This window comes from Sander lucioperca, chromosome 15, assembly GCF_008315115.2.
Source record: "Sander lucioperca isolate FBNREF2018 chromosome 15, SLUC_FBN_1.2, whole genome shotgun sequence".
In the NCBI taxonomy this organism is placed as follows: domain Eukaryota; kingdom Metazoa; phylum Chordata; class Actinopteri; order Perciformes; family Percidae; genus Sander; species Sander lucioperca.
This window is the reverse complement of record NC_050187.1, coordinates 32,823,058-32,894,484: the sequence shown is the minus strand read 5'-3', so window position 1 is coordinate 32,894,484 and position 71,427 is coordinate 32,823,058. Positions and strand designations below refer to the sequence as shown.

The following is a 71,427-nucleotide window of genomic DNA, read 5'->3' as shown; positions in this document are numbered from 1 at the left end:
GTCAATCAAATATGCTGTTATTAGGTTGCTAGTGTAGTTAATGTCTATCATTATTATACTTGGTGACCGGTTGTGACTATGTGAGACAGTTAAAAGATAAAGAGTTTAAAGATGGGCAGATCAAGTAAGAAACTATCGTCACAGTGAAACCCCTATCACTGTTAAAGCCGTAACACACCCCAAAACACACACCTCTAAAAGCCTGAATGTCTTTGACATGTAAGATGTATTATTTGGTTCCCCCCAGTGTTAGAATAAAAAAGGCCCTGTAACCCCCGGTTACCAGAACACTGTGAAATAGTTGACTAAACTGTAAGTTAATATAGTGGGATAATTTGACATATAATATGAATAAATAAATAAATAACAAAAAAAATAAAAAATAAAAGTATTTATTTTATTTGATAACTGTACTGATCTAATTCACTGGGCTAAACCACTCCCAGTTTGTCATGTGAAGCACTTTGTGACTCTGTCTGTAAAAGGTGCTATATCAAATAAATGTATTATTATTATTATTATTATTATTATTATTATTAAAATATTGTTTGCGGCCTACTACTGTGAGTTGACTCAGCAATTTTTTTGCAAGAACACTGTAGTGAGGAAGCTTCTGGGTGAAAGTAATGTGTTTTAGGTAAGTTACCTTTTATGAGAAGTAATGGTCAAATGTTTTATTATTTACACTGTAATTAAAGAAACATTAATGACAGTGCTGTAGTAACTTTAATTCAATATATATATATATATATATATATATATATATATATATATATATATAGATAGCTCATGTTGCTGTTGGGCGATGCTTGGTCGGTTTATAAGCAGGAAAGAAATGGCGGCCTCGTCACAAACTTGCTCAAATTACAGCTAAACAGTACACTAAAATGTGTTTCTAAAAACATTTAGGAAAGCAATATGCAATACAATAACATAATCCTGATTCATATTTGATCAGCACCGCCCAGTTTGTGCTATGAGCCATGGTTGTGCTGGACGTCATCGTCTTAAACCCGCCCCATATTAGATAAAAGGTTGTGATTGGCCGGCACGTCTCAGGCCGCTGGGAATCTGAATGGGAGGGGGACCAGACGTATCTGCCAGAGCAAATTAAACATGGGCTCGCAGATTGGGGCAGCAGCAGCTCAGTCAGACTGGTATCTGGAGAGGTGCTAGCTTACCTCCCATGCTATGTCAATGGTCCCTTGAGCAAGTCACTGAACCCCCAACTGCTCTGGGCGCCTGTCCATTGCCAGCCCCCTCGCTCTGACATCTCTTCATTTAATGCATGAGTATGGGTCCTATTCCCCTGTGTGTCTGTATAGTAACACAACTTAAATTTCCCCTCGGGATTGGTAAAGTATGTCCTCTTCTGCTTGAGATTCATCCGGCTCCCAGGCCCTTCGCTTATTCTGATGAAATACGCAAGAGTCCAAAAGCTTTCTTGGAATGGTGTAGTTGCTCTTTGGCTCACTTTGGACAAGGCTGCGTTACAGACGGTAGATTGAACAGGAACGTTTCCAGTTACGAAAATGATGTCAAGGAGTATCCTTCTTTAAATTGGACTAATATTGAAGATTGGAAGATTTTAAGGTACAGTATTATTGGAAGTATTTCAAAATTACATATATTTCTTTATGATTATGTAGTTGATGTAGTATACCTACACGTTGGAAATGACTATGTATTTTTGTTCCTTCTATAACTGTTGCATATTGTATTCAGGGTATTTCTAAGCAAAGAAGCTTTGCATTTCCAGTACAAATGTTGGCATGATGAAACCAAACACATATTTGATGATGTTATCAACCAGGCTATATCTTTAAACAGGAAATGTGCGTAGTATTTTAAAAGCACAACTTGATATCTGCTCAGAAAAAACTGCAGATTGACAGGCAGTACTGGTCGACTCTTGTGGAAACAGGAAGTGGTACAACATTTTCATTGCACCATTTCCACATACTCAGGACGCAGGAAATAAAGTCTAACTCGTCTGCACATATTTTTGATCTGATTTGTTTTGTGGGTATCATATATATGAGTCCTGTATTTATGTGAACCTCCTCCTCACAGCTTTAGTGATGTCACTGAACAATGTTAGGTAGATATTAAACATGTTTCATGCCTTGTTTTATAACCTGATCTCTTAAACAGGTTTCACTCTGAAGAATGGAAGAGTTCTGCATTAACGACCCATCACTGGACATGTGCTATGATAACAGCAACACCTTCGATGACTATGACTATATACAAGCAAGAGTCATTATATATGTGGTGACATGCATAATCATCTCTTTTGGACTTCCTTTGACCCTCGTGGCCATCTATGCTCTTTGTTCTCTGGTACGTACATTATGACTGAGATCTATTTGTGTAAAGTGTCTATCTGTAAAGGATCTTGATCTGAGTTGTCAGAGGGCTGGGATTTTGTATTTTAATGTCCTATACATTTAGAGAAATAATCTAGTCCATAGTTAAAATGTACATGAAGCTGATTGGACCCTGCAGACATATTTGGGAGGAGATGTTCAGAACATGTTTACAACTGCTTTCTTTACTTTAACCAATGTTTTCCTGCAGGTGGGAAAGGATAATGTTGCTCCGATCTACGTCATCAACCTTCTCATTTCTGACCTCATTCAGCTCTGCTGCATGATCGGTTTTGTGGTTCAATCTGAGGACCAGAAAATAAATCAAATAGGCGGTCGCATTTATGGCTCTAGTCTGATGGCCAGTGTTGGCTTCATGGTGTGCATCGCCCTGGAAAGGTATCTGTCTATCCAGAATGTGTGTGTCTACTTCTGTGTCTGACCATTGTATTACTATATCATTCTGAAGCTGTGTCTTACATCTTGTATTACAGGTATTTGGTCATCGCCTGCCCACTGTGGTACCGCTTCAGACGAACCATCAAGATCTCCGTGGGGGTCTGTGTCCTGGTCTGGATCCTTTCTCTCGTCTATCTCGTCACTCTGGTTTTCTGTGGTTTTTCAGAGGTCACAGGCACCATCTTAGCCACATTTTTCCTCCTTCCCCTCCCACTGCTCATATTCTTTCTGGTTGGGACCCTCAAAGCCCTGTCTGCTTCCATCTCAGTTCCAGCTGACGAAAAACGACGAATTGTGGGAATGTTGGTCCTGGTGCTGCTTATTTACATGCTGTTGTTCCTGCCCAGAATCATATTGTTTCTGAAAGAGGGAAACCGATATGACATTACCCTCACTGACCTGTCTTCTGTGTTTGCAAGGTTATTTCCTCTTGCAGACTTAGTTCTGTATGTTTTCATGAGGAAAGGGGCCATTTACAAGCTTTTGGCCTCTGTGTGTTGTTGCAGAATGGACAGCAATGATGTCAGCAGTTCAAAAGTATGAATGAGTCAGCTTCATGTAGGCAGAGAAATAGGGAGAGAGAGAGAGAAAGGAGTGAAAACAGAAGGAGACATGTAGGCAAATAAAAAAGGATAGAGACAAGAAAGATTCTCTCTTCTACAGATATGGATTTTAATAAGACACCTAACTGTTGATACAAGGAAGTATTGTCTTTATGCTGTGGGAGTTATGCTTGCTGGGAAATGTTTTTGTAAACTTGCTCTGCTTTTCTGTGATTTCTTTAACAAATGTCAATCAAATATGCTGTTATTAGGTTGCTAGTCTAGTTAATGTCTGTCATTATTATACTTGGTGACCGGTTGTGACTGTTTAAGACAATTTAAAGAAAAAATGTTTAAAGATAGGCAGATCAAGTAAGAAACAGTGATGTCATCACAGTGATAGGCTGTAACACACCCCAAAACACACACCTCTAAATGCCTGAATGTCTTTGATATGTAAGATTTAGCATTTGGTGCCCCCCAGTGTTAGAATAAAAAATGCACTGAAAGCAGTCCAATCTGAATCATTTGAAAGAGAATTACATACAAATAAAAAAAGAAATGTAATAACTTAAATTGAAAAGAAACCTCTGTACACTGTCTAACTTGCAAAGTTAAAGGGCAATGTTTTGGTACTAAACCTTCATCAGGCAAATGGTATTACATACTGAGAAGTCATCTCTTGTAGGAGGTGACTGAGGGTCTGCACCAATCACCTTCTTTTTGCAACTTATGACTTGCTCATCCTTCTCCAACGCACCTGTCTCATGATATATATATGTAGTGCAAGCAATTTGCTGTTTATATAAATTTGTGTCCTACACACAAAACAGACTAAAATAGCTCTTACAATCATATTTGATAAACTTTTCATATGTTTTGTTTGTGCAAATCTTAATTTGTGAAGTAACCCATATTTTCAGATAAATGTAGTGGAGTAGAGGTAGAAAGTAGAAAGTAGCATGAAAAGAAAATACTCAAGTAAAGATCTTGAGTAAATGTACTTAGTTACATTCCCCCACTGACTGAAGGCTCCAGAGATGTTGTACCGTAACTGTGTGACTGCTGCATGTTACAGGTTCAACGTATCAACTTAAAATGTGGTGATGTATCAGCGTTGTTATCACTTCTTGTTTCTGCTAAAAAATTCAAGTGGTCAAGGCTACATGTTTAAAGCAGGAAATGTACGTGATATTAAGCTCAGAAGAAGATGTAGATTAATAGTGAATAGGTTTCACGGGTTAGTGTTTCTTAAGACATGGTGAATGTGTCAGGACACATTTTGTTCCAGACGTCCGTGTGTCAAAGTCAGGAACCGAGATCCTGATTTAAACCAAGGCTTTCCAAAAGCACACCAAAGCTATCAGGTGATGCTAAAATCCTTCTTAAGAAAGTCCATCTCATCTTTTCAGCAGCCCTGGATTCGTGCAACAGAAAATGCATATTCATGTTTAGAATAAACTTGCATAAAGATTTCACAATATGATAGAGGTTATTTAAACCTTCAATAAGCTCATCAAAACAGCAAGATCTTAAACAAACAGACTTAACATGCATGTGCTGATTACTACTTGTGGTGTTGTACTCATTTTATCTCTTTTCCTTCAAAGAGGAGGGGTAGATTATTATCAACCTACTGCATGTTATGTAACTTTACCATATTTATTGTAGACTGTTTGGATGTAGAGGACAAAACATCAGACAATGGTATAGGGAACTCATTCAGTGTCTTGCAGCTGTCAAAGGTAAATTTGGTGACATTTTATTATATAGATTGTTTAAAAAGGTAAATACACTGTAAATAGTTATGAAAATGAGTATGCAACCTTTAACAAGCAGACAGCTATGGACTGTACTGTGTTTAAACCAACTATATTTTATTTGGGTTTTTCCCTGTCTTACCTTAAATTGTAAGACTTATGGATATGTAATTGTGTAACAAAGACAGAAAATATAGTTTAAGAAACCGGCTAAAAAAGATATAAGCATGCAAAATCAAGTACATTATCTGAAGGCAAAACGAGAGAAGAAAAATGGGCTAGAGCATGATGAATTAATGGGAAATTAAACAACAAGAAGTAGAACTACTGTGTAGACATTTCAGGAATTTGGTCCATATATCGAAAAAGTGCTTACAAATGACTTTTCTTACAAATGTTGTATGTACGTATGTATGTATGTATGTATGTTAATATGTATGTATGTATGTTAATATGTATGTATGTATGTATGTATGTATGTATGTATGTATGTATGTTAATAATATGTATGTATGTTAATATGTATGTATGTATGTATGTATGTATGTATGTATGTATGTTAATATGTATGTATGTATGTATGTATGTTAATATGTATGTATGTATGTATGTATGTATGTATGTATGTATGTATGTATGTTAATATGTATGTATGTATGTATGTATGTTAATATGTATGTATGTATGTATGTATGTTAATATGTATGTATGTATGTATGTATGTATGTATGTATGTATGTATGTTCTGAACCAACATTCATTCAAAACAATATATATTGCAGTTAAATGATAACAGCTGAGATATGCACTGAGTTTTGTGTGTTGTCACAATATGATGACTGATGTTATGTTATGTAACGCAAGACAGGTAACAGGTCGGTTAATGATTCAGTTAGAGATGTTTAGTGAAATTAAGAAAATTAATCTTTACACAAAAGATAATGCAGATGGTTTATCAAGTGGATGAATCAGTCTCATCAAAACCAGAGGGCAGAGGGGCATTCAACAAGTAGTGGGGCATCAGCACAGAAGACAGGCAAAATGTCCTAAACAAATGGACATTAACATTAAACATATTAAATTACTGAAACACGACAATGTTCTCTGGCTGCAATAAAGACCTCACATCAGCATGTTAAAATTTCTATTCATCACCAGAACTTGTTGTGCTATCTGAAACTGTAAGATTTGATTAAGTATTAACTACGGTGGCCCTGAAGTGCAAACCAGGACAGCAAATCAACACAACTCCCTGTCATGCTGTGTGATTTGCTGTTATGGCTTGCACTTCGGGGCCACCGTAATAAGCAGATAGTAGGCTCGTTTGAGATGAACTGCGCCTCGCCTATAAAGTGGACGAGAGCAGGCGGCAGCAGCCTGGGGCGGTGACAAAAATCCGCTGTCAAGTCGGACAGTTTCCAGCCGATTCCAGCAGCCTTCAGGCTGAACAGGAAGTGACAGAAACACTGTGGTCCGATTCCGATTTAATAAAATGTTATCTGACCCATATCAGCTTGTACACAGTCTCCAGTTGTTTTAATTATGACAGAGTAGCTGTTAAAATGCTCTACATGCGATCTGTTGCTGATTTTTATTTTAACAACAGACTGTAGATGATCCGTAATCTGAACAGATTTAGTCTCTCTGACTTCTAAACGTCACTGTCAGCCACACAACAGGTGTTCTGTACAGAATAAGCCATTAAATCAGACAAATAGCAGTTAAAATCCCTCCAAATCAAAATCAATAAAAAGTTTAGATAAAACGTCATCATGTTGAGTCGATTCTGAACCAATCAGCTGTTAGATCAGCTGAGAGGCCGGCGTTTCCCAACATGACCTGGGTCCGCCTGGGTCTTGCAGTCGGTGGAGAGCAAGTGCGGCGCCTGGCTCTAAAAACTGCGGCCGCCTTGATCTCGTGAGGTTATCGTTGCCCACGTGTGCATGACGTCAGAGCAAGTCGGGATCAAGTCGGACACAAATCTAACCGGCATGCATTGGGCGGCGATCGCCCGTGATCGATTCTGCGCAGACCTGGCTCATCTCGAACGAGACTATTGTCACACTGGCACTGGGCTCTCCCTCAGCCACGCCCACTACTCATTCTCCACTCAATCAGTATCAACGTTCACTATCCCCAGCCTATTAGCACTCCTCACCTGTTTCCTGTTTAAGCTTGTTAACTCAGCTACAAAAACCCTCTCCAGTCCTCAGTTGTTGTCTGGTCTCATCACTACATGACTCTGCATGACATACAGACTCGCCCAGTTTTGCTGCTGTGCCAGATTCTTCCTGTGTTTGTCTCCAGTGAAGCTAAGTTTATCTCCTGGGCTTTTTTACGTTAAAGTTTATTGGAACAGTTTAACTTGAAGTCTCCTGAGTTTTTCTCTATTTTTGACTTTTGTTGCCCTGACAAAGACCTCCATTAAAGACATTTGACTGTGATTCTGAGTCTGAGTCCGTGACAGATAGCGTATCAAAAATTGAGTAAAGTCAATAGAAAATGAAAGCAATTGATTTGTTTTGTGGGTATCATATGTGTGAATCCTGTATTTATGTGAACTTGCTCCTCACAGCTTTAGTGATATAACTGAACAATGTTAGGTAGATATTAAACAACATGTTTCATGCCTCGTTTTATAACCTGATCTCTTAAACAGGTTTCACTCTGAAGAATGGGAGAGTTCTACATTAACGACACATCACTGGACATGAGCCATGATTACGGCAAACAATATAATGAAGCACTATCCATCATAAATGTGGTGACATGGATAATCATCTGTATTGGACTTCCTTTGACCCTCGTGGCCATCTATGCTCTTTGTTCTCTGGTACGTACATTATGAATGAGATCTATTTGTGTTAAGTGTCTGTCTGTAAAGGATCTTGATCTGAGTTGTCAGAGGGCTGGGATTGAGTCTTGAAATGACCGATACATTTACGGGAACAATTAACTCCAAAGTTAAAATGTAAATGAAGCTGATTGGACCCTGCAGACATATTTGGGAGATGTTCAGAACATGTTTACAACTGCTTTATTTACTTTAACCAATGTTTTCCTGCAGGTGGGAAAGGATAATGTTGCTCCGATCTACGTCATCAACCTTCTCATTTCTGACCTCATTCAGTTCTGCTGCATGATCGGTTTTGTGGAACAACCTGAGGATCATAACAAAACTAGCACTATCTTTACTATTTACTACTCTGGTCTGATGGCCAGTGTTTGCTTCATGGTGTGCATCGCCCTGGAAAGGTATCTGTCTATCCAGAATGTGTGTAGCTACTTCTGTGTCTGACCATTGTATTACTATATCATTCTGAAGCTGTGTCTTACATCTTGTATTACAGGTATTTGGTCATCGCCTGCCCACTGTGGTACCGCTTCAGACGAACCATCAAGATCTCTGTGGTGGTCTGTGTCCTGGTCTGGATCATTTCTCTTGTCTATTGCTTCTCTTCTTTATTTTGGAATACTCCAAATCTTTCAGTAATTATTTATTGCATATTTTTCCTCCTTCCCCTCCCACTGCTCATATTCTTCCTGGTTAGGACCCTCAAAGTCCTGTCTGCTTCCATCTCAGTTCACGCTGACGAAAAACGACGAATTGTGGCAATGTTGGTCCTGGTGCTGGTTATTTACACGCTGCTGTTCCTACCCACAATGATTTTCTGTCTGAAAGAAGGAGACAGATGTGATACTACCATCAACAGCCTGCCTTATGTTTCGATTAGGTTGAGTCCTCTTGCAGACTTAGTTCTGTATGTTTTCATGAGGAAAGGGGCCATAGACAAGCTTTTGGCCTCTGTGTGTTGTTGCAGAATGGACAACAATGATGTCAGCGGTTCAACAGTATGAATGAGTCAGCTTCATGTAGGCAGAGAAAGAGGGAGAGAGAGAGAGAAAGGGGAGAAAACAGAAAGAGACATGTAGGCAAATAAAAAGGATAGAGACAAGAAAGATTCTCTCTTCTACGGATATGTTTTTTAATAAGACAACTAATTGTTGATACAAGGAAGTATTGTCTTTATGCTGTGGGAGTTATGCTTGCTGGGAAATGTTTTTGTAAACTTGCTCTGCTTCACTGCGATTTCTGTCAATCAAATATGCTGTTATTAGGTTGCTAGTGTAGTTAATGTCTATCATTATTATACTTGGTGACCGGTTGTGACTATGTGAGACAGTTAAAAGATAAAGAGTTTAAAGATGGGCAGATCAAGTAAGAAACTATCGTCACAGTGAAACCCCTATCACTGTTAAAGCCGTAACACACCCCAAAACACACACCTCTAAAAGCCTGAATGTCTTTGACATGTAAGATGTATTATTTGGTTCCCCCCAGTGTTAGAATAAAAAAGGCCCTGTAACCCCCGGTTACCAGAACACTGTGAAATAGTTGACTAAACTGTAAGTTAATATAGTGGGATAATTTGACATATAATATGAATAAATAAATAAATAACAAAAAAATAAAAAATAAAAGTATTTATTTTATTTGATAACTGTACTGATCTAATTCACTGGGCTAAACCACTCCCAGTTTGTCATGTGAAGCACTTTGTGACTCTGTCTGTAAAAGGTGCTATATCAAATAAATGTATTATTATTATTATTATTATTATTATTATTAAAATATTGTTTGCGGCCTACTACTGTGAGTTGACTCAGCAATTTTTTTGCAAGAACACTGTAGTGAGGAAGCTTCTGGGTGAAAGTAATGTGTTTTAGGTAAGTTACCTTTTATGAGAAGTAATGGTCAAATGTTTTATTATTTACACTGTAATTAAAGAAACATTAATGACAGTGCTGTAGTAACTTTAATTCAATATATATATATATATATATATATATATATATATATATATATATAGATAGCTCATGTTGCTGTTGGGCGATGCTTGGTCGGTTTATAAGCAGGAAAGAAATGGCGGCCTCGTCACAAACTTGCTCAAATTACAGCTAAACAGTACACTAAAATGTGTTTCTAAAAACATTTAGGAAAGCAATATGCAATACAATAACATAATCCTGATTCATATTTGATCAGCACCGCCCAGTTTGTGCTATGAGCCATGGTTGTGCTGGACGTCATCGTCTTAAACCCGCCCCATATTAGATAAAAGGTTGTGATTGGCCGGCACGTCTCAGGCCGCTGGAAATCTGAATGGGAGGGGGACCAGACGTATCTGCCAGAGCAAATTAAACATGGGCTCGCAGATTGGGGCAGCAGCAGCTCAGTCAGACTGGTATCTGGAGAGGTGCTAGCTTACCTCCCATGCTATGTCAATGGTCCCTTGAGCAAGTCACTGAACCCCCAACTGCTCTGGGCGCCTGTCCATTGCCAGCCCCCTCGCTCTGACATCTCTTCATTTAATGCATGAGTATGGGTCCTATTCCCCTGTGTGTCTGTATAGTAACACAACTTAAATTTCCCCTCGGGATTGGTAAAGTATGTCCTCTTCTGCTTGAGATTCATCCGGCTCCCAGGCCCTTCGCTTATTCTGATGAAATACGCAAGAGTCCAAAAGCTTTCTTGGAATGGTGTAGTTGCTCTTTGGCTCACTTTGGACAAGGCTGCGTAACAGACGGTAGATTGAACAGGAACGTTTCCAGTTACGAAAATGATGTCAAGGAGTATCCTTCTTTAAATTGGACTAATATTGAAGATTGGAAGATTTTAAGGTACAGTATTATTGGAAGTATTTCAAAATTACATATATTTCTTTATGATTATGTAGTTGATGTAGTATACCTACACGTTGGAAATGACTATGTATTTTTGTTCCTTCTATAACTGTTGCATATTGTATTCAGGGTATTTCTAAGCAAAGAAGCTTTGCATTTCCAGTACAAATGTTGGCATGATGAAACCAAACACATATTTGATGATGTTATCAACCAGGCTATATCTTTAAACAGGAAATGTGCGTAGTATTTTAAAAGCACAACTTGATATCTGCTCAGAAAAAACTGCAGATTGACAGGCAGTACTGGTCGACTCTTGTGGAAACAGGAAGTGGTACAACATTTTCATTGCACCATTTCCACATACTCCACGCAGGAAATAAAGTCTAACTCGTCTGCACATATTTTTGATCTGATTTGTTTTGTGGGTATCATATATATGAGTCCTGTATTTATGTGAATTATAACCTGATCTCGTACACAGGTTTCCCCCTGAAGAATGGAGGATATCTACATTAACAACACTTTACCGGATAATGCTAGTTCCTTGTATAATTACACAATATTCATCATAAATGTGGTGACATGCATAATCATCTGTATTGGACTTCCTTTGACCCTCGTGGCCATCTATGCTCTTTATTCTCTGGTACGTACATTATGACAGATCTATTTGTGTAAAGTCTCTGTCTGTAAAGGATCTTGATCTGAGTTGGGGGCCACATGTCAGGGGGTTAGGGTGAAGTATTTTAATGACCTATATATTTACAAGAATAATGAACTGCTTGAAAAAATGTAAGTTAAGCTGATTGGACCCTGCAGACATATTTGGGAGGAGGAGTTCAGAACATGTTTACAACTGCTTTCTTTACTTTAACCAATGTTTTCCTGCAGGTGGGAAAGGATAATGTTGCTCCGATCTACATCATCAACCTTCTCATTTCCGACCTCATTCAGTTCTGCTGCATGATCGTTTGGGTGGCACAACCTGAGGATGAGAACATAGATAACATAGCCAGAGATATTTACTACCCTGGTCTGATGGCCAGTGTTGGCTTCATGGTGTGCATCGCCCTGGAAAGGTATCTGTCTATCCAGAATGTGTGTAGCTACTTCTGTGTCTGACCATTGTATTACTATATCATTCTGAAGCTGTGTCTTACATCTTGTATTACAGGTATTTGGTCATCGCCTGCCCACTGTGGTACCGCTTCAGACGAACCATCAAGATCTCTGTGGTGGTCTGTGTCCTGGTCTGGATCATTTCTCTTGCCATTCGCTTCTTTTTTATATATATAAAAATATATATAATATATTTTTCCTCCTTCCCCTCCCACTGCTCATATTCTTTCTGGTTGGGACCCTCAAAGTCCTGTCTGCTTCCATCTCAGTTCCCGCTGATGAAAAACGACGAATTGTGGCAATGCTGGTCCTGGTGCTGCTTATTTACATGCTGCTGTTCCTGCCCAGAATCATGTTTCTGAAATATGACAGATATGACATGAACCTCTACTCCCTGTCTGATGTGTTTCTTAGGTTGAGTCCTCTTGCAGACTTAGTTCTGTATGTTTTAATGAGGAAAGGGGCCATAGACAAGCTTTTGGCCTCTGTGTGTTGTTGCAGAATGGACAGCAATGATGTCAGCAGTTCAACAGTATGAATGATGACAACATGTCCACAGTCAGCTTCATGTAGGCAGAGAAAGAGAGAGAGAGAGAGAAAGGGGAGAAACAGAAGAAGACATGTACTGTAGGTAAATAGAAAGGATAGAGACAACACAGATTCTGTCTTCTACTGATATGGTTTCCAATAAGACATCTAACTGTTGATGTAAACCATCTTTTGTAGGAGTTGGGTCTGCACCAATCACTTCTCTTTGCAACTTTTTATCTATCACCCTCTCCAACACACCTGTGTCATGTTATAGATGTGCAAATATTTTGCAGTTCAACAACTTTAATCGTCATCAAGACACAAGGTAGAGTGAACCAAGTTAATGGAATTCTGTCAAGAGAAAGCTGATTTGTGTTTTAAGACCAGTTGGTGTTTACCTGCATAATTTAATACAACTCAAATATCAACAATCACTGTTTGTGCCGTACAAACCTGGACCTTTTGCCAGTGTTGTGCTGACAACAGACTGCCTGCCGAAATACGACTGCACGTCGCTAGAAGGCAATGTTGGTCATGTTGTCCTGATATCCAAACCAAGAGTAAATAAAATGTTACTAAAAAAGTGACAATAACTGTCTCATTTTTGAGCGGGTAATTTTTGAGCAGGGAAATATTTGTCACGAGTTTACATGAGAAACAGATAGGACATACATTAGATTACATACACACATTTACCATGGATAAAGACATGTACAAAGGTATTCTCCGATACTTATCAAGTGGTGAGTATCCAGAGGGTTAAAAGAAAGATTGTCAAATATCGGAATGTTGCTAATCTGCAAGCATTTTAATATTGTTCTTATAATATTGTAATATTTTGAGAAAAAGAAAGTTATAGCCTAATATTACAAGAATAAAATCACAATACTTCAAGAAAAAAAAACACCTGCCATATAGTATGCTGTGCATTACGTTATTGCTCTGCTGATATGGTAGTATCTGAGTCTGACAGACACAGACATCCCCGTTTGGGTCTCTGGTCTCTGAATGAGACAAATAAACTGAAGCTGCTACTGACCAGCCGGGCTGCTCATCTTTATTTTTACAGAGCGGACACAAAGAGATGCACAGATCTGCTCCAGAGCTCCATGTGTCAGGGTTTTGGTATTTTGTGGTGTGTATTATTTTTGTAGTCGGTTTCTGTTCTGTATTGTGCTTGTTTCCTGTTTTATTTTGTAGTCTGTCTTGTCTCCCTTGTCTTGTCTAGCTTTTTTCCTGTCTTTGTTTGTTTCCCGCCTTTTTTGATTTGTTCCACCTGTTGTGTCACCTGCCTCTCGTTCCCTCGTTACCTTGTGTATTTAGCCTCTCTGTTTTTCCCTTGTCTCTCGTCGGATCATTGTTTTTGTCTGGTTTTGTTCCTGTAAGCACGTCGTAGCCTGTTCTGTTGTTTTCTGCCTGCTCCATTTTTGGACCGCCTTTGGTTTGCTGCTGTTTTTGTGTTTAATAAATCCTCGTGCTCATTACTCCTTCGCCTGCTCTCTGCATTTGGGTCCACCATCCTCGCTAACCATGACACCATGTGTTTGAGCCTGAACCATATAGACTGTTAACGTCACGTCACGGGAACACAGGAACTTAAACTTGTGTTGCCTACAACAACTAGGCTAATGACATTCGAGGCTACAATAAAAACATTCGGGGCTGAAGCCCTGCATAAATGACCTGGTTAATATTGGTGCACATACTGTAACTACTTAGACTGACCAACATTGCCCTCTAGCGGCGTGCAGTCGTATTTCAGCAGGCAGTCTGTTTTCAGCACAACACAGGATTTCCGGCGTATGACTATTTTAGAAAAAAATAAATAAATAAAAATTCCACATGGAATTTGTATTTGATGTGCTGGGTCTAACCAATCATTGTACGTCCACCTACCAATGAAACAAGTTGTAGCCAATCAGATGCAAAGTAGGGCGGTTCTTTGACGAAAAGCGAGAGGTGTAGTCGCCTCGGTAATGGAAAATGGATGCAAAGTTTATCAAACTTGGTGCATGTAGATTTGAGAAAGGAGTTACAAATAAATGGCGCCGGGCATGAATAGAGAACAAGAGGAAAAGGGTGGAGATGGGAAGCCGTTCAGCACTTGGTGCATGAATGGGATACTGTACGGCAGCAGCGGTAAGAAAGTGCTTGCTAGTCATTAGATGGTAGTCACAAGCTTCGGTCTGTGCACTCATAAGAGTATGTTACCGGCAACGACGGCTACCGCTACCGCTAGGACTGTGCCTTCACTGACCGACCGTGTTTGTGATTAAAAAAAATATTTGTGTTCATGTTCATTGTGGAACTCGATTTGTCATTAATGACGGCCAATGTGTAAAAAGTTATCTGAAGACCAAACTGCCTTGACAAAGCTGTCTGTTTGGAATCAGCATGGCAGTTATTTAAAGCGTAACTCTCGCCAAAATGCAACCTAGGGTCTTTTTGTGAATGTACCTGAGTCATTCAAAAGCATAATTAGGACGGAAGCGCCATTTTTAAGATTGACCGTATTTTCAGTCAAATGGCCTTTTGAATGGGAGAGCTAGGGGCACTACTATGATCACATCAAAATCACTATTTTTAAAACACTAAGAAGGCTCGACACAACATGAAACTTTGCTCCAAGTATCACCAGGGGCTCTACACATGAACTCGACCATTGAGAACATTGTTTGTGTACACAGAGTCTACTAAAAAGAAAGGTTTTGAACGACTCACTTTAACAGTTGTTGTTTCCGCTCGCCGCCATCTTGCCAGTCAAAAAGTGTTGATCGACGAATGCAATGTAACAGGGAGGAGAGTAAAGATGGAAAGCTCCTGAAGCTTAGTTCCATATAAATGCACGGATAATTTGTTGTTTTGTCGTTAGTGAAACACAATATTGACCTTGTAGTTGAAAAAGGAGCCTCATATAGGAATGACATTTCCTCCTATGGAGTCTGTTCATTCGCATTAACTATCTGTTTCCAAATTTTTAACACTTATAGATCCGATGATCCTCCATGTAATGCTGGATAACAGCAGAACAGCAATAATAGGTACCTAGTCACAGAGATGGTATGATGACGTAAAAACCATTTGGTGTGCATATGTCAACAGAGTTCTCAAGAAAAACCAAAGTAAAATAGAGTGTGGGCTTATCTGGGTGCCTGCTAGTCAACTTCCTGTTTTTTGTGGTGTCTGACATATCTGACATACTCTTTATCACATTCACTGAGCCAGTTTGTGACAGAGTCAAGAAGTCTGTTAATGTTCACATGGCCAAGAAGATTTGTGTTTGATGCTTGTATTGTATACATATTGTGTTTTTGTCTTTTTGAAGCACTTTGTTCACCAGAAAAGTGCTATATAAATGAAATCAACTTGAAACTTATGGTTTGGTCTTTCATTTTTAAGAGCTACACAAAAATGTTTGGTTTGATGTTTTTGTTATTGCTTTCAATTCAATTCAATTTTATTTATAGTATCAAATCATAACAAAAGTTATCTCGAGACACTTTACAGATAGAGTAGGTCTAGACCACACTCTATAAAGCCCCAGCAATTCCAATAGTTCCCCCAAGAGCAAGCATTAGCAGTGGCTATTGCGACAGTGGCGAGGAAAAACTCCCTTTTAGGAAGAAACCTCGGCAGACCCAGACTCTTGGTGGGCGGTATCTGACGGTTGGGGTTATGACGGTACAGGATGTAGCGTGGCACAGCAGAGCATGGGTGGACGCGGTGGATGCGGCAGGACGTAGCCGGGCATTGCAGGGAATCGCAGAGCGTAGCAGGGTGTAGCAGAGCTAGGTGAGTAACAAGCACTTCTGAGACAGGATGTGCATAAAAGGAAACAAAAGAAAAGAGCGTGTCATAAGAAGGAACTTCCTCAGCAGTCTAGAATTATAACAGCATAACTAGGAGAGGCACTATATTATTGATTATACGATAGGTAAATCTGATGACTGTAAAGAGAAGCAGAGAGAAGCAGGGGTGCTGTGTCTGCAGCTATGCACCCTGCCCCGCCGGTCTAGGCGTTCACTGCAACTCCTCACTCCCTAACTATAAGCTTTATCAAAGAGGAGAGTTTTCACTTTAGTCTTAAATGTAGCGACGGTGTCTGCCCCCCGAACCCAAGTTGGGAGCTGGTTCCACAGGAGAGGAGCCTGATAGCTGAAGGCTCTGCCTCCCATTCTACTTTTAGAGACTCTAGGAACCACAAGTAACTCTGCATTCTGGGAGCGTAGTGCTCTAGTGGGACAATAAGGTACTAAGAGGTCCTCAAGATATGAAGGAGCTTGACCATTTAGAGCTTTATAGGTCAGAAGAAGGATTTTAAATTCAATCCTGGATTTTACAGGAAGCCAATGGAGAGAAGCTAATACAGGAGAAATGTGATCTCTTTTCTTAGTTCTTGTCAGAACATGTGCTGCAGAATTCTGGATCAGCTGGAGAGTCCTAAGGGTTTTATTTGAGCATCCTGATAATAAGGAATTACAATAGTCCAGCCTGGAAGTAACGAATGCATGGACTAGTTTTTCAGCATCGTTTTGAGACAGGATGTTCCTAATTTTAGCAATGTTACGAAGGTGAAAAAAGGCTGTTCTAGAGGTTAGTTTTAGATGGGCGTTAAAGGATAGATCCTGATCAAAAATAACTCCTAGATTTCTGACAGTAGTACTGGAGGCCAGGGCAATGCCATCCAGAGTAATTATATCTTCGGCTAATGAGGTTCGTAGGTGTTTCGGGCCCAGCACAATAACTTCGGTTTTGTTTGAGTTTAACATCAGGAAATTGTAGGCCATCCATGATTTTATATCTTTAATGCAAGCTTGAAGTTTAGCTAGCTGGCTGGTTTCGTCTGGCTTGATTGACAGATATAATTGGGTGTCATCCGCATAACAGTGAAAGTTAATTGAGTGTTTCCTAATAATATTGCCTAGAGGAAGCATATATAAGGAGAATAGAATTGGTCCAAGCACTGAGCCTTGAGGAACGCCATGGTTAATTTTAGCGTAATTGGAGGGTTTATTGTTAACATTAACAAATTGCGATCGATCAGAAAAATAGGACTTAAACCAGTTTAGTGCGATTCCTTTAATGCCAACTAAATGTTCCAGTCTCTGTAAGAGGATGGTATGGTCAATAGTATCGACTGCAGCACTAAGATCTAATAAGACAAGTACGGAGACAAGTCCTTTGTCTGAAGCAGTTAGAAGGTCGTTAGTAATTTTCACCAGTGCCGTCTCTGTGCTATGATGCTTTCTAAATCCTGACTGAAAGTCCTCAAATAAGCTATTGCTATGTAGAAAATCACATAACTGATTAGAGACTACTTTCTCAAGGATCTTGGAGAGAAAGGGAAGGTTAGATATAGGTCTATAGTTGGCTAAGACCTCAGGATTGAGGGTGGGTTTTTTCAGTAGAGGTTTTATCACAGCTACTTTAAATGACTGCGGTACATAACCTGTCAATAAAGACATATTTATCATGTCTAGTAATGAAGTGTTAACCACGGGTAACGCTTCTTTAAGTAGCCTCGTTGGGATGGGGTCCAAGAGACAGGTAGATGGCTTAGCTGAAGAGACCTTTAACATTAATTGTTGAGGGTTTATAGGATAAAAGCAATCTAAGTATATGTCAGGTCTAGTCGTTCTTTTTCGTCAGTTAAAGGTGACCCATTAGAGGTTGGGGGCAAGAGGTGATGAATAGTATCTCTAATTGTTGTAATTGTATCGTTAAAGAAACTCATGAAGTCATCACTACTCAGAGCTATAGGAATAGATGGCTCAATAGAGCTGTGGCTATCTGTCAGCCTCGCTACAGTGCTGAAAAGAAACCTTGGGTTGTTCTTATTTTCTTCTATTAGTGATGAATAGTAGTCTGATCTGGCCTTTCTTAGGGTCTTCCTATAGGTTTTCAGACTGTCTTGCCAGTGTGGTGTCTTAAATAGTAATGCTGTGATGCTGTATGAAGAGGAATCCGCCGACACTGTTAAAAAGGTTTATTACAAGCAAAGATTCAGCATCAATTTTACAAACTCCTGCAGAGAGCTTGGAGAACGACCAACCCAAATTCTTCCAAAAAGTCGTTCTGCCTTTTCTTTGTGTGAACAACGTATATATCCTATGCATTGTATCAACATAGGACGTGATATGTGTGAGTATACCATTGGATGGATAACTGACCAATCGATGCCTGTTATCTGGCACAACTCCAAAAAAGGTATCTTCTGTCTTGGGGGGACCTCTGCTCATGTTAACAATTTCCAGATGTTCTCAGTGAATGTAGAGTAAAGTTCATGCATCCTCCTTATACCAACTCTTAAGTCAAAGTGTATAGAATGTTATAGGTTGTCAATATACCACACCAGTCTAAACGAGATTCTTCCAGTTTGGTGGAACGCCATTTACTTTCAAGTTTGCGCGAGATTTGCTTTAATTTACGAGTTTGGGAGTTATACCAAGGCGCTAGTTTCCTTTGCTTCATCGTCTTCTTTTTAAGGGGAGCAACAGAGTCTAAAGTAGTCCGTAGGCAGGCCATAGCACCGTCTACGAAATTATCAATTTGAGAGGGACTAAAGTTTACATAAAGATCCTGTGTTATATTACGGCACGGTAATGAGTTTAGTGCTGTTGGAATATCTTCCTTGAATTTAGCTATAGCACTGTCAGATAGGCTTCTAGTGTAGAAGCTTTTATCTAATTTCGTATAGTCGGGTAGTAAGAATTCGAAAGTTATTAAGAAGTGGTCTGATAATAAAGGATTTTGCGGGAATACTATTACGTCTTCAATTTTGATGCCATATGCCAGCACAAGGTCAAGGGTGTGGTTAAAACAGTGCGTGGCCTCATGCACACTCTGACTGAAACCAATTGGGTCTAGTAGTGAGTTGAAAGCAGTACTAAGGCTATTGCTGTCAACGTCCACATGGATATTAAAATCACCTACAATAAGTACTTTGTCTGATTTTAGGACTACACATGATAAAAACTCTGAGAATTCAGATAAAAATTCAGAATATGGACCTGGTGCTCGGTAGACAACAACAAATATAATAGGCTGTACTGTTTTCCATGTTGGATGCTGAAGATTAAGAACGAGATTTTCAAAAGAGTTATAATTTAGTTTAGGTTTAGGATTAATTAACAGGTTTGAGTCAAATATGGCTGCAACTCCCCCTCCTCGGCCTGAGCCTCTAGAAATTTGAGTATTAATATGAGTGGGAGGAGTGGCTTCATTTAGACTGACATACTCTTCATGGCCCAGCCATGTTTCAGTTAGACAGAATAGATCAATTTGATTATCGGATATCAATTCGTTTACTAGTATTGCTTTAGAAGACAGAGATCTGATATTTAGTAGACCGCATCTAATTTTCCTATCCTGTTCTATCATTGCAGTGGTAGTTGTAATTCCAATTAGGTTGTTAAGTATTGCCCCTTTTTTGGTTACCTGTGGCTGACGTGAACTGGATGCTAAATTGACTATGTTTGCAGTCAACTTCTTATTACTTAGGGGATTCAACACTTTGTATGGTCTGTTGTTGATTATAACTGGAATAGTACTAGTACTACATGTTACCCTGCAGAAAACATTTTCAGATTCATTCACTTGTAAAGTGCCATTAGGATCAATACCTGAGGGGCATGAATCTGTGATATTTTCAACATGTTTTTATGTTCGCTTTTTTGATACAATTGTAATAGGCATATCCATTCTACTACTGTTTGTTTCCAGCAGGTGCAGCCTTTGTAGTCAAACACTGGAAAATTAAAGCTAAACTGCATCATTATATTGCTGTTGAAATAACGTGAAATATACATAGATTTAATTTAGTTTTATTGTAATAGACCAAAACACCTGTCTATTAACTGCTAACTGCTGGTGGAGTTTGTGACTTAAATGCCAACCATTCTACATTCCACGCAAATGTGTTTATACTCAGTGTGTTTACAGCCCACCAAGCGCTAATGCTAGTAGCTATGTGTTAGCTGAACTTTACGGAGCATATAATGTGTGTGCACTAAATGTAGCCTGTTTCGTATGTCGTTTTTATATAATGTCATTTTCATATATTTTAATTGTGTAACCACTTGAGCCACGGTGAAATGTTGTTTTGTGTATATGGTTGAAATGACAATAAAACACAGTTAAGTTGAGTTGATTGTCTCACTGTCTGTCTGTAAACGGTAGGCGTGGCTAGGGAGTAGACGCTAAAGCAGCGAAGCAAGTGCATTCTGGGATTTGGTGTCTATCATCCACATGAGCCAAAAACACATTTTCTGGCTTTTCTCGGCCTAGATAAGTGATCCAATTTAATTTAGTGTCGTGGTCTGGATCATTTCTCTTGCCATTGGCTACAGTTTTTGTATTTTTGTATGATTCAAAAATTAAAGTAATCATCTTAGCCATCTTTTTCCTCCTTCCCCTCCCACTTCTCATATTCTTCCTGGTTGGGACCCTATCTGCTTCCATCTCAGTTCCAGCCAAGGTTATAATCATTAACGAAAATGAACGAAATAACGAAAACTAGGTGGGAAAAAACATTGTCGTTAACTGAAATAAAAATAAAAACGAGGCATTACAAAAAAACGATAACTAAACTAAAACTGTAATGTCTGTTTGCAAAACTAACTATGTCAAGACTAGTGCAACAGTAACTTTCGTTTTTTGCGTCCTGCTGCTCCCATCGTCAGCCAGGTAATATTTTTTTTACTAAAGCAGTATATGAAATCAGATGTATTACCCATAACCATTTAGTTGTTTTGTGTTATTTAAAATATTTATAAAATATCTGGTCATGCCAGACCCTGCTACAACTGAATTCCCACGGGACTTAGCGAGACTACAGCTAGCCATCTAAAACACTATTTTACTGTACAGTCTATGTAGAGGACCCAAACATAATTTGGTCCGTTTCCATGTAGCATAGTCACTAATATGGTCATAACCACTACAGTGCTGAATTACCTATCCACGACGTATATCCACAACTTTTTACTTTTTAAAAATTGTGAGTTTTATTATTGTGTAATGTAAGAAGGACGCCCCCCCCCCCCATTGTTATGCATACGTTTTTGTACAATATCATACAAACCTGTTCATGATCTATGCATTGAACTAAGTTGGTTTTACTCTTCTATAATTTTGTGTACAGATAATAAACTAGACTACATACTATTTATTTATCTTTATTTATTATCAGTTTTATTTTTGGTGTTTTAGTGGGGGGCATGCTAGCTTGTAGGATGTAATGTGGAGCAGTTATTTAGGCATTTTCTTGAAGTTAAATTAAAAGTCTGTTTCTTAACAAAAATGGGAATGTCTGCCTTTGATTAACTCACTGCATTAAAGCAAGGCATGGCAGCTATGTTTGGACAGCACATCTCAAACACAGAGACAATTCAAAGTGTTTTAAAACAATAAGGGAGAATAAAATAACTGAAGATAGAATAATCCATTTTAAATTAAATAACATGCCAGTTTGTAATGTTTCCAGTCAGGATGCTTTCTATTGCTCCTCTGTACAAAAAAATAATAACTTGGCAGGGGACTTTTGCTTTCTTAAGTTTCCTCTGTTTCCAAACTTTGAACACTGATAATAAGATCATTTTTCTGGAGAACTCTGTCGACACATGCACACCATTGGTGGGCATGTGTCGACAGAGTTCTCCAGAAAAAACAAAGTGAAATAGAGTGTGGGCTTATCTGGGTGCCTGCTAGTCAACTTCATGTTTTTTAACAGTGTCTGACATATGCTGAACAGATCACTGTTTGTCACATTCACTGAGCCAGTTTGTGACAGAGTCAAGAAGTCTGTTAATGTTCACATGGCCAAGAAGATTTGTGTTTGATGCTTGTATTGTATACATATTGTGTTTTTGTCTTTTTGAAGCACTTTGTTCACCAAAAAAGTGCTATATAAATGAAATCAACTTGAAACTTATGGTCTGGTCTTTCATTTTTAAGAGCTACATAAAAATGTTTGATTTGATGTTTTTGTTATTGCTTTATGTTTTTATGTTCGCTTTTTTGATACAATTGTAATAGGCATATCCATTCTACTACTGTCTGTTTCCAGCAGGTGCAGCCTTTGTAGTCAAACACTGGAAAATTAAAGCTAAACTGCATCATTGAAATGCTGTTGAAATAATGTGAAATATATTTCACATTATTTCAACAGCATTTCAGTTTCATTGTAATAGACCAAAACACCTATCTCAAATGTAACTGTGCTTTAACTTCTACAATTATACAGTTTATTACAGAAAACCTCTGTCAATTCACCTGTTTTAAAACCCAAATAACAAAGTTAATCTTGCACACCACTGTTTCCCAAAAACATACAAATCATGTATTTAAAGATGACTCAGATCTTACATGTCTGGCATAATGTAACACTCAAAAGGGTGACGCTGCGTACTTGATGGAAACTGACAGGAAACGTCTGGTTGATAACCAAAGTACCCACATTGAATGTCAAGAAGTGCTCAATGTGGTTATTTGTTCTTTGCAGATAGAAACATAATTCCTTTCCTCTGGTAAATGGAACAGTATTTATTTACAGCACCTGATGCTAAACATTCACACAGTTCTTAGAGAGTGTTTTAATGTGCTTTATTTCTGGAGACTAGTAGTAGAAAGGTATGTCATGAATGCAGAAGTTGGGCTGCAGGCTCCCAAAGGTGCAGTCAGACGTGGCCATAGCACAGCGGCCGCAGTGGCAGCTCAAAGCCACGGGGTAGGTGACAGTCGGGTCCACGCCGGGAGAACAGTCAGGGAGCTTAAAGGTCTTGTAGTAGAAGTCCTGGTACATGCACACATTCTGGTACACGTTGCTGAACAGTATCTTAAAGACAGGGTCCTGGAAGAGAGCAGACTTAAGGCAAGGCAGCTTTATTTGTACAGCACATTTCAGCAACAGGGCAATTCAAAGTGCTTTACATAAAACATTAAAGAGCGGTTAAAAACGATTAGAAACAAATTAAAAACAGAGAAAAGACGAGAATAAAATTTACAGTGCAGTATAAGAACAAGTTAACCGAGTCCAACTCGGGCCTCCCAGACGACTTATACTTTAACTCTTTTTCTGTTGCAACTCAGGTTTGGAACCTGGCCTCCCGGAGGACTTTACCACTTCCAATCTGGGCCTTCTTGCCACCCATCTTGGCGTGGAAAAAGTACTTTTACTTTAAAATGTAGTCGTCACTACAAGTCTTTTCTTTCTTGGAAAAACTTTCGCAAAAACCCTTTCGGTTGAAATTCACACTTTTTGTTATTAGTGGTCTGATTTCAACTGTAAATCCCTTTTATATTCGTAAAAGGTTGTTACTTTGAATTGTTTTTTCCCCCGATTTTTTGATACAATTGTAATAGGCATATCCATTCTACTACTGTTTGTTTCCAGCAGGTGCAGCCTTTGTAGTCAAACACTGGAAAATTAAAGCAAAACTGCATCATTGAAATGCTGTTGAAATAACGTGAAATATACATAGATTTAATTTAGTTTTATTATAATAGACCAAAACACCTGTCTTAAATGTAACTGTGCATTAACTTCTACAATTATACAGTTTATTACAGAAAACCTCTGTCAATTCATCTATTTTAAAACCCCAATAACAAAATTAATCTTGCACACCACTGTTTCCCAAAAACATACAAATCATGTATTCAAAGATGACTCAGATCTTACATGTCTGGCATAATGTAACACTCAAAAGAGTGACGCTGCGTACTTGATGGAAACTGAGCGGAAACGTCTGGTTGATTACCAAAGTACCCACATTGAATGTCAAGAAGTGCTCAATGTGGTTATTTGTTCTTTGCAGATAGAAACATAATTCCTTTCCTCTGGTAAATGGCACAATCTTTATTTACAGCACCTGATGCTAGAGCTTAGATCGGGCCCAAAAAATCAAGCCCGACCCTACCCGAGCCTGTGCATGTTGCATCCGAGCCCGGCCCTGTCCGACACATTAACTGTAATTATGAGCCTGATTTAAACCTTACAATTTTTTCATACTTGGGCCGTTATAACTGACATTCTCAACTACAATTCTGAGTTGTTTGAACTGCAGAAATCTGTTTAGAATTATCTTAATGAATAATGCAACAAGGACGAAGCATGTAAATTCAGACTGGAATGGATCGCAAATGGATCCAAATGAAGAAACGTAAAAAATACCTCGACCCTAGCTGCTCCCCCAGCTGAATAGTGTGGGTAAGAGATCAAGGCAGCAACATAATCAAAGCCCTGGAACCATATAGGAGACTTTCTTGTCTCGATCACCTAACTAATACTGTCCTTCGGCACGGTCTGCATGCTGATGCACTGGCCGACGACAGTGCTGCAGGGGGGGGGGGGAGACATGATGTAGCACAGTTTACCTCACACTCAAGTCAGTGCAGGACATCCACCCAGAGCTATGGGAGAAGCTGGAGAGGCATAGTTTTCTCCCCACCGAATAAGGCTGATAAAGTAATGATTAAAAAAACACAAATGCTTGATCACCGGCCCGGCCCGGCTCGAGGATAGCGGTGGAAAATATCGGCCCGGGTCGGGTCAGGCCGTGCCGGGCTCGGGCTCGGGCTTGGGCAGAGAATCTAAACTCTGCCTGATGTAGAAACGTATGTCATGAATGCAGAAGTTGGGCTGCAGGCTCCCAAAGGTGCAGTCAGACGTGGCCATAGCACAGCGGCCGCAGTGGCAGCTCAAAGCCACGGGGTAGGTGACAGTCGGGTCCACACTGGGAGAACAGTCAGGGAGCTTAAAGGTCTTGTAGTAGAAGTCCTGGTACATGCACACATTCTGGTACACGTTGCTGAACAGTATCTTAAAGACAGGGTCCTGGAAGAGAGCAGACTTAAGGCAAGGCAGCTTTATTTGTACAGCACATTTCAGCAACAGGGCAATTCAAAGTGCTTTACATAAAACATTAAAGAGCGGTTAAAAACGATTAGAAACAAATTAAAAACAGAGAAAAGACGAGAATAAAATTTACAGTGCAGTATAAGAACAAGTTAACCGAGTCCAACTCGGGCCTCCCAGACGACTTATACTTTAACTCTTTTTCTGTTGCAACTCAGGTTTGGAACCTGGCCTCCCGGAGGACTTTACCACTTCCAATCTGGGCCTTCTTGCCACCCATCTTGGCGTGGAAAAAGTACTTTTACTTTAAAATATAGTCGTCACTACAAGTCTTTTCTTTCTTGGAAAAACTTTCGCAAAAACCCTTTCGGTTGAAATTCACACTTTTTGTTATTAGTGGTCTGATTTCAACTGTAAATCCCTTTTATATTCGTAAAAGGTTGTTACTTTGAATTGTTTTTTCCCCCGATTTTTTGATACAATTGTAATAGGCATATCCATTCTACTACTGTTTGTTTCCAGCAGGTGCAGCCTTTGTAGTCAAACACTGGAAAATTAAAGCAAAACTGCATCATTGAAATGCTGTTGAAATAACGTGAAATATACATAGATTTAATTTAGTTTTATTATAATAGACCAAAACACCTGTCTTAAATGTAACTGTGCATTAACTTCTACAATTATACAGTTTATTACAGAAAACCTCTGTCAATTCATCTATTTTAAAACCCCAATAACAAAGTTAATCTTGCACACCACTGTTTCCCAAAAACATACAAATCATGTATTCAAAGATGACTCAGATCTTACATGTCTGGCATAATGTAACACTCAAAAGAGTGACGCTGCGTACTTGATGGAAACTGAGCGGAAACGTCTGGTTGATTACCAAAGTACCCACATTGAACGTCAAGAAGTGCTCAATGTGGTTATTTGTTCTTTGCAGATAGAAACATAATTCCTTTCCTCTGGTAAATGGCACAATCTTTATTTACAGCACCTGATGCTAGAGCTTAGATCGGGCCCAAAAAATCAAGCCCGACCCTACCCGAGCCTGTGCATGTTGCATCCGAGCCCGGCCCTGTCCGACACATTAACTGTAATTATGAGCCTGATTTAAACCTTACAATTTTTTCATACTTGGGCCGTTATAACTGACATTCTCAACTACAATTCTGAGTTGTTTGAACTGCAGAAATCTGTTTAGAATTATCTTAATGAATAATGCAACAAGGACGAAGCATGTAAATTCAGACTGGAATGGATCGCAAATGGATCCAAATGAAGAAACGTAAAAAATACCTCGACCCTAGCTGCTCCCCCAGCTGAATAGTGTGGGTAAGAGATCAAGGCAGCAACATAATCAAAGCCCTGGAACCATATAGGAGACTTTCTTGTCTCGATCACCTAACTAATACTGTCCTTCGGCACGGTCTGCATGCTGATGCACTGGCCGACGACAGTGCTGCAGAGACATGATGTAGCACAGTTTACCTCACACTCAAGTCAGTGCAGGACATCCACCCAGAGCTATGGGAGAAGCTGGAGAGGCATAGTTTTCTCCCCACCGAATAAGGCTGATAAAGTAATGATTAAAAAAACACAAATGCTTGATCACCGGCCCGGCCCGGCTCGAGGATAGCGGTGGAAAATATCGGCCCGGGTCGGGTCAGGCCGTGCCGGGCTCGGGCTCGGGCTCGGGCAGAGAATCTAAACTCTGCCTGATGTAGAAAGGTATGTCATGAATGCAGAAGTTGGGCTGCAGGCTCCCAAAGGTGCAGTCAGACGTGGCCATAGCACAGCGGCCGCAGTGGCAGCTCAAAGCCACGGGGTAGGTGACAGTCGGGTCCACACTGGGAGAACAGTCAGGGAGCTTAAAGGTCTTGTAGTAGAAGTCCTGGTACATGCACACATTCTGGTACACGTTGCTGAACAGTATCTTAAAGACAGGGTCCTGGAAGAGAGCAGACTTAAGGCAAGGCAGCTTTATTTGTACAGCACATTTCAGCAACAGGGCAATTCAAAGTGCTTTACATAAAACATTAAAGAGCAGTTAGAAAACGATAAAAAAATTAAAACATTAAAGAGCAGTTAAAAACGATTAAAAACAAATTAAAAACAGAGAAAAGACGAGAATAAAATTTACAGTGCAGTATAAGAACAAGTTAACCGAGTCCAACTCGGGCCTCCCAGACGACTTATACTTTAACTCTTTTTCTGTTGCAACTCAGGTTTGGAACCTGGCCTCCCGGAGGACTTTACCACTTCCAATCTGGGCCTTCTGGCCACCCATCTTGGCGTGGAAAAAGTACTTTTACTTTAAAATATAGTCGTCACTACAAGTCTTTTCTTTCTTGGAAAAACTTTCGCAAAAACCCTTTCGGTTGAAATTCACACTTTTTGTTATTAGTGGTCTGATTTCAACTGTAAATCCCTTTTATATTCGTAAAAGGTTGTTTCTTATTAAACCCACACGATGCAATCAGTTACAGTGCGGTATAAGAAATTAAGAAATGAACAATTATTTAAAGAAAGGCAACATTAAAAAGAAAAGTCTTCAGCCTTGATTTAAAAGAACTGAGAGTTGCGTCGGACCTGCAGTTTTCTGGAAGTTTGTTCCAGATATGTGGAGCATAAAAACTGAACGCTGCTTCTCCCTGTTTAGTTTGGACTCTGGGGACAGAAAGCAGACCTGTCCCAGACGACCTGAAAAATGTATTTACTTAGTGGGAAGTCATGGAAGACAACATGTTGATATTAATTTCCTGTTTTATTTTCTTGATTTATTTTTAGTTTTTGCTTTTTTAATTTCAGGTTTGATTCTTTTTATTCCACATTCCTATTTCGTCACATTTATTATTCATTTTATCACTTAATACATATCTGTCTTATTCTCACATCTTATTTTATTTTAGCTGTGTTTATATTTTGAATTGTTTAAATTACTCTTTAATGTTTTATGTAAATATATTATAAACATATGTTCAAGGAAATTTAAACCTTCAATAAGCTCATCGAATTAAATATAATACAATTTAATATATATATTAAACAGACTTAACATGCATGTGTTGATTACTACTTGTGGTGTTTTTCAACCCCCCCCCCCTCTCGCACTACTTTATGTTCATACTCATGACATCACTTTCTTTGAAGAGGAGGCGTGGATTACTGTCAACCTACTGCATGTTATGTAACTTTACCATATTTATTGTAGACTGTTTGGATGTAGAGGACAAAACATCAGACATTGGTGTAGGGGACTCATTCAGTGTCTTGCAGCTGTCAAAGGTAAATGTTGTGACATTTTATTATATAGATTGTTTACAAAGGTAACACATTGTAAATAGTCATGAAGATGCAACCTTTAACAAGCAGACAGCTGTGGACTGTACTGTGTTTAAACCAACTATATTTCATTTGGATTTTTCCCTGTCTTACCTTAAATTGTAAGCCTTATGGATATGTGATTGTGTAACAAAGATAGAAAATGTATAATTAAACAACAAAAGCATGTAGCAATTACAAAGCATGTAGAAGTCTGTAATTTTTATCATAGGTACTCTTCAACTGTGAGTGACGGAATCTAAAACAAAAATCCAGAAAATCACATTGTATGATGTTTATGTAATTAATTTGCATTTTATTGCATGACATAATTATTTAATACATCAGAAAAGCAGAACTTAATATTTGGTACAGAAACCTTTGTTTGCAATTACAGAGATCATACGTTTCCTGTAGTTCTTGACCAGGTTTGCACACACTGCAGCAGGGATTTTGGCCCACTCCTCCATACAGACCTCCTCCAGATCCTTCAGGTTTAGGGGGCTGTCGCTGGGCAATACAGACTTTCAGCTCCCTCCAAAGATTTTCTATTGGGTTCAGGTCTGGAAACTAGCTAGGCCACTCCAGGACCTTGAGATGCTTCTTACGGAGCCACTCCTTAGTTGCCCTGGCTGTGTGCTTTGGGTCGTTTTCATGCTGGAAGAACCAGCCACGAACCATCTTCAATGTTCTTACTGAGGGAAGGAGGTTGTTGGCCAAGATCTCGCGATACATGGCCCCATCCATCCTCCCCTCAATACGGTGCAGTCGTCATGTCCCCTTTGCAGAAAAGCATCCCCAAAGAATGATGTTTCCACCTCCATGCTTCACGGTTGGGATGGTGTTCTTGGGGTTGTACTCATCCTTCTTCTTCCTCCAAACACAGCGAGTGGAGTTTAGACCAAAAAGTTCTATTTTTGTCTCATCAGACCACATGACCTTCTCCCATTCCTCCTCTGGATCATCCAGATGGTCATTGTCAAACTTCAGACGGGCCTGGACATGCGCTGGCTTGATCAGGGGGACCTTGCGTGCACTGCAGGATTTTAATCCATGACGGCATAGTGTGTTACTAATGGTTTTCTTTGAGACTGTGGTCCCAGCTCTCTTCAAGTCCTTGACCAGGTCCTGCTGTGTAGCTCTGGGCTGATCCCTCACCTTCCACATGATCATTGATGCCCCACGAGGTGAGATCTTGCATGGAGCCCCAGACCGAGGGAGATTGACCGTCATCTCGAACTTCTTCCATTTTCTAATAATTGCGCCAACAGTTGTTGCCTTCACACCAAGCCTATTGTCCTATAGCCCATCCCAGCCTTGTGCAGGTCTACAATTGTATCCCTGATGTCCCTACACAGCTCTCTGGTCTTGGCCATTGTGGAGAGGTTGGAGTCTGTTTGATTGAGTGTGTGGACAGGTGTCTTTTATACAGGTAATGAGTTCAAACAGGTGCAGTTAATACAGGTAATGAGTGGAGAACAGGAGGGCTTCTTAAAGAAAAACTAACAGGTCTGTGAGAGACAGAATTCTTATTGGTTGGTAGGTGATCAAATAATTATGTCATGCAATAAAATGCAAATTAATTATTTAAAAATCATACAATGTGATTTTCTGGATTTTGTTTTAGTTTTAGATTCTGTCTCTCACAGTTGAAGTGTACCTATGATAAAAATTACAGACCTCTACATGCTTTGTAAGTAGGAAAACCTGCAACATCGGCAGTGTATCAAATACTTGTTCTCCCCACTGTATGTATGTATGTATGTATGTATGTATGTATGTATGTATGTTCTGAAACCTCATTAATTCACAGAAAGATATTTGGGAAATAATGATAATGATAATAATAATGAGCTTATTATGCAAAATAGTTTTGTGTGTCGTGAAAATACGATGACTGATGTTATGTTATGTAACCCAAGACAGGTTACAGTCATTTACTCATTCAGTTAGAGATGTTTAGTGAAATTAAGAAAATTAATCTTTACACAAAAGATAATGCAGATGGTTTATCAAGTGGATGAATCAGTCTCATCAAAACCAGAGGGCAGAGGGGCATTCAACAAGTAGTGGGGCATCAGCACAGAAGACAGGCAAAATGTCCTAAACAAATGTAATCAACATTAATCATTATATTAAATTACTGAAACACGGATGAGGTTCTGTGGCTGCAGTAATGACCTCACATCAGCACGTTAAATATTTCTATTCATCACTAGAACTTGTGCTATCTGAAACTGTAGTATTTGATTAAATATCAGAAGCATATCTGCTTATGATATTTAATCAAATACTACAGTAACAAATATTAAGGAATTTTAATACTGAAAGCAATACGCAAATAGTGTTTTAAATGATTTGATTTTTGAGTATTCTATATATGTATACTGCATTTGTGTGAACTGAACAATGTTAGGTAGATATTAAACATGTTTCACATCTCTTTTTATAACCTGATCTCCTCAACAGATTTCACTCTGAAGAATGGGAGATTTCAACAACATTTCAGAGAACTATGTTTCCTACAACAACCAATATAATGAATTAGAATTCATCATATATGTGGTGACATGCATAGTCATCTGTATTGGACTTCCTTTGACCCTCGTGGCCATCTATGCTCTTTATTCTCTGGTACGTACATTATGACTGAGATCTATTTGTGTAAAGTCTCTGTCTGTAAAGGATCTTGATCTGAGTTGGGGGCCACATGTCAGAGGGCTGGGGTGAAGTATTTTATGACCTATACATTTACAGGAATAATGAACTGCTTAGTTAAAATGTACATGAAGCTGATTGGACCCTGCAGACATATTTGGGAGGAGGAGTTCAGAACATGTTTACAACTGCTTTCTTTACTTTAACCAATGTTTTCCTGCAGGTGGGAAAGGATAATGTTGCTCCGATCTACGTCATCAACCTTCTCATTTCTGACCTCATTCAGCTCTGCTGCATGATTGTTTCGGTGGCAAAACCTGAGGAACAGAACACATATGGCATAGGCAGACTTATTTATGGCTTTAGTCTGATGGCCAGTGTTGGCTTCATGGTGTGCATCGCCCTGGAAAGGTATCTGTCTATCCAGAATGTGTGTAGCTACTTCTGTGTCTGACCATTGTATTACTATATCATTCTGAAGCTGTGTCTTACATCTTGTATTACAGGTATTTGGTCATCGCCTGCCCACTGTGGTACCGCTTCAGACGAACCATCAAGATCTCTGTGGTGGTCTGTGTCCTGGTCTGGATCATTTCTCTTGCCATTTGCTTCTTTTTTGCATTTGGGTATATCTTACCCATATCTTTCCTCCTTCCCCTCCCACTGCTCATATTCTTTCTGTTTGGGACCCTCAAAGCCCTGTCTGCTTCCATCTCAGTTCCCGCTGATGAAAAACGACGAATTGTGGCAATGTTGGTCCTGGTGCTGCTTATTTACACGCTGCTGTTCCTGCCCATAAACATCTTGCTTCTGGAAAAACATGACAGATATGACACGGCCCTCGGCATCGTGGTTCGTGTGTTTCTTAAGTTGAGTCCTCTTGCAGACTTATTTCTGTATGTTTTCATGAGGAAAGGGGCCATAGACAAGCTTTTGGCCTCTGTGTGTTGTTGCAGAATGGACAGCAATGATGTCAGCAGTTCAACAGTATGAATGATGACAACATGTCCACAGTCAGCTTCATGTAGGCAGAGAAAGAGAGAGAGAGAGAGAAAGGGGAGAAACAGAAGAATACATGTAGGTAAATAGAAAGGATAGAGACAACACAGATTCTGTCTTCTACTGATATGGTTTCCAATAAGACACCTAACTGTTGATGTAAGCCATCTTTTGTAGGAGTTGGGTCTGCACCAATCACTCTTCTCTTTGCAACTTTGTATCTATCACCCTCTCCAACACACCTGTGTCATGTTATAGATGTGCAAAGTATTTTGCCGCTCAACAACTTTAATCGTCATCAAGACACACGGTAGAGTGAACCAAGTTAATGGAATTTTGTCAAGAGAAAGCTGATTTGTGTTTTAAGACCAGTTGGTGTTTACCTGCATAATTTAATACAACTCAAATATGAACAATCACTGTTTGTGCATCACTGTACATGATGAAAAATAAAACTCTTTTCAAGATCACTGATTTGATCTCAAATTGTTTAACTCCATTTTTGAACTCTTATCAATCAGAGCTCAGACTTAACATTTCTATTTTTTCTATTTAATAATGATGATAACTGTACTGATCTAATTCACTGGGCTAAACCACTCCTAGTTTGTCATGTGAAGCACTTTGTGACTCTGTCTGTAAAAGGTGCTATATCAAATAAACGTATTATTATTATTATTATTATTATTATTATTATTATTATTATTATTACTAATAATAATAGCAGTTGCTGCAGGCTTGTGGCCTACTACTGTGAGTTGACTCAGCTATTTCTTTGCTAGAACACTGTAGTGAGGAAGCTTCTGGGTGAAAGTAATGTGTTTTAGGGAAGTTACCTTTTTTGCAAGGTAATGGTCAAATGTTTTATTATTTACACTGTAATTAAAGAAACATTAATGACAGTGCTGTAGTAACTTTAATTAAATACATATATATATATACAACAGACCTTTTTCACAGCAGACATTTTGACTTGTCATAGCAGGAAAATCACAGCTGAAATTGATAACCTTAACGATGGCTCCATCAAGTGTCCCAGTAAGCTATTTCAGTGAGTCAACATGCACAATACCAGGGCCTCTCCTAAGTGGAATGCAGCCATCATTAATGGTTTTAAATATACCTGTGCTTCCTATTATGACATGTCAACATGTCTGCTGTGTAAAAGGTCTATTGAACTATATAGTGATAATTTTCTTGTCTTTGTGCATACAAGGCCAGGTCTTCTTCTTCCTCTTCTCTTTGTTTCTTTGTCTTCATGGAGTGTGAGATTGCATGAGATCCTATGAGAGTCTTCAGCCAGTGTTTCTTCTGTTGGAGAGAGTTGCAGTTGGTCCTGGAGTGGCGAGCCAAACCTGAGTCAGATAGAGACCGAGAAAAGGAAAGGAGAGAAAGTTGAGTTACTGAAGTCCAGCAAAGAGTGGTAGGACAAACCTTTTTTAACTTTCCCCACAAATAGACTTTTTCCTTTTTTTCCCCCGAACACGGTCGATGGAGAGAACACTGTCTGAGAGGGACTTACACACTGATTGAACGGAGCTCTTGGATCAACTTCTTTATATACTTATTATTTACAGCATAAATTGGTTTGTTAAAGAATGTATGGTCATGGTATGCGTCACAGTTTGGTAAATGACAGAGTGATATTAGTGGATGTCTGACGCATTTGTTTTTATATTTTGGTTGGTATTTTAATTGATTTAAAGGAGGAAAAATTACCACTTGTTAAATTAGAGGCACTATAAAACAAGATTAATAAATTTGTAAATGACAAAATAAGGGGGGGAAACAACGTAATGAGTGCCTGACTAAAAGGAAATAAAAAAAAAAAAAAAACATTCCAATCTGAAATATAATTAGGTAATGAAAATAAAGTAGGCATTTACCTGACAGGTGGATTCCAGGCAAGGGTGTGGGAAGGAGCAGCACCCCCTGCTGGCAGGAGCTGGATTTTATATATATATATATATATATATATATATATATATATATATATATATATATATATATATATATATATATATTTTCTTTTTTAAATAATTACTAATTCGCTGTCTGACATTATTTATATTTTTGTATCAAATAATGAGGCAAATAGCAAAAAAGGGTTATGGATAGGTTTGAATATAGCCTACTAAAAATGAACTGTTATAGCTGCTATAGAGGTCAAAGTGAAAGTGAGTCAAGTGACGTGACTCGCTGAGAAGCGAGCAGGCTGAGGCTAGTTGACTGGAACATTAGTTCTAGAGAAGAATATGTTGCAGAAAAGGATACAAGATTGTTTCTTCCGGTATAGTAATGCGGCTAAAATTAGCAAGATTTCATCTGTAGATGTTACAGTCGTCCACCGCCGAGGCAAACTCTGTTGGGGCAGCTGAAGAGCCTGAGTCTGAAATAACGTTAGCAAGCAACTCGGCTAACGTTAGCAGTACCATCATAGCATCTAACGATAACTTTACAGAATGATTCGAGAAGCCCTGTCAGCCCTTTTCAACGGTCTTCTTCTAAAAAGAATTGTTGCTGAAAAGTTGCTTTAAAGATAATTCCGTTCCCTGTGAGGGCAATGCCTGTAAGTACGATTGTTTTCATTGCATATGTTTTGTGTAACAGAAACCGCTGTGACATGGTTAGGACACATTTGCTGTGGAGAAGGGACAAGTTAGGAAATTGTTGGCGAGGTCATTACAGCCTAATTATTAACATATATTTTCAAGCCAAACATCTCTGGTGTGGTTTTGACGATCAGAAAAGTAATTTACCTTAGCTATATACTATATAGCTATATAACAGGCTAATGATGTCAAGTGCGCTTCTATGATGTGGGTGCGCGCAGTGGAGTCGGAGTGGCGAGTGCTGTCGCATAATTGGGGAACAGTGGAATTTGTGGCTGCTTTTCTACAACTTCTCACTCTCACCCATACACTGCGCTAAAATGACGTATTTAGCTGTCAGAATCTGAAACATTTCCTGGGGGGAGAAATCGTCAGACATCCATTATTTTGTTATTCAGCACCCCTGGTCAAAAATAGGTTCCTGTGCTCCAGATTCCAGGATAAACCATAGAGGAAAGGAGATTTTTTAGAAGCGAAAGGGTATTTTATTTATTATTGCAACATGGCATCATGACTTTGCGTAAACACATGCCACTTTCCTAAAGCCAAATGGCGTGTTATCTGTAGCATTTTCAGCTATCCACGTGTATGTCTACACTGTATACAGCAGATGTAAACATACCCACCACGTGGCGTCACCACGTTGCGTGTTATCGCGAGAACGTGGCGTACTATCGCGAGAACAACGTCACGCATGTAAAAAAAAAAAAAAAAAAAAAAAGTTGAGTTTAGGAAAAGAACATTGGGAAAGGCTTTAGTAACACAAAAAAGCGACAAAAACACAGAAAATAACGACAAAAACACGCTTAGGAAAACAAACGGTTGGGTTTAGGAAAAAAAAAAAAAAAACGGCTGAAAATCACCACGCGTGGGACGCAAACCCGGCTCTCGTGGATGAAAGTCCTGTGTTTTACATGTTTTACACATGCCGCCACCCCAACCAACCAACCAACCTCCTTATGCGAACAAATGTCCCTTTATACTACTATCTATGTCGAAAATTCACTCGTAATGTAGTTCAATGGCGGGCGAATTGCGTTGATAAAAACGCAAAAAAGCGATTATGCGTCTTGATAACACGCCTAAATGGAATACGACTTGGCGTGTCATACATACGCCACTTCATTAGAACAGTCTGATTATTGCATGTGTTGTGTGTTTTTACTTGTATATTGTTGTTATTCTGTGTTAAATGGTATTTTAAGAATTAGACAAATTAAATAGAAAAAGAAGATAACTGCAAAATGAAATAATAAATGTTGTTTTCTTACCTTTTTAAATATATAACCCCTTGAGTCTGTGTCTTGTTTCACCTTTGCTGCCCGATATCCATTTCTCCCGAGAGAACTAGATCTTCTGAGAAACTGGTCTATATTAAGTCTTTATCTTTTTCTATTTATTTATTATTTATTTCCTTCTGGGTGTTACAAGTGCAATCTGAATAATTTAAAAGATAATTGCATACAAATAAAAAAAAAATGCAAATTGCAAAGAAACTTCTGCATACTGTCTAACTTGCAAAGTTAGCTAACAATGTTTTGGTACTAAACCTTCATCAGGCAAATGGTGTTACATACTGAGAAGTCATCTTTTGTAGGAGGAGACTGTGGGTCTGCACCAATCACCTTCTCTTCATCAACTTTGGACCTACTCGTCCCCCTCCAATGCACCTGTCTCATGTTACAGATGTGCAGTGCAAGTATTTTGCTGTTTATATAAATCATCATCAAGACACACTTGAATTTAGAATTTTGTGAAGAAGAACCACTGACTTGTTTGAAGACGAGTTTGTGTGTTCCTGCACACTTCAACACAGTTTGTGCAACTTCAGGCACCATGTATTGGTTTTAACATTCAGCCAAGTTAGTTTGCTCATGTTCATTTAACAACCCAGAGTGTTTTTTCTCCTATCCCAGAATGTGTCTGTGGTGTAGCCAGACTTTACTCCACAGCACTGTACACAACTTGCTCAAATTACAGCTAAACAGTACACTAAAATGTGTTTGTAAAAACATTTAGGAAAGCAATACAATAACATAATCCTGATTCATATTTGATCAGCACCGCCCAGTTTGTGCTATGAGCCATGGTTGTGCTGGACGTCATCGTCTTAAACCCGCCCCATATTAGATAAAAGGTTGTGATTGGCCGGCACGTCTCAGGCCGCTGGGAATCTGAATGGGAGGGGGACCAGACGTATCTGCCAGAGCAAATTAAACATGGGCTCGCAGATTGGGGCAGCAGCAGCTCAGTCAGACGGACAAAGTATGGAGGGAGGACTGGTATCTGGAGAGGTGCCAGTTTACCTCCCATGCTATGTCAATGGTCCCTTGAGCAAGTCACTGAACCCCCAACTGCTCTGGGCGCCTGTCCATTGCCAGCCCCCTCGCTCTGACATCTCTTCATTTAATGCATGAGTATGGGTCCTATTCCCCTGTGTGTCTGTATAGTAACACAACTTAAATTTCCCCTCGGGATTGGTAAAGTATGTCCTCTTCTGCTTGAGATTCATCCGGCTCCCAGGCCCTTCGCTTATTCTGATGAAATACGCAAGAGTCCAAAAGCTTTCTTGGAATGGTGTAGTTGCTCTTTGGCTCACTTTGGACAAGGCTGCGTTACAGACGGTAGATTGAACAGGAACGTTTCCAGTTACGAAAATGATGTCAAGGAGTATCCTTCTTTAAATTGGACTAATATTGAAGATTGGAAGACTTTAAGGTACAGTATTATTGGAAGTATTTCAAAATGACATATATTTCTTTATGATTATGTAGTTGATGTAGTATACCTACACGTTGGAAATGCCTATGTATTTTTGTTCCTTCTATAAATGTTGCATGTTGTATTCAGGGTATTTCTAAGCAAAGAAGCTTTGCATTTCCAGTACAAATGTTGGCATGATGAAACCAAACACATATTTGATGATGTTATCAACCAGGCTATATCTTTAAACAGGAAATGTGCGTAGTATTTTTAAAGCACAACTTGATATCTGCTCAGAAAAAACTGCAGATTGACAGGCAGTACTGGTCGACTCTTGTGGAAACAGGAAGTGGTACAACATTTTCATTGCACCATTTCCACATACTCAGGACGCAGGAAATAAAGTCTAACTCGTCTGCACATATTTTTGATCTGATTTGTTTTGTGGGTATCATATATATGAGTCCTGTATTTATGTGAATTATAACCTGATCTCGTACACAGGTTTCCCCCTGAAGAATGGAGGATATCTACATTAACAACACTTTACCGGATAATGCTAGTTCCTTGTATAATTACACAATATTCATCATAAATGTGGTGACATGCATAATCCTCTGTATTGGACTTCCTTTGACCCTCGTGGCCATCTATGCTCTTTATTCTCTGGTACGTACATTATGACTGAGATCTATTTGTGTAAAGTCTCTGTCTGTAAAGGATCTTGATCTGAGTTGGGGGCCACATGTCAGGGGGTTAGGGTGAAGTATTTTAATGACCTATATATTTACAAGAATAATGAACTGCTTGAAAAAATGTAAGTTAAGCTGATTGGACCCTGCAGACATATTTGGGAGGAGGAGTTCAGAACATGTTTACAACTGCTTTCTTTACTTTAACCAATGTTTTCCTGCAGGTGGGAAAGGATAATGTTGCTCCGATCTACGTCATCAACCTTCTCATTTCCGACCTCATTCAGTTCTGCTGCATGATCGTTTGGGTGGCACAACCTGAGGATGAGAACATAGATAACATAGCCAGAGATATTTACTACTCTAGTCTGATGGCCAGTGTTGGCTTCATGGTGTGCATCGCCCTGGAAAGGTATCTGTCTATCCAGAATGTGTGTAGCTACTTCTGTGTCTGACCATTGTATTACTATATCATTCTGAAGCTGTGTCTTACATCTTGTATTACAGGTATTTGGTCATCGCCTGCCCACTGTGGTACCGCTTCAGACGAACCATCAAGATCTCTGTGGTGGTCTGTGTCCTGGTCTGGATCATTTCTCTTGCCATTCGCTTCTTTTTTGTAGTCCGGTATATCTTACCCATATTTTTCCTCCTTCCCCTCCCACTGCTCATATTCTTTCTGGTTGGGACCCTCAAAGTCCTGTCTGCTTCCATCTCAGTTCCCGCTGATGAAAAACGACGAATTGTGGCAATGCTGGTCCTGGTCCTGCTTATTTACACGCTGCTGTTCCTGCCCAGAATCATGTTTCTGAAATATGACAGATATGACATGAACCTCTACTCCCTGTCTGATGTGTTTCTTAGGTTGAGTCCTCTTGCAGACTTATTTCTGTATGTTTTAATGAGGAAAGGGGCCATAGACAAGCTTTTGGCCTCTGTGTGTTGTTGCAGAATGGACAGCAATGATGTCAGCAGTTCAACAGTATGAATGATGACAACATGTCCACAGTCAGCTTCATGTAGGCAGAGAAAGAGAGAGAGAGAGAGAGAGAGAAAGGGGAGAAACAGAAGAATACATGTACTGTGGGTAAATAGAAAGGATAGAGACAACACAGATTCTGTCTTCTACTGATATGGTTTCCAATAAGACATCTAACTGTTGATGTAAACCATCTTTGTAGGAGTTGGGTCTGCACCAATCACTCTTCTCTTTGCAACTTTGGATCTATCACCCTCTCCAACACACCTGTGTCATGTTATAGATGTGCAAAGTATTTTGCCGTTCAACAACTTTAATCGTCATCAAGACACACGGTAGAGTGAACCAAGTTAATGGAATTTTGTCAAGAGAAAGCTGATTTGTGTTTAAAGACCAGTTGGTGTTTACCTGCATAATTTAATACAACTCAAATATGAACAATCACTGTTTGTGCATCACTGTACATGATGAAAAATAAAACTCTTTTCAAGATCACTGATTTGATCTCAAATTGTTTAACTCCATTTTTGAACTCTTATCAATCAGAGCCCAGACTTAACATTTCTATTTTTTCTATTTAATAATGATGATAACTGTACTGATCTAATTCACTGGGCTAAACCACTCCTAGTTTGTCATGTGAAGCACTTTGTGACTCTGTCTGTAAAAGGTGCTATATCAAATAAACGTATTATTATTATTATTATTATTATTATTATTACTAATAATAATAGCAGTTGCTGCAGGCTTGTGGCCTACTACTGTGAGTTGACTCAGCTATTTCTTTGCTAGAACACTGTAGTGAGGAAGCTTCTGGGTGAAAGTAATGTGTTTTAGGGAAGTTACCTTTTATGCAAGGTAATGGTCAAATGTTTTATTATTTACACTGTAATTAAAGAAACATTAATGACAGTGCTGTAGTAACTTTAATTAAATACATATATATATACAACAGACCTTTTTCACAGCAGACATTTTGACTTGTCATAGTAGGAAAATCACAGCTGAAATTGATAACCTTAACGATGGCTCCATCAAGTGTCCCAGTAAGCTATTTCAGTGAGTCAACATGCACAATACCAGGGCCTCTCCTAAGTGGAATGCAGCCATCATTAATGGTTTTAAATATACCTGTTCTTCCTATTATGACATGTCAACATGTCTGCTGTGTAAAAGGTCTATTGAACTATATAGTGATAATTTTCTTGTCTTTGTGCATACAAGGCCAGGTCTTCTTCTTCCTCTTCTCTTTGTTTCTTTGTCTTCATGGAGTGTGAGATTGCATGAGATCCTATGAGAGTCGTCAGCCAGTGTTTCTTCTGTTGGAGAGAGGTGCAGTTGGTCCTGGAGTGGCGAGCCAAACCTGAGTCAGATAGAGACCGAGAAAAGGAAAGGAGAGAAAGTTGAGTTACTGAAGTCCAGCAAAGAGTGGTAGGACAAACCTTTTTTAACTTTCCCCACAAATGGACTTTTTCCTTTTTTTCCCCCGAACACGGTCGATGGAGAGAACACTGTCTGAGAGGGACTTACACACTGATTGAACGGAGCTCTTGGATCAACTTCTTTATATACTTATTATTTACAGCATAAGTTGGTTTGTTAAAGAATGTATGGTCATGGTATGCGTCACAGTTTGGTAAATGACAGAGTGATATTAGTGGATGTCTGACGCATTTGTTTTTATATTTTGGTTGGTATTTTAATTGATTTAAAGGAGGAAAAATTACCACTTGTTAAATTAGAGGCACTATAAAACAAGATTAATAAATTTGTAAATGACAAAATAAGGGGGGGAAACAACGTAATGAGTGCCTGACTAAAAGGAAATAAAAAAAAAAAAAAAACATTCCAATCTGAAATATAATTAGGTAATGAAAATAAAGTAGGCATTTACCTGACAGGTGGATTCCAGGCAAGGGTGTGGGAAGGAGCAGCACCCCCTGCTGGCAGGAGCTGGATTTTATATATATATATATATATATTTTTTTTTTTATAATTACTAATTCGCTGTCTGACATTATTTATATTTTTGTATATCAAATAATGAGGCAAATAGCAAAAAAGGGTTATGGATAGGTTTGAATATAGCCTACTAAAAATGAACTGTTATAGCTGCTATAGAGGTCAAAGTGAAAGTGAGTCAAGTGACGTGACTCGCTGAGAAGCGAGCAGGCTGAGGCTAGTTGACTGGAACGTTAGTCCTAGAGAAGAATATGTCGCAGAAAAGGATACAAGATTGTTTCTTCCGGTATAGTAATGTGGCTAAAATTAGCAAGATTTCATCTGTAGATGTTACAGTCGTCCACCGCCGAGGCAAACTCTGTTGGGGCAGCTGAAGAGCCTGAGTCTGAAATAACTTTAGCAAGCAACTCGGCTAACGTTAGCAGTACCATCATAGCATCTAACGATAACTTTACAGAATGATTCGAGAAGCCCTGTCAGCCCTTTTCAACGGTCTTCTTCTAAAAAGAAGAAGTTGCTTTAAAGATAATTCCGTTCCCTGTGAGGGCAATGCCTGTAAGTACCATTGTTTTCATTGCATATGTTTTGTGTAACAGAAACCGCTGTGACATGGTTAGGACACATTTGCTGTGGAGAAGGGACAAGTTAGGAAATTGTTGGCGAGGTCATTGCAGCCTGATTATTAGCATATATTTTCAAGCCAAACATCTCTGGTGTGGTTTTGACGATCAGAAAAGTAATTTACCTTAGCTATATACTATATAGCTATATAACAGGCTAATGATGTCAAGTGCGCTTCTATGATGTGGGTACGCGCAGTGGAGTCGGAGTGGCGAGTGCTGTCGCATAATTGGGGAACAGTGGAATTTGTGGCTGCTTTTCTACAACTTCTCACTCTCACCCATACACTGCGCTAAAATGACGTATTTAGCTGTCAGAATATGAAACATTTCCTGGGGGGAGAAATCGTCAGACATCCATTATTTTGTTATTCAGCACCCCTGGTCAAAAATAGGTTCCTGTGCTCCAGATTCCAGGATAAACCATAGAGGAAAGGAGATTTTTTAGAAGCGAAAGGGTGTTTTATTTATTATTTGGCATCATGACTTTGCATAAACACACGCCACTTTCCTAAAGCCAAATGGCGTGTTATCTGTACGCATTTTCAGCTATCCACGTGTATGTCTACACTGTATACAGCAGATGTAAACATACCCACCACGTGGCGTCACCACGTTGCGTGTTATCGCAAGAACGTGACGATGTCACGCATGTGTAAAAAAAAAAAATAAATAAATAAAAAGAAAAAGAAAAGGGTTGGGTTTAGGAAAAGAACATTGGGAAAGGCTTTAGTAACACAAAAAAGTGACAAAAACACGGAAAATAACGACAAAAACACGCTTAGGAAAACAAACGGTTGGGTTTAGGAAAAAAACATTGGGGAAGGCTTAAAAAAAAAAAAAAAAAAAAAAGTGCGGGACGCAAACCCGGCTCTCCTGGATGAAAGTCCTGTGTTTTACATGTTTTACACATGCCGCCACCCAATCCGCCACCCCAACCAACCAACCAACCTCCTTATGCGAACAAACGTCCCTTTATACTACTATCTATGTCGAAAATTCACTCGTAATGTAGTTCAATGGCGGGCAAATTGCGTTGATAAAAACGCAAAAAAGCGATTATGCGTCTTGATAACACGCCTAAATGGAATACGACTTGGCGTGTCATACATACGCCACTTCATTAGAACAGTCTGATTATTGCATGTGTTGTGTGTTTTTACTTGTATATTGTTGTTATTCTGTGTTAAATGGTATTTTAAGAATTAGACAAATTAAATAGAAAAAGAAGATAACTGCAAGATGAAATAATAAATGTAGTTTTCTTACCTTTTTAAATATATAACCCCTTGAGTCTGTGTCTTATTTCACCTTTGCTGCCCGATATCCATTTCTCCCGAGAGAACTAGATCTTCTGAGAAACTGGTCTATATTAAGTCTTTATCTTTTTCTATTTATTTATTATTTATTTCCTTCTGGGTGTTACAAGTGCAATCTGAATAATTTAAAAGATAATTGCATACAAATAAAAAAAAAAATGCAAATTGCAAAGAAACTTCTGCACACTGTCTAACTTGCAAAGTTAGCTAACAATGTTTTGGTACTAAACCTTCATCAGGCAAATGGTGTTACATACTGAGAAGTCATCTTTTGTAGGAGGAGACTGTGGGTCTGCACCAATCACCTTCTCTTCATCAACTTTGGACCTACTCGTCCCCCTCCAATGCACCTGTCTCATGTTACAGATGTGCAGTGCAAGTATTTTGCTGTTTATATAAATCATCATCAAGACACACTTGAATTTAGAATTTTGTGAAGAAGAACCACTGACTTGTTTGAAGACGAGTTTGTGTGTTCCTGCACACTTCAACACAGTTTGTGCAACTTCAGGCACCATGTATTGGTTTTAACATTCAGCCAAGTTAGTTTGCTCATGTTCATTTAACAACCCAGAGTGTTTTTTCTCCTATCCCAGAATGTGTCTGTGGTGTAGCCAGACTTTACTCCACAGCACTGTACACAACTTGCTCAAATTACAGCTAAACAGTACACTAAAATGTGTTTGTAAAAACATTTAGGAAAGCAATATGCAATACAATAACATAATCCTGATTCATATTTGATCAGCACCGCCCAGTTTGTGCTATGAGCCATGGTTGTGCTGGACGTCATCGTCTTAAACCCGCCCCATATTAGATAAAAGGTTGTGATTGGCCGGCACGTCTCAGGCCGCTGGGAATCTGAATGGGAGGGGGACCAGACGTATCTGCCAGAGCAAATTAAACATGGGCTCGCAGATTGGGGCAGCAGCAGCTCAGTCAGACGGACAAAGTATGGAGGGAGGACTGGTATCTGGAGAGGTGCCAGTTTACCTCCCATGCTATGTCAATGGTCCCTTGAGCAAGTCACTGAACCCCCAACTGCTCTGGGCGCCTGTCCATTGCCAGCCCCCTCGCTCTGACATCTCTTCATTTAATGCATGAGTATGGGTCCTATTCCCCTGTGTGTCTGTATAGTAACACAACTTAAATTTCCCCTCGGGATTGGTAAAGTATGTCCTCTTCTGCTTGAGATTCATCCGGCTCCCAGGCCCTTCGCTTATTCTGATGAAATACGCAAGAGTCCAAAAGCTTTCTTGGAATGGTGTAGTTGCTCTTTGGCTCACTTTGGACAAGGCTGCGTTACAGACGGTAGATTGAACAGGAACGTTTCCAGTTACGAAAATGATGTCAAGGAGTATCCTTCTTTAAATTGGACTAATATTGAAGATTGGAAGACTTTAAGGTACAGTATTATTGGAAGTATTTCAAAATGACATATATTTTTTTATGATTATGTCCGTCTTTTTGATGTAGTATACCTACAGGTTGGAAATGCCTATCTATTTTTGTTCCTTCTATAACTGTTGCATGTTGTATTCAGGGTATTTCTAAGCAAAGAAGCTTTGCATTTCCAGTACAAATGTTGGCATGATGAAACCAAACACATATTTGATGATGTTATCAACCAGGCTATATCTTTAAACAGGAAATGTGCGTAGTATTTTAAAAGCACAACTTGATATCTGCTCAGAAAAAACTGCAGATTAACAGGCAGTACTGGTTGACTCTTGTGGAAACAGGAAGTGGTACAACATTTTCATTGCACCATTTCCACATACTCCACGCAGGAAATAAAGTCTAACTCGTCTGCACATATTTTTGGTCTGATTTGTTTTGTGGGTATCATATATATGAATCCTGTATTTATGTGAACTTGCTCTTCACAGCTTTAGTGATATAACTGAACAATGTTAGGTAGATATTAAACAACATGTTTCATTCCTTGTTTTATAAACTGATCTCTTAAACAGGTTTCACTCTGAAGAATGGGAGAGTTCTACATTAACGACACATCACTGGACATTAGCCAGTATTACGGCAAACAATATAATAAAGCACTATCCAATTTGTGGCTATACAATATGAATACTGTATTTGTGTGAACTTGCACCTCACAGCTTTAATATCACTAAAAAAAGTTAGGTAGATATTAAGTATGTTTTATGAATCTTCTTATAACCTGATCTCGTACACAGGTTTCCCCCTGAAGAATGGAGGATATCTACATTAACAACACTTTACCGGATAATGCTAGTTCCTTGTATAATGACACAATATTCATCATAAATGTGGTGACATCCATAATCATCTGTATTGGACTTCCTTTGACCCTCGTGGCCATGTATGCTCTTTATTCTCTGGTACGTACATTATGACTGAGATCTATTTGTGTAAAGTCTCGGTCTGTAAAGGATCTTGATCTGAGTTGGGGGCCACATGTCAGGGGGTTAGGGTGAAGTATTTTAATGACCTATATATTTACAGGAATAATGAACTGCTTGAAAAAATTGAAATTAAGCTGATTGGATCCTGCAGACATATTTGGGAGGAGGAGTTCAGAACATGTTTACAACTGCTTTCTTTACTTTAACCAATGTTTTCCTGCAGGTGGGAAAGGATAATGTTGCTCCGATCTACGTCATCAACCTTCTCATTTCCGACCTCATTCAGTTCTGCTGCTTGATCGTTTGGGTGGCACAACCTGAGGATGAGAACATAGATAACATAGCCAGAGATATTTACTACTCTGGTCTGATGGCCAGTGTTTGCTTCATGGTGTGCATCGCCCTGGAAAGGTATCTGTCTATCCAGAATGTGTGTAGCTACTTCTGTGTCTGACCATTGTATTACTATATCATTCTGAAGCTGTGTCTTACATCTTGTATTACAGGTATTTGGTCATCGCCTGCCCACTGTGGTACCGCTTCAGACGAACCATCAAGATCTCTGTGGTGGTCTGTGTCCTGGTCTGGATCTTTTCTCTTGCCATGTGCTTCATTTTTGCATTTGTGTATATCTTATCCATATTTTTCCTCCTTCCCCTCCCACTGCTCATATTCTTTCTGGTTGGGACCCTCAAAGCCCTGTCTGCTTCCATCTCAATTCACGCTGACGAAAAACGACGAATTGTGGCAATGTTGGTCCTGGTGCTGCTTATTTACACGCTGCTGTTCCTGCCCATAAACATCTTGCTTCTGGAAAAACATGACAGATATGACACGGCCCTCGGCATCGTGGTTCGTGTGTTTCTTAGGTTGAGTCCTCTTGCAGACTTAGTTCTGTATGTTTTAATGAGGAAAGGGGCCATAGACAAGCTTTTGGCCTCTGTGTGTTGTTGCAGAATGGACAGCAATGATGTCAGCAGTTCAACAGTATGAATGATGACATGTCCACAGTCAGCTTCATGTAGGCAGAGAAAGAGGGAGAGAGAGAGAAAGGGGAGAAACAGAAGAAGACATGTAGGTAAATAGAAAGGATAGAGACAACACAGATTCTGTCTTCTACTGATATGGTTTCCAATAAGACATCTAACTGTTGATGTAAACCATCTTTTGTAGGAGTTGGGTCTGCACCAATCACTCTTCTCTTTGCAACTTTGGATCTATCACCCTCTCCAACACACCTGTGTCATGTTATAGATGTGCAAATATTTTGCCGTTCAACAACTTTAATCGTCATCAAGACACAAGGTAGAGTGAACCAAGTTAATGGAATTCTGTCAAGAGAAAGCTGATTTGTGTTTTAAGACCAGTTGGTGTTTACCTGCATAATTTTAATACAACTCAAATATGAACAATCACTGTTTGTGCATCACTGTACATGATGAAAAATAAAACTCTTTTCAAGATCACTTATTTGATCTCAATTTGTTTAACTCCATTTTTGCACTCTTATCAATCAGAGCTCAGACTTAGAATTCATATTTTTTTCTGTTTAATAATGATGAGCAACACACTTGCATTTAAATTTCTTCATATGGTTTATGCAGTTTATGGTGTCTGTCCATGTATGAGTCTCATATGTGTCTTCATATTGTTCTTGTGACTAAATCTTCTCCTACAAACATTGTGACCAAATGGTTTCAGCTGTACTTGTATAAACTGTTGGGGAATTTAATATGTAACAAAATATTTGATAAACTCTTTATTTGTTTTGTTTGTAACAATTTTTAGTCTAATTTATGAAGTCACTAGATTTTTTTTGAAAATTTTTGACAACATAGAAAGTGGCATGAAAAGAAAAAACAAAAAAGTAAATTACGAGTACTTCACATTTGTAATTAAGTACAGATGTTAAGTAAATGTACTTAGTTACATTCCACCACTGACTAAAACCCCAGAGATGTTGTACCGCAGGACTTAAAGTACTCCAACCTGGTGCCAGATTTCCGCCGTATGACTATTTTAGAAAACCATAAATAATTAAAAAGTCCACATGGGATTTGTGTTTGATGTGCTGGGTTTAACCAATCATTGTACTTCCACCTACCAATGAAACGAGTTCTAGCCAATCAGATGCAAAGTAGGGCGGTTCTTTGCCGAAAAGCGAGTCTGTGGTTCACTGAGCCAGTTTGTGACAGAGTCAAGAAGTCTGTTAATGTTCACAAGGCCAAGAAGATTTGTGTTTTATGCTTGTATTGTATACATATGTTTTTGTCTTTTTGAAGCACTTTGTGCATCAAAAAAGTGCTATATAAATGAAATCAACTTGAAACTTATGGTCTGGTCTTTCATTTTTAAGAGCTACATAACAATGTTTGGTTTGATGTTTTTGTTATTGCTTTATGTTCGCTTTTTTGATACAATTGTAATAGGCATATCCATTCTACTACTGTTTGTTTCCAGCAGGTGCAGCCTTTGTAGTCCAACACTGGATAATTAAAGCAGAACTGCATCATTGAAATGCTGTTGAAATAATGTGAAATATACATAGATTTAATTTAGTTTTATTGTAATAGACCAAAACACCTATCTCAAATGTAACTGTGCATTAACTTCTACAATTATACAGTTTATTACAGAAAACCTCTGTCAATTCACCTGTGTTAAAACCCCAATAACAAAGTTAATCTTGCACACCACTGTTTCCCAAAAACATACAAATCATGTATTTAAAGGTGACTCAGATCTTACATGTCTGGTGTAATGTAACACTCATAAGAGTGACGCTGCGTACTTGATGGAAACAGGCAGGAAACGTCTGGTTGATAACCAAAGTACCCACATTGAACATCAACAAGTGTTTAATGTGGTTATTTGTTCTTTGCACATAGAAACAATTCCTTTGCTCTGGTAAATGGCACAATCTTTATTTAGATCACTTGATGCTAAACATTCACCCAGTTCCTAGAGTGTGTTTTAATGTGCTTTATTTCTGGAGACTAGTAGTAGAAAGGTATGTCATGAATGCAGAAGTTGGGCTGCAGGCTCCCAAAGGTGCAGTCAGACGTGGCCATAGCACAGCGGCCGCAGTGGCAGCTCAAAGCCACGGGGTAGGTGACGGTCGGGTCCACGCCGGGAGAACAGTCAGGGAGCTTAAAGGTCTTGTAGTAGAAGTCCTGGTACATGCACACATTCTGGTACACGTTGCTGAACAGTATCTTAAAGACAGGGTCCTGGAAGAGAGCAGACTTAGTGGGAAGTCATGGAAGACAACATGTTGACATTCATTTCCTTTTTTATTTTCTTGGTTTATGTTTATTTTTTGCTTTTTTAATTTCAGGTTTGATTCTTTTTATTCCACATTCCTATTTAGTCACATTTAGTTTATTATTCATTTCATCACTTAATACTACCTCATATCTGTCTTATTCTCATATCTTCTTTTATTTTAGCTGTGGTTATATTTTGAATTGTTTAAATTGCTCTTTAAAAGTGCTGTAGGTAGGTTTCCGAAGATTCAGGATTTAGCCAAAAAATTTTAACATCAACAACTTCTCAGTCCCTCCCCCCTTTCCACTAAAGCCCAAAACGGTCTCCTAAGCCCCTACCCCCACAAGGGAGAATGAATGCGTGTGCATGAGCAGTGATTGACACGCAGTTAGGCACCCCCCCCTGGCCCTGATTGGTGCATCTGAACAGGGAGCGGTGGATTTTTGCAAATTGCACAACAGTCTGTAGGTGGTACCAGAGGAGCCAGATTTGTTTTTAAATGACCTGCTTCATGTAGTTCTACTGGAACATAGGGTCAGTTTCAGCAAATATGACAGAAAGTTAGTTTTATAATTCTTACCTACTGCACCTTTAATGTTTTATTTAAAGCACTTTGAATTGCCTTGTTGCTCGTTGTGTGCTATAGAAATGAAGCTGCCTTGCCTTAAATGTTGTGTGCATCAGTCTCATTTGTTTCACTTCATATAAATGAAATATAAGTTTAATCTTTGAGCAGAGACAGGGGTTACAAGGGTTCATCCTTCAAAACTATTTCTGATACTACCTTGGTGAAGCAGTGGCCGCTGCAGATGGTTGTTTCCACTAGGTGACACTTTGGACAGCCCTCCTTCTCCAGAGACACCGTCTGGTTGATGAGCTGGCAGGACGGAAGCAGGAAGGCCGCTGGAAATGGAAGGTGAGATGGGAATGGGAGATTTTCATGTAGGGGGAGAAAAGTTCAGTCAGTGGTCACCTAGTCTCGCATTGCAAGACCTTCCTCCATGGCAGGAGGAGGGTTTGGCTAGTCCACACAGCATTCCGGCATAGGAGAAAAACGTGCTCTGGTTTATTGGCATTTCTTTAAACCAATCACAATCGTCTTGGGCAGCGCTAAGCGGCGGGCGGAGCAACGGTGCCTCTGCAAAATAGCCTCTAGAAGGAAGTTGTTTTGGTGGAACACGTGTACGTTCAAAAGTAGTTTTAGTCGTGCAACAGAAAACTCAGATTGGACAGATAGTCTAGCTAGCTGTCTGGATTTACCCTGCAGAGACCTGAGGAGCAGTTAACCATAGTCCTCAGAAATCCACCGGAGTTTAGAACGCCAACACAAAGAAAGTGGAAGGTAACTGACATCCAGATAAAAAGAGGGACATCCAGCGGAATTTCCGGCGGCACCGGAGCAATCCCAGAAGTGGAACGTCGTGGATATAGAGTAGTGGTCACCAAAAAGATGTTGATAAAGTTCAAAGATTTGAAGTACAATACAATTTTAAATGATTTAGCCGTTATAACTAAATATGTCGGATTGTTTTATTTACCTGCAGGAGCCAGGGGCCAAATTGAAGATGAGGCTCCCAGAAACAAAGTCAACATTACTCTTCTGACCTGTATAGCCATCATCCTGCAGGAGACAAAGTGGGTGAGTTACATTGATAACTGCAGTCCTCACGGCCTCTTTTAAAGCGTCAAAAACACACAACACACATTTTTTCTTTTTTCTTTTATTTATTTTTTTTAACCCTCCTGTTGTCCTCGGGTCAAGTTTGACCCATTTTCAAAAAGTTTGTACATCAGAAATTTGGGTTTATTTCAAACAAAGTGTCCAAAAAAATAAAGTGGATGGTTCCATACAACACTCTTAACAAGTTAAATAAATGATCATTTCACTACTTTCATTGAATTTGAGTGTTTTAGTCAATTTTATAGCATTTGAAGAAAAAACTATTGATAAAAGAATTTTGAAAAAAGTGACAAAATGTCCAAAAAGTGACAAAAAATTTGGGGAAAAAAATTCAAACCGCTCAGAAAAAGTCGACAAACTTTGAAAAAAGTCACAAAAACATCGGGGAAAGCCACAAAAGTGTCAAAAAAGACGACCAAAACGTTGATCAAAGAGTTTTCATTTCAAATTTTGACTCAGAAAAACAAAAAGTTGCAGGTCGACACGACATACAGTTTTTTTCTATTACTTTATTGCAATATTCTTTCAACATCTTCCCGGTAATCGTTTACGTCTGAGTCCATTGCACATGTTTCTACTTTTTATACATGCAAATTGAAATTAAAAGCTCACAGATAACAGCTGCAAAACTCAATCAAACCCCACCAAGAACCAGAAGAAAGTTAAAATTAAACAAAACAAAACCAGCAAAGATTTAAAAAAGAGGAAGTACAGTTTAATGATACAGTTCATATGATTTCTTTTAAGGATTCAAATTATTCTAAAACACGTTTGCCACATTAAAACACATAAATGAATTAAAAAAAAACAGTGTGATAAATTGAATAAGTCGACAGGTGGTTGTCTGTGTAAAGGAGGCTGACGTACCTCTCTGGTGTCTGCAGGCAGTGTGCTGGGGCCGGGTGTGCTGCTCAGTCTTTTTATTCGGCACAGAGGGGCCTGGTTTCCAGGATGAAGCTCGCTCATATTGGATGTCAACCCTGGTTACCTGTTTTTGTTAAAAGGGGGGGAACATAGGGCAGTTTTAATCTTGATTTAAACAGGATTAGTCTCTCTCCGTATCACTTTTACATCCTGTTACACTCATGCCAGGATTATACAGTATTAGAAGGAGCAGTGGTAGGGTCAGTACCAGCTGAACTGTAAAGTTTAGAATTGGAATCACAAGCAACAAGGGTTAATGAAAAAAAATAATTGTAGAGCAATAAAAGGCGACAGTTAAGAAAGATAGTATATAATAATGCTGATAAATAACATTTGTGGTGTGAGATAGACATATGCTACGTTTACACGTGGCCGGCTATTTTCATAAACGGACATTTCAACCTCTCCGTTTTCGAAAATAACATCGTGCACAGCTGGCAGTTTTCAGAAAAGTGTTCATTTACACGTACCCGTGTATATATGCCGTCAATGCCGTCAAGATCATGCCAAACCTGTAGGTGGCAGTGTAACGAGAAGCTCAAGCCCACGTTAGCCAATCAGAATCCCGAAAATAGCAACAACAGCCACGAATCACTTCCTCTCTCTTCTCTTCCTCACTTCCTCGACTGCCTAAACTTTCGTTTTTAGAAAGAATCGTTTTCAGAGGAGAATTCTCAGTTTGCGTGTAAACGAAGGGCACAATCGAAGGGAAATGTCTCCGTTTTTCAAAATAACCATGTACATGTAAACGGGGTAATAGTTTCTAGATTTGTTGTCAACTATTAAATTAATCACCAACTGTTTGGTTTGGGTTACAAATTTTCTGATTCCAGCTTGTTAAATGTGAATATGTTCTAGTTCCTTCTCTCCTCTGTGACAGGAAACTAAATATCTTTGAGTTGTGGACAAAACAAGACATTTGAGGACGTCATCTCGGGCTTTGGGAAACACTGATCCACATTGTTCACCGTTTTCTGACATTTTATAGACCAAACAACTAATCGATTAATCAACAAAATAATCGGTAGATAAATCGACAATTAAAATAATCGTTAGTTCGTTTTTCATCCACCAGCCAAATGATTAGTGAATGTTCAAATTTGACCAGCCACTCAATACATTACCATTTTTTTTTTTTTACCTGCCCCTTGCATACTTTACCAGCATTTGGCTAGTAGATGGTGCTGATTTTGAACCCTGGTTGCAGCCCTTGACATAGGCGCCGATACCGTGCGCACCGGAGCTCGAGCACCCACGGAAAATACTGAGCACCCCAGTGTGCCAGACTGCCAGTAGTTTACATTCATTTAAAATTAAACATTGCAGTTGGTGCTAAGTGGAGCGTCGTCATAGTGTGATTGGTTATGATGCTGTCAGTCCCCCTGCTTGCCAATCCTATCTGTATTTGTGAGAAGTGGCGCTGTCCTGAGTTAAAAGATAGACTACTTTATGGCTTTATTATCGAGTTAATAGGCATGTGTGTTTGTGTGCCGCTGTCCATTTCCTACGGTTCTGAAATGCAAACATTTTTTGACTACTTTTTTTTTTTAAAGGGCGTGCGCCGTGAGCACCCATGGAGGAAAACATAAATCGGCGCCTATGGCCCTTGATATGTTTATTTTTCATCTTATGTGACGCATGCTTTAATGCCTGTAATTGTATGAAATGTTCTCCAGGCGTAAATGCTACCAGGTTTACCTGCCCTACCAAGTCCTCTGAAGCTGCTGTCCTCGAACATGTCCACTAGACGACGCACCTTCACAGACCTCTCTATCTGTGTGACCTACATTCTGTGTGTCCAGAACAGGTCCAACAGAATGGCGCTTTATCTCTCTTTGATTGAATTATAGTGTCTCTATGGGCCAACGGGCAAATGATCATGCTAACAGGGTTCAAAATGAACTTTATCGTCCACTAGCCAAATGGCTAGTGAATGTTTAAATGTTACCAGCCACTCAATATAGTGTAGTCTCGCATTGCCAGACCTTCCTCCTCAGCGCTGCGAAGGAGGGTCTGGCTGGTCCGCACAGCATCCCAGGATGGGAGAAAAATGTGCTCTGGTTTATTGCCATTAATTGTCTTGGGCGTTGCTAAGCACCAGACAGAGCAACGGTGTTTCTGCAAAATAGTCTCAGGAAGGAACTTGTTTTAGTCGTGTGAGAGAAAACTCAGATTGGACAGATAGTCTAGCTAGCTGTCTGGATTTACCCTGCAGAGATCTGAGGAGCAGTTAACCATAGTCCTCATAAATCCACCAGAGTTTAGAACGCCAACACAAAGAAAGCGCAAGGTGACAGACATCAGGCCGAAAATGAGGGACATCCAGCAGAATTTCCGGCGGCAACGGGGCAATCCCGGAGGTGGAACGTTGTGGATATAGACTACTGAATAGATCACCATTGTTTTTTTTTGGGCTGGTGAGTGAAGCAAATCTACCAGCCACTTGCATATTTTACCAGCATTTGGCTGGTAGATGGTGCTAATTTTGAACCCTGAGTGTCAACCCTGGTGTTGACACTCTTAATAGTGTCTGTCACTCTCCTGTATGGTCTAGCGGTTAGGATTCCTGGTTTTCACCCAGGTCTGGGTTCAACCCCCCAGGTAATAAGATTACCTGTATACTGTTAATAAAGCTTAGAAGAGAGAAAAATGGTTAGTTATATACACTCGTATATAGAGTTTAGCTTGTTCTCTTAAAGTGCTCATATTATGCTCATTTTCAGGTTCATAATTGTATTTAGAGGTTATATCAGAATAGGTTTACATGGTTTAATTTTCAAAAAAACACCATATTTGTGTTGTACTGCACATTGCTACAGCTCCTCTTTTCACCCTGTGTGTTGAGCTCTTTGTTTTAGCTACAGAGTGAGACCTCTCACTTCTGTTCCATCTTTGTTGGGAGTCACACATGCTCAGTAGCTAGGTAAGGACTACTAGCCAGTCAGAAGCAGAGTATGAGGGCGTGCCACGCTAGCAGCTAGGTGAGCATTATAACATGTGTTCCAAAGTGACCACGTTTGTCTCTGAAGTAAAGGCTGGACTACAACAGAGCTGTTTGGAGCAGTTTGTGAACAGTGTTTTCTGTTGGAGATGGTAAGTCCCTTTGGGGGGGACTTTGGGCTTTTTCACTTTGTAAACCTATAACGTGCACAAAAAAAGATATATAACACAATAAAGGAAAGGGGAAAAAATAAAAAGCATAATATGAGCACTTACATCCATGGTTTAACACAAGAAATTGAGCCAAAATGTGTCTGTTATCGACAGTCACGACAAAGCCTTCATTATGCCCTAAATGCAGTTTGTATATTCAATATGTCTATAACATGAGGTGACAATGGAACATACAATATACAAAAAAATATTTGAATCTCTGTCCTACACACTATGGTATTTGTCAGAAGAGCCTGTTGTGGAAATCTTTCTGTGTGGTCGAGAGTTTCATCCTGACCGTAGAGCAGGATGAGGACTGTCAGTAATCTGCTGCTGCCGGTAAAATAATCCTGTTTTTATCCGTGTGGGATCACTGTGACACGCTGACTTCCTCCTGACATGGTTCATTCATGACTTTGAGCTGGTCATAGAGAATGAAGGTTGTTGTTTTTTTAAGTGGGTTAAGATCACACACTATGATTCAGTTTTCCTGTGACAAACTTTTTCTTTTCCGCATCTATTGTCTGGATCACAGTGTACAACTTGGTAGATCACAGGGTGGAAGTTTGGGTTGCAGAAGCAAAGAGACATGTACAGCAAACCAACTGTAGCTTGTATTTAGAATATGAAATAAATTGTCTAATGTTACTGTTTTACTGTATTTTTATGCTGGGTTTTTACATGTTATAAAATATAAAATTACAATGAATATTAAATAGGCACACTTATATTGCAGGATTTGTTAGTTTGCGTAATTCCTCATTTGGAGAGGAAAAAAAAACATACATATTAGAACGTACTTCATATACTTCATGTAATTATATTATAGTAAGACTTTTTTTCTTTTCTTTTGGTGCAACACATGTAATTGCATCTCTAAATAGGAAGCAACAGTAACCCCATAAAAAGAAATAACTTAAACAATTTAAATCCAATGATAAATTTACAAACACAGATTTGATCTGTTCAATTCATTGTATAATTGTAAAATTGTAAAATTGTGTATTTTATTTTGTTGTTTTATATATATATATATAATAAAATAAAATAAAATACACAATTCACACAAACGTTGTTGCAATCTAGCAAACATAATCGTTTAACTATTTCACTTTTTTCATTTATTTTTCAAAGGATGACAACTTTAGACAAAACTTAAAATTCACAGTTTATAGAGGAACTACTGTCTACATCAACCGTGTTCAAATTTCGAGTCGGCGATTAATAGCGGACGGACCCATTTGGTAGGTACTGCGCATGCGCTGAGACAAATATGGTTGTAACTGTGATTGTTACGTGACGGTTTCATTGGAGATAAATTCAGTGTTTGCAGAAGAGGACAGACACGGCGGTACAGGATGGCAGGAGAAGAGCAGGAGAGCAAGACCAAGGTAAGCGCCTCGTGTAACTGTAACGCTAGCTACGTGTAAGAAAGCATTTTAAATGGTAGAGGCGTTTTTAGAAGGTCAACAAACGGATAACCTGATTCATTCACCTTAACGGTACCTTATTGAGACGTAACGTGGTGTAGTCTACGTGATACGCAGGTTTAGGATTTCCATATACCCACTTAAAAATGCCCAATGACCCACGGCATACGTGCAGTTTAGTGTCCGAAATGATGAGGGTCTGAGGTTAGGGTTAGGGTAGCACAGGTGGTTTAGCACTTAGCAGGTTCATAATTAATTAAGGACATTGTTGGGAAATTTGGGACACTAAACTGCACGTATACGGTATACATGTTGTTGTGGGTCAGGTATACGGTATACCTGACCCACAACAACATACTTTCCATAATAATTTTGATATATTTTGAATTGTCATGTGTTTTTTCTTCTTTGCATAGGCAAAATTAAAGTATTTCCATCGTAAATTGGTGAATAAAAGTTATCTGAATGCAGGGAATGAAGTTTTTGACGCTCAAAATAACCCTGGGGTAGGACAACCAGACCCCCCACTATGACATGCCCCCCTCCCCCAAAGGATTCTGGCCCATATACAGTAGGCCAATATATTTATATACAGTACAGTACAGTATACCCACTACAATACATTAGACTAAACTGCCACTAAACCACTGCGTTCAGCTAATACACAACTTAAAGCTGCGTACATGCAAACACAAAATGGTTGTAAATGTCATCATTTATTTCACAAATCTGTGGCCGTCTGAGTTGTGTGTTGACATTAACAGATAACATTACCGAGCACACACTTCAATAGAATTTAGCTGTGAGTTATCTCGAGTTAACATTATGTAATTCCAAAGATATTGTTGACGTCACATAAAATATCCCATCACATAAAATATCACGTTCATTATTAATTTCACTTGTTTTCATTTTAAACAAATTGTATATGCAAATACAATACACATTTTGTATAGGCTCAGTCTGCCACTTTTTTAAACAAACAATTCCAGTGCTGGTTCCATGGGATGCATCTCATAACCCTTAAATTGCCTCCTCGACTCCTCCACTTGCCTCCCTTCCTCGCCTCTTAGTCCATCCCACGAGGAGGCGTGGAAGAGACGGAGGAAATCATGAGAGGAGAGAGGACACGAGCAAGTGTGTTTCAGAGGGATGAGACGTCCTTTTCTCTGAAGTGTATACGTCAGCTGTTTGGGCGGAGTTAGCAACGCTTTCAGCTGCACGGCTTCCGTGAAGGCTGCTCTCGTGTATCCTCGCTTATAGCTCCTCGTTGATCCCTCCTCGATGCTCGCTCCTCGGGGCAGAAATAAGAGCTTTGAGACGGCCTTGTCCAAGGAGAGCCAGAACTACTTCCTGTTCGTCTGAGGACCGAGAAGTCAAGGAGCTATCAAATAAGGGCTATGAGATATTATGCGTTTATTATTAAATACCCAGCTTGTGTGTGTGTGTGTGTGTGTGTGTGTGTGTGTGTGTGTGTGTGTGTGTGTGTGTGTGTGTGTGTGTGTGTGTGTGTGTGTGTGTGTGTGTGTGTGTGTGTGTGTGTGTGTGTGTGTGTGTGTGTGTGTGTGTTAGTCCAGTGCGAGACCCTCAGGCAGGTGGTGCTCACAGGCTGGATTATTTATTTAAGGTCTTTTCAAGTTTGTTGGTTGGGTTTGAACTACTGTCGGTTTGGGCCCAGCTGGGTGTACATCTCATCCCTACGGCCTTCGCCTTAAGGTTTTTAACCAATAGCGAAGCCTGTTAAGAGGGCGGAGCATATACAATATAGAAATAGTAGTTATGTAACTCCATTCTATGAAAGCCCCTTAACTACAAGCCCAGCTGGTCTTGACTGTTGTTGAGTGTCAAAGCGAGAAGAGCAACGCATGTACTGGGACTTTATAGGGGGCGGATTGTTAGTGTGCTACCCCCTGATTGGGCGGTGGGTGCCGAGGTGGAGCCTCAAGAGGGTAATAATATTAATTTAGTTGTTTTTTTTTATCGCAACGTGTTGTAATCTTTACACATATTGATTTTTAACCGATTCGCAATGCATCGTTACATCCCTATAATACACTATAATTAAGTCAACAATAAATGAAAGACAAGATCACGTCCAATCATGTGTAAAAACTGTGGATACAGATGATATGTGTCTTTGTAACTATTGCACGGTAATTCACGGTATGTCTCAATATCACTTAAAGTGCTCATATTATGCTTTTTGGCTTTTCCCTTTCCTTTATTGTCTTATATCTTTTTTTGTGCATGTTATAGGTTTACAAAGTGAAAAAACCCAAAGTCAAAATGCTCGCCTAGCTGCTAGCATGGCACACCCTCATACTCTGCTTCTGACTGGCTAGTAGTCCTTACTTAGGTACTGTCAAGGCACGCCCTCATACTCTGCTTCTGACTGGCTAGTAGTCCTTACATAGGTACTGTCAGGGCACACCCTCATACTCTGCTTCTGACTGGCTAGTAGTCCTTACATAGGTACTGTCAGGGCACGCCCTCATACTCTGCTTCTGACTGGCTAGTAGTCCTTACCTAGGTACTGAGCATGTGCGACTCCCAACAAAGATAGAACAGAAGTGAGATGTCTCACTCTGTAGCTAAAACAGAGAGCTCAACACACAGGGTGAAAAGAGGAGCTGCAGCAATGTGCAGTACAACAAAAATATGATTTTTTTTATTAAACCATGTAAACCTATTCTGATATAACCTCTAAATACAATTATGAACCTGAAAAAGAGCATAATATGAGCACTTTAATATAAGAGAAAATAAGTCACATTTAAGCTTTTCTTCTGTTTCTTCTTGTCTTTCCTGTCTGTCCTTCAGGGTTTCCGGCTGCTGGGGATTCTGGATGTCCAGAACACTCCGTGTGCCAGAGACGCCATCCTGCATGGAGCTGGGGGCTCGCTAGCTGCTGGCCTGCTACACTTTCTGGCCACTAGTGAGTCTTATGTCTACCATACACTAGAAGACTTTGAACAGACGACACCATCTCACATCTAAAGATAACCATCTCACATCTAAAGACAAACGTTTTGAAAAAATGTAACCAAGCTAGCTAGCTACAGCTAGCGTTAGCTGGTAACTTAAGGGGAGGTTTGCTGATGTTCTGTCGTACGTGCAGATGAATAGCAACAGTACCCAGAGGTCTGCGTTTATCCGCCGTTGGATGACACGCTTCATAGTGGTTTCAACAACTTTCCCTCTTTAGCGTTTAGCTTAGCATGGCGCCATAGCAACCATAAACAACACCGACTAGCTGTTGCTGCTTCCTGTTTGGTGCTGGAGGGAGCGCACCCATTTGTTGTTGACAATGTTCACGTGATTTAACTTCACTACCAAGACTTACAACTTAGGATAATAAAATGTATAAATCAAATATTCCACAGTGACTCACTTAAAGCTTGATGACAAGGGATGTATGTACGTTTTTTGCTTATCTTAGGGCTGGTTTAAAATAATCAATTCTCCAACTAAAATCTATCTTTGTGTGAGTGATCTGATATCCATTAATACAATTCCGAAATCTATCTTTTAATATATGACTTTTCACCATGGAAGTATAAGTAAAAAGTACTTTGAACAAACTTTTTGGGGGTCAGTTCTTAATGTAGACATTAACGTGGTGTATCGTAAAATGTATTTGAGGGTTGCGTCTTGCTCGTACAATTTACAGCAGAAGTTCTCTGAGAATCTCTTTTATATCCAAGCTAAACTGGTATTGTAACTGAATTTTCCCTAAACTGAATGACATGGAATCGGAAATGTAAATGTAACTGGGTCCTTGTGAATCGGAATCGATTCGGGAAATCCTTGGCAATACCAAGCTCTAGTTTATCAGTATTGTAATAACTTTAATTAATTAAACATCATTTTTGTGTTAATTAAGCATACAAGAAAATGTGTACACCTCAGAGAATGTCCAATAATTTAGAAGATCTTTAGAAGAGAAAACAGAATTTTTTTGCACAATAACCTAGGGCTGGGCGATAGGGAGAAAATCAGATATCACCATATTCTTGAACAAATACCTCTCTCGATATTGCGGCGATACTCTAGGGTTGACAATTGGTGCTCTAACAAAATATCTTCACACTTACATTTTAGATAAATAATCATCAGTAATGTGGACATAATGTCTAAAAGGGGAAAAGGCAAATAATAGTCTTAATTAGCTTTGTAGCAACTCATTTGGCAATGGCTGGAATGTAACGGACGTTTATTGATATCAAAAAGTTACGCGCTAAAGCTTTAAGGGCTGATTTCTCTTTTCTCTGAGAAATGCAAACTTTTGCAAAGAGATTACTTTAGGACTACAACCAACATACACATTTCCGATGTCTCTTTTAGTTAGTTTGATTTCTGAATTGTATCCGTGTACCCCTTGAAATCTCAGCAGCAGTCTGTCCTGTTGTCCGCAGGTCGGGTGAAGAGGTCTTTTGACGTGGGATTTGCAGGCTTTATGCTGACGACACTCGGGTCCTGGTAGGTCTTTACGTTGACTGGCAACTCATCCTTCTCTTGTCCGTCTTTCACCTTCCGATCAGAACAAACTATTGCTGGCATTTCTGACATACTGTACCTACCATAAATAGAAAAACACGTATCTTTTACAAACACCCATCAACTACGGCTGTGCAATATATGTATTTACTATCGACATCGATACATGAGACTAGAATGGACTGTATTTATATAGCCCTATTTTGGTCTTAATGACTACTCACGTTTTCCATTCACCATTCAAACACGTTCATACACTAATGGCCGAGGCTGCCACACAAGTGCCACTGGCTCATCAGATAAACATCCACACACATTGGGAGCAATTCAGGGTTTAACGTCTTGCCCAAGGACACTTCGACAGGGAACTGCAGGGCCAGGGATCGAACCACCAACCATCCGATTGGTAGGCAACCGCTGTAGCCACAGACGCCACTGCCAAGAACGTGATACAACACGTGTTGTCTTTTCCTGCTTTTAAAGGCTGCATTACAGTAAAGTAATGTTATTTCCTGAACTTACCAGACTGTTCTAGCTGTTCTGTCTTTAACCACTTCACCACGTCATTGTATCCACATTGCTGATGATTATTTATCACAATTCTTAATGTGTACATTTTTTTTGTGAAAGCACCAAAAACACGCCCTACAATATCGCGGCAATATCGACATCGATATATTTGGTAAAAAATAAAGTGATATTTAATTTTCTCCATATCGCCCAGCTCTACCATCAGCAGTTTCCTCTCTAGTTAGTTTTTCTTTTTGATGCCGCCTTTCTTTAAATAATTGTTCACTTCTTATACTGCACTGTAACCTTTTTTCTCATATTTTATCTGTTTTTTATATTTTTAACTGTTACTGAAGTTACATTGTTGAAATTTGGAGCTGTATGATGTGTGCATATAATGAGAATTAAAAAGTAAGTAAGTCCAGTGAGACCGGGATTATGGAAGGATTTCATGTGGGACTACGTCTATATAGCAACGGCTACATTGTCCCACACTAGCATCATAAGGACTTGTATTACTTGTTTTTATATTTTCTATTGTTTTTAACTGCTCTTTAATGTTTTATGTAAAGCACTTTGAAATGGCATGTTGCTGAAATGTCCTAGACAAATAAAGCTGCCTTGCCTTGTCTCCCCTTCCAGGTTTTACTGCAGGATGAACAACGCTAAGCTTCGTGTGCAGCAGAGGATGATCCAGGACGGCATCAAGAACAAGGTAGTGTACGAGGGGTCCGTTCTAGACCCAACAAACAAACCTGGAGCACCAGGGCCCTCGTGACCCTGATGGGGAAGAAGAGAGGACGCCGTCAGGGCCATACAAAGACTTAACGTTCAGTTTTTTCAAAAGACTGATTTTTGCTGCACAAATGTGGAAAGAACTTAAAATCCATTTTTTTTTTTTTTTTTTTGCTGCTTTTTTGTTTTGTCTGACAACGTAGGATACAGCAAATCCAAAGCATTGGATCTCCTATTCCAGACCCCCCCGCATATGGACTTTTTGACTGAAGAGTAAGCTGTTGTTCCTAGATGGTATCCTGATCCTGAAACAACAACACAAAGTGGTTATTTTGAATGTTGTTCCATCAACATATACCAAGCTACTGTACAAGTTAAATTCTCACTCTCCTTTAAACCCTGTGATGCATGACGTGCTGTGATGAAGTTTGTTCTGGACACAGATCTACCGCTACTTAGTGACACGCAACCAACTGCCGTCCGCTGTTAGTCTGCCGTCTGCGGTTAGCTCAAAATGCGTACAGATAACACGCCACTTGGCTTTAGGAAAGTGGCGTGTATGTTTACGCAAAGTCATGATATCACGTTGCTAATTGAGTGTTTTCGAATAAAAAGAAACACAGGACATACTGTATGTGGATGTTGATTGCGTAATGCATACTGTAACACTCTCAAATGCTTTTTATTTGTAGTATCGCTATTCTACAAGTTGGTATATTCCACACTTTGCGTGGCAATGTTCTTACGCATTACATACATACACAACACATCTGTGTGTACGCACGGTTGATAAATGAGGCCCCTGGAGTATAAACAGATTTTACTGTAAGTCAGCCTGGATAAATGTGTCTGCTACATGTCTATCTTTATTTAGGTCTGGTGCACAGTTGTCTGACCAGCAGCAGGTGTCACTACATCCACCCTGTGATTGTGCCACTCCATCAGCACCACCCTGCGCCACTTGTGCCCGCCAGTTCATCTCGTCTCAAGAATTAACCAAACTTAAACCAGTTCATACTGGTGTAAAATGTATTTTAAATTAGCCTTGATTACAACATAGGTTGACAAACTTCATTGTTTTTCCTTTTAATCTCTGAAGTTCCGCCCTTACTGTATAAAAATGTAATCGATTCATGACTTTAAAAATTGTAAGTAAAATCATATTGTGGATTTTGAGAATCATGGAACTTCTAATAAGGGTTAGGGTTAACAACTGTCTGTTAAAAATGAAATTACATTACAGCAAATAATGCTAATATTAAAACAATTCTAAGCCTGAAGGTCCTGCAGAATATCATCGTTTATTACAGAACCAGCACCTGTTGATAACCAGTAGGATCTTTTATAACGTTACGTTGATCAGCTTCACTTTTGTTTAAATCAACTTAAACAGATAGCGGCACTTCTCCTTTATCACCACTTGATTTGTGTGAAGAAGACTTCTGTGTTTTCTTTTCTGGGTTTTTACATACACTGTAGAATTAAAAGTGGCAAGGGCGTGTCATAATGACTTGCCATTCCGGTATGGAACTATATGGCGGCCATCTTACATGGGTCCAGTTTTAAACCTGCTGTAATCGGAACCTATATGGTCAAATAGGTTGCCTTTATACTTCTTGTAGCTTTGTAAAACGTAGTAACAAAGTTTAAATAATCCAAACTGGAGGTCAGAACATAGCATTAACCTTTTAAGGTTCTGTGTCGAGTAACGCTGAGTAGAAAAACACTTCAGACGTTTGCCCCACTTCACAACTCATGGTATCCGGGACATTTTTCCTGCAAATTCTATATATATATATATATAAATACTTCATTTTATGGGGAATATATACGTATATGTCATCCTTGTCTCCTCTATTGATCCTAACTAACCTCCAGTTTCCAGACCCAATCGTTAAGGAGTAGTCAACATGATTTTCAAGATTTCTTCCAAATGATTTGCCCAAAATGTGTCAATCAAACTTTAGTATGTGTGTAAGACCCGACCACAGATACAGATAAACCAATCAGACTTGTCTTTCCATGCATTGATATTGTTGTGGATTTTCTTAGGCAGGTTTGTTGAATCAAAGAATCTTCAGGGAGATCTTTATTAAATTGAAAGATCCTGAGCAGTTTTCTGCAATAAATTGACTGACCTTCCTTCAGCATTCGTTCCTTTTACCTCTAGCCACAAAACAGGCCCACACTTCTTATTGGACCTCCAATCTGGTGTTATGTGACTTTTTACTCTGCTACCTGTGTGGGTATTAAAAAACAAAAAACGAGTGGTTGGTTGATTTTCGTTTTAAAATACAACATATAAAATTGAAATACAGTTTATTTTTTTTTCTTGCTAATTTTTTTTTTTTTTTCAAATGCTTTAATTTTCATTTTCTCTTTCATATTGCCTACAAGAAATAAAATCAATAGAAAACAAAAAGAGAAAAATACCGTCTGAGTCCGGATGTTGTCATTTACAAGGCAACAGTGGCAGTGTACCAGCAGTCCCGTTGGAAAAACCCCATCTCAGTCTCAATCGCGGTTAACGTTGTTCCTTTATTTATTTACAAATCTACCTTATATTTAAAAAAATAAATACTATGCAAAATGACAAAATAATGAATCAGTACTTACCAAAAGTTGCTCCTGCTCCTACGCTCATGGACAGCTCCTACTCACGCTCTCCGTCTCTGCGAGATTGGGAATGATTGAGATTTCTCTTGGCACAGCTACCAGAAGACTTACAACCTTCAGACAGGTTGCTCACGTCACATGTACGTCGTCAAGCTCAGTTTGAGGCTGCGCAGCAGCTGCACAGCCTCAAACTGTACGCTCAGCCTTACACAGAGATAAAAATGTTCATTGTCCAGGCAGAGAGGGCATTTTGGGAGGTTTATTCATCCAGTTCTCAGCTAAGAAACATTTCAAACAAAGGAACAATGGCGTCTCTAGGCTCTAAAAAAAACCATCAGCCCTCCCTGGTGTCTACCTCCCACATACCTGATCACACCTACATGTAGACTTCACCTGGTGGCTATGGCTGCATGGTACTTTCAAAACAAAAGCACTATCAGATATAAAAATAACCAAAATAAAAATACTAATGATATAAACAAGCTTATGTAGCTGTATGATTCAAGCAAAACAGAAATTAAATAAATAAATATTTAATTATTATATATAACAAAACAATGAATAGCTCCAACAATAAAAAAAAAACAATGAAAAGCTCCAACAATTTGTTTGACCTTTTGGTTGATCATAATTACTGATATAATAAGACAAATAGAATAGAATGTGTCTTATTTTATCAGTAATTATGATCAAACAAGAGAAACTGTAAAACAGCATCAGATAATCTATTTATATACTGTTTGTACATATTTACATATCTAACCCTATAACATATACTGTACAACAGAATAGAAATAGCTAAAAACTGAAAACATGTCATGTCACTCAGTGAAATGACATGTTTTCAGTTTTAGCTATTTCTATTCTCTGTCAGTTATGCTACTGTACTACAATTTATATGGAAGGAGAATATAAACATACCATATGGTCCAGGGGTAACTGCAGGCCTCTTCCTCCCTGTCATCTTCATCTGCCTCCTCCTGATCACTCCTTGCCTCTGTCCCTCTCTCTGAATCTGCAGCCTCCTCTTCATCCCTCACAGTCAATTCTTCCTTTTCCTCTTCTCTTTCATTTATTTCTGCATCTCCTTCTGTGGTCTTCTCCTGCTCTGACCCGCCTGGTCTCTCCAGTTCACTGTCTTCTTCTTCTTCTTCTTCTTCTTCTTCTTCTTCTTCTTCTTCTTCATTTCCCTTATTTTCTTCATCCTGTGCACTTCTCAGATTTTTTTTGTAATATCCCCACTTTTAGCTTTCCATTTCACATTTAGGCTCCAGCTACTCTCTCCATCTACTGTGGCCTGTAAAGATCAAGATGTGAAAAGCTCTGGTTAACCTTGTATTACATTACACTGTAGGGGCCCTATAGCTAATAAGTAGGCCTAGCCTTTCACAAATATAAAATCAGAAAATATCACATGCACACAACGGTTATGTTTAAACTAGCCTACTTAATCCCATTGTATTTGTTGTTTTCCCAGTTTGACAGTAAAGGATGAAACCTGGTTTAATTTCTGCAGCCTTATTGCCGTGATATGTGAGAAGAAGTGGATTTTATAGTACTCCTTAACTAATCACATACAAATGATCGGTCTCAGCAAGCAGTGTGTTGTAACGTAACGCCACCGAAACGGCGACCCTCTGTAAACGTTATGAATTCAAACATGCCATCAGGTTTTAATATTTTGTGTTAAGCTGTTCTTGTCTTTACTAAAATCAAAACTAATCAAAGGGCAGAATGCTCTTACAAATCACGAGGGAGCGATTTCACTCTCGGCTAATGTCGTAGACACGCTGTTGTATTGCTGTTGCTGAACCGCCTAAATTACATTCATTACAAATTTAACTTTAAAGTGCTCATATTATGCTCATTTTCAGGTTCATAATTGTATTTAGAGGTTATATCAGAATAGGTTTACATGGTTTAATTAAAAAAAAGCACCATATTTTGTTGTACTGCACATTGTTGCAGCTCCTCTTTTCACCCTGTGTGTTGAGCTCTCTGTTGTAGCTACAGAGTGAGACCTCTCACTTCTGTTCCATCTTTGTTGGGAGTCACACATGCGCAGTACACTGCTAGCTAGTCAGTTGCAGAGTATGAGGGCTAGCAGCTAGGTGAGCATTATAACGTGTGTTCCAAAGTGACCACGTTTGTCTCTGAAGTAAAGGCTGGACTACAACAGAGCTGTTTGGAGCAGTTTGTGAACAGTGTTTTCTGTTGGAGATGGTAAGTCCCTTTGGGGGGGACTTTGGGCTTTTTCACTTTGTAAACCTATTACGTGGACAAAAAAGATATATGACACAATAAAGGACAGGAAAAAAGCCAAAAAGCATAATATGAGCACTTTAAACATCAGTCATGTGACCCAGATAATGTAATGACGCAAATACACAGCCTGTGAAGTAAACCAGGCCTCTCTGTTATCATGATTTTCTTTTCTAACTGTATCCTCCCCTTGTCATTTTTGCTGCTATGAACAGTTTAGGCGTCAAGTGCCAACAACTAATAATTGAAATAATACTAAAAATATATAGTCCAACCAATAATTACTCACATCATTATTTGGCATATCTAAATAAAATCAACAATTACCAGTCATACGCCTTATGACCTTAGCTAATGTTTGCAATTACAGTTAAAGGCTGTTGCTGTATATTGATAGCTGTTTTTCATGCAAATATTCACCCTCTGCATTATCATGAACACATAAAGTGATCCATGTAAACCAATGGAGAACATTCAGCACATCCTCATTCAAAGCAGCCAGCTGAGCTCTGTAAAGATAAGGAGGCTCGTCACTGCAAGAAATGGCTTCGAAGAAGACCTGACGCAAACACACACAAACCAGGACTTAAATATGTCCATTGATATTCAGACAGTAAAGTTGTTTCTGTGGGAACTTTAAATTTGAAAAGGATTAATCACTTCAAGGTTTTTCAGCAGTTAAGTCTTCAAAAACAAGGTGGAATGACAACTGAGGGCGTTTTTCGCAGATGAAAGTTGACTCAGCGTTTATTGCAGGTAAGATAATGGTTCAACATGATTCATTCTGCTTTGGTCACTAAAAAGAGGCTAAAAAAAGAACCTGGCCTTTGAGCAGGAGACATCACAAAAACCTATCCAACATTTTAATTTCTTGAACATTTAAATAATGAGTAAATATAGATGGAGCAATCAGTTTCAACAGACATGGATATTTAAAACTATGGTGTTGAAAGGAAATGGAAACCTGCATTATCCTAATTTTTTTTATATTACAGTAACATAAATTTATGGTAATGCTGAAATCAACTGTTGTGAATTCTCACCATTCTCTTTTTTTAGCCTCTTTTAGCTTATTGTTTAGTTGCTGTGACACACTTACCGTATGCGTCAGTCTCATTGCTCTCATCAACCCTGTTTCCAGCAGCTGCGATCAGACACAGTTAGAGACACGCTGGTAAAGAAAGTGGAACATTTAGCAGCTAAACAGCCACATATCTGTCTTAAGAGAGACCAGAGCAAACAGGAGAGTGAGTATCGGACACAAATGTTACTTCCACCGTGCCCTAAGATAAACAACCAATCAGATATGAGGAGTCTTTAACGCAGTGTCAATGACTGCTCATGAACTGCAGTCAAACTGTAAAATTTGACAGTGCTGAAACTGAATCCAGTTTACGAGTAGTCATTGACACTGCGTTAAGGCCCTGACACACCAACCCGATTATCGGCCGTCGGGCAGTCTGGCGAGGTCGGTGACTCGAGTCTGTTCGGTGTGTTCCGTGCCGTTGTCAGTCGGAGGAGCCGTCGGCCTTCATTTGGGCCGATTTGACTTGTTAAATTGGAAGGCGGGCAGTCGGACTCAATGTGTGCTAACCCGGAAATGATGAGCGGGATGAGCGTGACTAGTCTCTCAAAATCTGACGAAAATCTTTTAAACTGACCTTTGTCGATCTGAAATGAAGACAGATTCAGCAACTGCGCGGCCTATTTCTTTTTTAAAATGTTTTCAGAAACACGTTTCGGTGAACTATCTTCATAACATATGAGATCGTATTCGGAACGAGCCGCGATGATGGTGTGGCTTTGAAATTCTGGAGCAGCCAGACCCACGTGACACGTTCGTCCAATCAGCTGCCGGTTTTCATTTTTTGGCCGACAAAACAGATTAGCGCCGCCTGCTGTTAGGGAGACGCTTTACATCTTGCGCACGTGCAGAACGTACGCTCAAGTCAGCGTCGCTTCGGTGTGTTCGGAGGCACTTTTTTTGACCAACTTGGGGAGGCAGTCAGTCCGACTGCCTTTTCCGCCGAAGGTCGGCCGTCAGGTTGGTGTGTTAGAGCCTTTAGAGACACCTCAGCTCTGATTGAATGTTTTCCTTATGCTGTTAGGAGTACCAGGAGCCGGCAGAGAAACATGATTTTTTTCATTCACGTACTTCTGTCTGGATATAGTGACAGTTTGAGCAAATATGACAAAACGTCATTTTCTATGAAATTTACCAACTGTAGTAGTTAAAGTCACCTTTTAGAATATTACTTGAGTAAAAGTCTTAAAGTATCTGAAATGTACTGTACTTGCGTATCAAAAGTAATTTTCTGATATTAAATGTACTTAATTATTAGAAGTAAAAGTAAAAAACATAGATTATGTTTATTGTTTGTTTATTAGTGCACACATTCATAAAAAAAATCTAACAATACAACTTAAATTGCAACATATCTCTTTCACATAGAAAGAGACAAAGTGTGTGCTGGAGAGGTCAGAAACCCGTGGGGGGCTTATAGCGAAACCTCACCAGGTCACTAGAACCTAACTTACAGGAAATATGAATACAAATAAAAACAAAGGACATGAAATAAACTCAATATGGCAAAATTACAATAAGAGAAATAATTACAGAAAAATAACAGGCTTGAACTCAATTTGGTGAAAATAAAATGATGATAATAAAAGGAACAAAATAACAACACTTATGATTAAAGAAAAAGGCAGGCGATTTGAATAATAAAAACCGAAGAAGAGTTCAAAAAGCTGGTAAATCATTTCAATAGTCAGTCAGGAGGGTAGATAGTCTGGCTCTCACCAGACCAAGCTCAATCTTTTAAAATTGAACATTAGTCTGGGGAGTCTGCTCTGTATTTTCTACCGCACAAGAGGCGTGATCAACATGCATAGTTCACATGACTCTGTATGCAATTGGATAGTCCTTCAACCAATCAGCGCGACCAACGGTGACACGACCGCAACAACGGGGTTTGAACTGAGCTCCATTCTTTTGGCCACCAGAGGGGCTAGCTAGTAAATTAGGCTTTTACCAAAGTCGGTCGGTAGTAACGCAAACACATCCTTCTTTTGTAGGAATTGTTCCAGGGCGAGTTTCTGTTCCGTTTTCAGAGAAAACTTGCCTTTGAAATCATTTAAAACAGCAGCGACAGCGGCATCAACGGGCTGCTGCGCTTCGCTGGCCCCCATTATGAATGTAAACAAGAAGCTGCATGTTCGCTTCTCTATCGTCATCGTGTTAAACCAACCAATAGCGCGCCAGGTGGATAAGCCAGTTTGTGATTGGTCCCGGCAGATTTGTAACGGAAGCAGGATAGATAAACGTACAGGTTTCCTGCCTGAGCTGCAGGGAGAAATCAAATCGCCGGCAGATCGGGCTGGGTTTACCTAGTCTAGAGGTTAGATATCCACTTAGTACACATTTTCTTTTAGTTTTCTTTTATATACAGGTAGGGAGGAGGAGCTGCATGTCAGGTGTACTTATTCCATTGTAAAACACCTCTGTATTTTTATAAAGTGCTGCCCTCTGGTGGTACGAGAAGGAGGAAGGTACAGCAAACTTGATTGTCTCGTTGACATTGAGTGAATATTTGCGCTATTAAGTAAAAATAGTTGGAAATGATCTGGTATGGTGTGTCTCTGATATTTGACCTTATAGATAAAGATACATGTTTGCCGAATGTTTATGTTATAGATAGTATTTTAAGCTTAAAGAATAAGAGGAAGGAACTTTATTGTTTCTTCCTTATTGTAAATCATAACATTCAACGTTTCCATACCTTCTTAAACCGCAAATTCAAAGTCAGACATCAACAAAGAGAAAAACAGAAACTGAATTTAAATTTTTTGTGAGGAAGAATCTTTCAGTCCCACGTACAAAAACATTTCTTGCAAGCAACAAGTACCGAAGACGCTTAGGGGAAATGTAGCAGAGGAAAAGTCTACATTTTATTTAGGAAAAGTAAAGTTTTCCAGAAATTCCAGAAAAAGAAAGTACAGATACGTGAAAATTCTACTTAAGTACACAAAGTAACAAAGTATTTGTACTTCAGTACATTACAACACTGCATGTGTCACATGTATAAATAAGTAGCTGTATGCTAACTTGTTCACCATAATAACATTGTAAGGTCATATTATGTCATGACTGTGTATGTGTCAGCTTGTTTAGGCATGTTTGATGATGCCCTCTATTGGCTAAAAACTGGTTACTGCAGCTTTAAAGTCATGCTGCAACCAAAAACTTCAATTTTCATAGTGTAACAAATATTACAACTCTTGGCTATTGACAACAAAATTTAGCTCTTGAGATTCACAACAAAATCTGGGATTATTCCTTTATTTTTTTTAAATTATTTGTAACTGACCATGTATGGTATTAAACATAACTGTTTTCTTGTGTGAATCAGCAGTTTCCTGGATATCATCTTAACATTTGTTCCACATGAAACAGCCCCAAAATTGCTATAGCCAAACCCACCAGACCCCATTTACATAAACAGTCACATGTTATGTTATCATAAAACACACATTCAAAGTCAACAAAACAAAATAAAACTATCAAAAGTCGTCTTGGTTCATATTTCTGCTGTTCCAACAATCACCACTCTGGTATGGTTGAAATAAACCCATAATTCACTCATTTTCATGTGAAAATATGCTGGCACTATACCCGCTAAAAGTACTGTTTATTTAAATGGAGTCTGGTTGGTTTGGTGATGGCGATTTCGGGGCTATTCCTTTATTTTACTTCATTTATTTGTATCT

At 39.1% G+C, this 71,427-nt stretch overlaps 6 protein-coding genes, 1 long non-coding RNA gene and 3 pseudogenes across 7 annotated transcripts in view; 8 read left to right on the top strand and 2 right to left on the bottom strand.

Moving 5' to 3' along the window:
- LOC116061783 (G-protein coupled receptor 4-like) overlaps window positions 1–449 on the top strand; it is a 7,485-nt gene extending 7,036 nt beyond the window's left edge. The window contains exon 4 of the mRNA XM_035992430.1: window positions 1–449. This exon is cut by the window's left edge and continues 362 nt beyond it. The gene's annotated coding sequence lies outside the window, so the exon portion shown is untranslated.
- The window catches only part of LOC116061784 (ovarian cancer G-protein coupled receptor 1-like), a gene marked incomplete at its 3' end in the record, with an annotated part of 10,868 nt that extends 4,126 nt beyond the window's left edge, over window positions 1–6,742 (top strand). The window contains exons 2-6 of the mRNA XM_031316144.2: window positions 2,155–2,343; window positions 2,581–2,768; window positions 2,864–3,365; window positions 5,072–5,077; window positions 6,737–6,742. Coding sequence (XP_031172004.2) covers window positions 2,170–2,343; window positions 2,581–2,768; window positions 2,864–3,365; window positions 5,072–5,077; window positions 6,737–6,742 — 876 coding nt within the window. The remainder of the gene's footprint in view (window positions 1–2,154; window positions 2,344–2,580; window positions 2,769–2,863; window positions 3,366–5,071; window positions 5,078–6,736) is intronic.
- A 4,563-nt stretch (window positions 6,743–11,305) lies between these two features.
- On the top strand, window positions 11,306–12,554 carry LOC116061693 (annotated as a pseudogene).
- Window positions 12,555–26,993: 14,439 nt separating this feature from the next.
- On the bottom strand, window positions 26,994–30,027 carry LOC118493193 (gonadotropin subunit beta-2-like). Its single transcript, XM_035992029.1, has 2 exons — window positions 29,938–30,027; window positions 26,994–27,278 (listed from the first exon to the last, which is right to left on the bottom strand). The coding sequence occupies exons 1-2, from the start codon at window positions 30,025–30,027 to the stop codon at window positions 26,994–26,996; spliced, it is 375 nt and encodes a 124-aa protein (XP_035847922.1).
- Window positions 30,028–31,135: 1,108 nt separating this feature from the next.
- Window positions 31,136–32,824, top strand: LOC116061655 (annotated as a pseudogene).
- A 5,318-nt stretch (window positions 32,825–38,142) lies between these two features.
- On the top strand, window positions 38,143–39,853 carry LOC116061691 (annotated as a pseudogene).
- Window positions 39,854–45,406: 5,553 nt separating this feature from the next.
- LOC116061692 (G-protein coupled receptor 4-like) lies at window positions 45,407–47,350 on the top strand. The gene is made up of 4 exons (XM_031316006.2): window positions 45,407–45,558; window positions 45,806–45,993; window positions 46,089–46,572; window positions 47,008–47,350. Exons 1-4 carry the CDS (start codon window positions 45,409–45,411, stop codon window positions 47,029–47,031), a joined length of 846 nt encoding a protein of 281 aa, XP_031171866.1. The 5' UTR covers window positions 45,407–45,408; the 3' UTR covers window positions 47,032–47,350.
- Window positions 47,351–48,561: 1,211 nt separating this feature from the next.
- On the bottom strand, window positions 48,562–50,469 carry lhb (luteinizing hormone subunit beta). Its single transcript, XM_031316007.1, has 3 exons — window positions 50,388–50,469; window positions 49,634–49,752; window positions 48,562–48,812 (listed from the first exon to the last, which is right to left on the bottom strand). Exons 1-3 carry the CDS (start codon window positions 50,467–50,469, stop codon window positions 48,579–48,581), a joined length of 435 nt encoding a protein of 144 aa, XP_031171867.1. The 3' UTR covers window positions 48,562–48,578.
- On the top strand, window positions 50,359–64,528 carry LOC116061696. Its single transcript, XR_004107778.1, has 4 exons — window positions 50,359–50,368; window positions 52,511–52,513; window positions 53,560–53,568; window positions 64,402–64,528. It is a non-coding gene; the product is annotated as an uncharacterized LOC116061696 (long non-coding RNA).
- Window positions 55,846–61,923, top strand: LOC116061695 (cytochrome c oxidase assembly protein COX20, mitochondrial). The gene is made up of 4 exons (XM_031316008.2): window positions 55,846–55,998; window positions 58,858–58,972; window positions 60,453–60,516; window positions 61,687–61,923. The coding sequence occupies exons 1-4, from the start codon at window positions 55,966–55,968 to the stop codon at window positions 61,820–61,822; spliced, it is 348 nt and encodes a 115-aa protein (XP_031171868.1). The 5' UTR covers window positions 55,846–55,965; the 3' UTR covers window positions 61,823–61,923.
- Window positions 64,529–71,427: the final 6,899 nt, after the last annotated feature.

Bases quoted from the DNA above. Each gene is read 5' to 3' on its own strand.
- LOC118493193 (XM_035992029.1), bottom strand. From the start codon at position 30,027: ATGGCCAAGACCAGAGAGCTGTGTAGGGACATCAGGGATACAATTGTA. The intron at 27,279-29,937 runs GTGTGAAGGCAA...GCTCTCTTCCAG, and splicing joins GCTATAGGACAATAGGCTTG to GACCCTGTCTTTAAGATACT.
- LOC116061692 (XM_031316006.2), top strand. From the start codon at position 45,409: ATGGAGGATATCTACATTAACAACACTTTACCGGATAATGCTAGTTCC. The intron at 45,994-46,088 runs GTATCTGTCTAT...CTTGTATTACAG, and splicing joins GTGTGCATCGCCCTGGAAAG to GTATTTGGTCATCGCCTGCC. The intron at 46,573-47,007 runs TGAATGATGACA...CACTGTTTGTGC, and splicing joins ATGTCAGCAGTTCAACAGTA to ATCACTGTACATGATGAAAA.
- lhb (XM_031316007.1), bottom strand. From the start codon at position 50,469: ATGATGGCTATACAGGTCAGAAGAGTAATGTTGACTTTGTTTCTGGGA. The intron at 49,753-50,387 runs GTAAATAAAACA...TTCCATTTCCAG, and splicing joins TTGGCCCCTGGCTCCTGCAG to CGGCCTTCCTGCTTCCGTCC. The intron at 48,813-49,633 runs GTAGTATCAGAA...GCTCTCTTCCAG, and splicing joins GCGGCCACTGCTTCACCAAG to GACCCTGTCTTTAAGATACT.
- LOC116061695 (XM_031316008.2), top strand. From the start codon at position 55,966: ATGGCAGGAGAAGAGCAGGAGAGCAAGACCAAG. The intron at 55,999-58,857 runs GTAAGCGCCTCG...TCTGTCCTTCAG, and splicing joins AGCAGGAGAGCAAGACCAAG to GGTTTCCGGCTGCTGGGGAT. The intron at 60,517-61,686 runs GTAGGTCTTTAC...CTCCCCTTCCAG, and splicing joins CTGACGACACTCGGGTCCTG to GTTTTACTGCAGGATGAACA.